This window comes from Coloeus monedula (genome assembly GCF_965178545.1).
Source record: "Coloeus monedula genome assembly, chromosome: 34".
Classification (NCBI taxonomy): domain Eukaryota; kingdom Metazoa; phylum Chordata; class Aves; order Passeriformes; family Corvidae; genus Coloeus; species Coloeus monedula.
Window position 1 is genome coordinate 3,211,567 of NC_138814.1, and position 70,306 is coordinate 3,281,872.

Genomic DNA, 70,306 nt, shown 5'->3' on the forward strand with positions numbered 1-70,306 from the left:
CTAAACACCTGGACTTTGTGCTTTTCTTTCATGTGGAAAAAACCCATCCTTCTCAGCTGTTGCTATGACCCAGCCCACTGCTGGGCTGGGGCAGCGAGATGCCGATCAACGCCGGACCCTCCCGTGGATCGAATTTCCCCAGGACACAGACTCGCAGGGTGGGTCGATGGGTGGCTCAGAAGCTTAAGCCGCATCCCCCCGGGGCTACGCCCGGCTCCAAACTGCCTTTCCCTGTTCAGGAGAATTCCCTCTTACTCGGTTGTTCACTGGTTCTTTGTTGTATCTCCCAGTAGTTCTTGTTGAATTGTATCCTCCCCCTGGCTTGTAACTCATTGGTTGTTTTTCCCTTTCCCCGTGGTTTTCAAACCCCCTCTAAAACTGAGGGAAAAGCCTCTCAGTGGGATCCCAGATTAAGATCATTGCCATGTTCTGGTTGCTAAACTTCTGACAATAAACCTGTTGGAAGCCAGACCAGAATCCTCTCTCTCCTCCTTTATCTCCGAACTAACGTGAGCCGATACCGTCAGCTCCTGCCGTGTCTCTTCTGCAAAGAAGCCAGCGAGCTCAGCCAGCAGCACTTTTCCTGATGCTGAAGTCGCTTCTGCAACACACAGAAGTAACGCAGCTGGAGTCTCTCTGACCGAGGGCACGCCAGAGCTCGTGCAGCGAGCACAGAACTGCATTACTCAACAAGGTGCCCATGGCCAAAACTGGGATTCCACCTCCCAAATTCCCAGTATCCAAGGGCTGCTCCCAGACAAACCTGGCAGGACAGACAGATGTGGCCGGCCTTGGCCTCTGGTGGCTGTGTCTCATGTGCCCCTGAAACCCTGGGGCTCGGTGCTGCCCTTCCTCTGGAGACCACTGTGACCCTGCGTGGCCTCGTGGAACCCAGGGGCCGTTGTGACCCTGCAGGGCTGGTGGCACCAAGGGGACCATTGTGACCCTGTGGTGTTCCATGGAACCAAGGGGCCACTGTGGCACTGCTGGCCCCAAAGAACCGAGGGGCTTTTGTGACCCTGCAGGGCCCACGGAGCCAAGGGAACGTGGAACAGCTCTGGCTGCCTTGGGCTCCTGGGGCCGCCTGGCAGCTCCGGCTGACCTTGGCATGGCCAGAGCTGCTTCTCACCTGCCCTGGAGCGCTGGGGCTCTGTGCTTTCCTTCCTGTGTGTGTTGGTTGGGCACGGCCTGGTTTTTGGTAGTGGGGGGCCACAGAGGTGGCTTCTGTGAGAAGCTGCTGGAAGCTTCCACCATGTCCGGCAGAGCTGATCCCCAATGGCTCTGAAGATGGACATGGCACTGGCCAAGGCTGGGCCACTGAGAGAGGCTGGTAACGCCTCTGTGATAGCAGATTTCAGAAGGAAATGAAAACAAAGTGGGACACAGTGTTTTTGTAGTCAGAGAAGAGGAGGAGGGGAGAACATGTGAGGGAAACAACAGGGAGACACCAAGGGCAGTGGAGAAGGAGGGGGAGGAGGTGCTCCAGGAGCCAGAGCCGAGATTCCTCTGCAGGCCGTGGTGAGACCATGGTGGAGCAGCTGTGCCCCTGCAGCCCTGGGGATCCACAGGGGATGCAGAGATCCACCCACAGCCCTGGGGATCCACAGGGGATGCAGAGATCCACCCACAGCCCTGGGGATCCACAGGGGATGCAGAGATCCACCCGCAGCCCTGGGGATCCACAGGGGATGCAGAGATCCATCCACAGCCCCTGGGGATCCCTGGGGGATGCAGAGATCCACCCACAGCCCTGGGGATCCCCGGGGGATGCAGAGATCCACCCGCAGCCCCTGGGGGAGGTGCCCATGCCGGAGCGGGCGGATGCCTGCAGGAGGCTGGGATCCAGGGGCAGAGCCGGTGCAGAGGGGCCCTGCTCCCAGGCTGGAGCAGCCTGGCCTTGAAGAACTGACCCCATGGAAGAGTGACCCACACCGCAGCAGTTTTGGGAGGACTGCTGCTCGTCAGATTGGACCCATGTCAGAGACGCTCACGGAGAACTGTCTCCCGTGGGAAGGGACCCCACGGTCTCACAGGGGAACAACTCCTCTCCCTGAGCAGCGGGAGGAGCCACAGGAGATGAACTGACCACAATCCCCATTCCCTGTCTCCTGCACCATCGGTGGGAAGGATGGAGGGGAGGGGGGAAGGTGTTTTGAAAGCTCTTCTTTCACTTCTCATTATCCTGCTCTGATTTTGTTATTAATGAATTCACTTGATATCTGTAAGTTGAGCCTGTTTTGCCCAGGACGGTGTTGGATGAGGGATCTCTCCTGGTCCTTATCTCAACCCACGAACCCTTTGTTATATTTTCTCTCTCCTGTCCAGCTGTGGACAGGAGTGAGAGAGCAGCTTTGGTGGGTGCCTGGAGTCCAGGCAGCATCAATGCACTACAGACCTGAACAAAAACTCCCTGGGCAATGATTCCCCTGGGATCTAAAGCCCCCACCCCTCACACGACAGCCCCGTCCCACAGAAATGTCAGCCACTGAGCCTCTCGCTCTCCACGGCTTCACTGCTTTGGTGCCCAGTGGTTGCCACGGGGCCACCAAGGCCCCTCTGAGCTGGGTTTGGGTGGGGTTTTGGTGGGTCTGCAGTCCCTGTTGTAATGTGGTTGTTCCAGTGCACAGACCACGATCTCTGGGCTGGCCACTCTGGGGATTTATTTTTAAGTCACATTTAAGCTGCAGCTTTGTCCATTCTATTATTCATGTTCAGGTTGGCAGCTCCAGGACTCGCTGGGATCCACCTGTGACTCACATCCCAGGGCCATAAAATTCTGAAAAACTTCACTCATCAGCCCAGCAATTCCAGCCACTGCTGTCTACTTTTAAATAACACAAATCTGTCAACCCCTCCTGTGCTCACAAGACAGCCACAGAGCAGGAGAGCAGCGCAGCAGCCAGAGCTGAGGACTCCCACAAGGACAGAAGGACAGTGTGGAAGGATAAACAGAGCAGCTCTGAAAGCACCGAGTGCTGCTGCTCCCTGGCCCTGCTGCTGTGCTGGGACTCAGCTTCTCTCCCCCTCTGCACACAGGCACTGCCCTGCCAGATTCAGATGAGGTTTCAAAGGAAGCATTTTTGACCAACAAGTTGCTGCAGGATCCTTTATTTTGCTGCAGTGCACAGAGGAGGTGATTCCTCATTTCCATTGTCTCGGGGTAAAATTCAAGGTGTAAACAGTGAATTCTAAATAGGATGAATGATCCCAGTAATGGGATGATGATGGGATAAATAAAGTTTCATTGTGCACAACATTATCACAAAATGAAAAAGGAAACCCTGCACACACAGAACCACTCTGAAAAACTTGAGCAGACTGGCTGGGCCTGCACTGAGTTACACTGCAGCTGTGGAGAACAAAACTGGCACTTCATTGCTGCTGAAAAAATCCAGTCATCATTTTCCTCAGGGCATCCCTGAGCTCCTGGTTCCTTGTTACAAAATGATTAGAGGATCTGGGGCATGGGTCATTGATAGAATTATGGGATCAATAAAAGAACTGTACAAGCAAAAGCCTGCAAGCAAAAGGCCTGCGTGAGAAAAACCCTCCATGAGAAGTGCCTGTGTGAGATACAGGCCTGAGAACAAAAAGGGAGTTTGAGAATGTGCAGCTGTGCAGATAAGACCCCGAGAAGGGAGGGTGAACTCTGAATTTTTTAATGATAACATAACTAGTAGAAGCTTGTGAATGTAGTCTAATTAGGTAGAAGCAGAAATGCGCTTTGATAAGTTTTAAGCCACTTAAGAGTTAACAAGCTTGTATACTATATAAGTGCCTCTGGATTGCTAATAAACGGAGCTTGCTTTTATCAACCATATTGGCTGGTCTGCAATTTCTTCCCCCATCACAGTTGCCAGACTTTTCCAACAGTTCCTCAGGCTGTAGATGAGGGGGTTCAGGGCTGGAGGCACCACAAAGAACAGAACTGACAGTGCCACATCCATGGATGGGGACAAGATGGAGGGGGGCTTCAGGTGGGCAAACATGGCAGTGCTGAGGAACAGAGAGAGCATGGCCAGGTGAGGGAGGCACGTGCAAAAGGCTTTGTGCCATCCCTGCTCAGAGGGGATCCTCAGCACGGCCCTGAAGAGCTGCACATAGGAGAAAACAATGAACACAAAACAACCAAATGCGAAAGAGATGGAAAAAACAATGAGCCCAAGTTCCCTGAGGTGGGATTTGGAGCAGGAGAGCTTGAGGATGTGTGGGATTTCACAGAAGAACTGGCCCCGGGCATTGCCCTGGCACAGGGGCAGGGAAAATGTATTGGCCGTGTGCATGAGAGCGTAGAGAAAGGCACTGGCCCAAGCAGCTGCTGCCATGTGGGCACAAGCTCTGCTGCCCAGGAGGGTCCCGTAGTGCAGGGCTTTGCAGATGGACACGTAGCGCTCGTAGCACATGATGGTGAGGAGGAAATCCTCTGCTGAGAGGAAGAACAGAAAGAAACACCTGAGCAGCACATGCTGAGCAGGAGATGTGCCTGGTGCCACAGAGGGAATGGCCTTGGGGACAGTGGTACAGATGGAGCCCAGATCAGTGAGGGCCAGGCTGAGCAGGAAGAAGAACATGGGGCTGTGCAGGTGCTGGCCGCAGGCTCCGGCGCTGATGATGAGGCCGTTGCCCAGGAGGGCAGCCAGGGAGATGCCCAGGAAGAGGCAGAAGTGCAGGAGCTGCAGCTGCTGTGTGTCTGCCAATGCCAGCAGGAGGAAGTGGCTGATGGAGCTGCTGTTGGACATTGGCTGTGTCCGGGCATTGGGTTCTGCCATGGAGAAAAAGACAGTGAAGAGTTAGAGGAGATCTGTAACCACAATCAGAGCCATTTCCCATCCACCCTCCCTGGAACACACACAGACACCCTTTTGTGTTTAAGAGTTCTGAGGTTTTTGTTTTTAATCTCCACCCGTATCTCTCCTGGTATTCTTGGGTATCAGAAGCCCTCAGCATTTCTGCTGCCCTCAGGGATAACAGAGCAACTTTTGCAAGGTGTAGTGGTTTGGTCCAAGATACTCATTACTGCTTATCTGCTGTGAGATAAGAATTAGGAGAAATGCAAAGCAGGCACCAAACTTGAAAGAATATAAAGAAGTTTATTAACAGACCTAAAAGAAGGGAAAAAAAAAAATTATACCACCTTCAGAACTCTCCTCCTCCCCCCACCTTCCTCCCTTCTCCCACTGACAATGTGAAAAGACAACCCTTGAGATGTTCAGTCTGTTTACCACTTCCATAATAACCTTGTTTAGTCCATTTAGAAAGAGAAGTCTCTTCTTGCTCATGCTATGAAAACATTATCACAACGAGACAGCCACCCACTTCCAAATATTGTTCAGTCCATTTAGGAAGAAGAGTCTCTCTGCCTGCATGTGAGTCCCTTCCCCTGACTTGCAGCTTGTTCAAGGTCACACACAGATAGCAATTGGTTTTCCCACGTTCGAGGGTCCACTCTTGAAGTTTTTTGGGGTACAATTTTAAGGTTGAGCCATTCAGAAAAAAAACCAGAAGCCCTTCTCCTTCCCTGGGAGCAAAGGGTCTTCATCATCTTCATTGTTAGGACTATCTCTGGGAGCATCTCTAGGGACTGAGGTTTCCTCCTTTCCCATTTGGAGCAAAAGTCCTCATCTGGTTCATCTCTCCCTGTCCAAACTTCTCATGAAATTACAGCTGCATCAGCATCTGCCTATCTCAGCACAGGTGCTTTTGCTTACGAGTTGAACACTCCACCCCCCAGATCTTCATGAAATGACAACGGGATACTCTGATATATCATAGCTTCACAACAGAATTTCAGCTTTAAGCATCTCCTCTCTCTCTTCCCTCAGGTTTTCAGCTCTTCACAGCAATAAAAGGGTTAATCTCACCTCGGCCTTGCAGCTTTGCAGCTGGAATGTTGAATGTTTCTTATCGCAGTGGAGAGGGGGGAGAGCCGAGCCGCTCCGGCTGCCCACGGCAAGGCAGTGGGGAGGGTTCCACGGCTGGAACAGGTCCATGGCTTCAGGATGGCCGTGGCCCGGCCCGGCCTGGCCCAAGCAGGGCCTGGCTGGGCCCGCTGGCCCCCACACGGGGCCTGCAGCCACCTGTCCCAGCGCCGGAAACGAGAGAGGGCTTGGAGGGGAGTTTGTCTATTCTTAAATGTGGATCACAGAGGTGGTCACAACTTTAAGTGGCTTAGAGAATTGTCCATATTCAAACTGGCCAGCTGATAGGTTCTATCAGTTCCCAGAGGAAACTGTAAGCACCCCTTAGCAAGGACATCCCTTCCAGGACTATGCTTGCTAACCTATGACACAAGGCAAGATGATGAGTGGAGACTCAGGGGAGGTGCTCTGTCATTCTGACCTGTTCCGAGCTTTTCTGTTTCACTTTTCTCAAATGCAGAATGTTCACCCTCCCAAGTTTCTCTTAAAGATCACCAGGTGCTGCTGGGAGCAGATGGATCCACCACAGACCCCCAAATGTCCATCCCTCTCTCAAGGTCTCAGCACCACATTCGTAGCCGAGGACACCCCTGGCTCATTTCACCAACCCGACAGCATTTGCACACTTGTAGCATCTCTGCTTTTCTCCTCTCTCTGGGCTTTTCAGATAACACAAAGATGCTCCAGGACACGTTTGCATCCTGGAGAAAACTCCCAGCTTGGAAGGAAACCTCAGGGAAAGAGCCAAGAGTCCCAGAGCTGGCACTGGATGAAGGGAGATTGAGCTGCTGCCCTGGCTGCACTGACAGCCCTGCCCACAGCCGGGCACTGGGGCCAGCGTCACCCTGAGCCAGCTGTGCCCCCTCCCAGAGCCCCCAGGGCCGGGCAGCTGCTCCCAGCCCTGTGCTCTGCAGAGGGAACTGGGCCCGGGACTGCAGAGCTGCCCCACGGCTCTGCTGCAGCTCTGCCTGCACAGGAGGGGCTTCACGCCTTGGACCCCCAGCCCTGAGGGCAGAGGCTTGGCTGGGGGGCACAGGAGGGAGGGGGCTTCTTCAGAGGGAGGGGCTGCACTGGAGGGGATTCTGTGGGGATCTCTAAACTCTCCCTGACACATTGCTGGCTTTGTTTTCTCTCCTTCCCTGATCTCATCTCTCCTTCCTGGGGATTTTCCTCCTGGAGCTGTTTCCCTGTGCCTGATCTCTCCCTGCCAGCACTCATGGACCCCAAATCTCTGTGCACTCTCCTTGGCCCTACAGAAACCTGCCTGTGTGCAGGGCACTGGCTGGGGCAGGTTCTGTTTGCAGCTTGGAGAAAGGACAGCTCAGACTGAGCCTGATGGGTCCAGCCAAGGTGATGCTGGTGCTGTCCATGGACACAGGAGTGGCTGAAAGCACAGGAGGGATCTCCTGTGCACCTGCTGATCACTGAAAGTAACAGTTCAGATGTCCCAGGGACCTCACAAAATTCATAATACCTTTAATATTTATCCTCCCTCCCTACCATTCTCCAGTGGCAGGAAACTGAAAACAAAGTCTCAGGAAATTTCCTCATTTCTATCAAAATCCTTGCATTGGAAATATTCTGGGAGTGATCAGAAACCCTCAGCCTGTCAGAGCCTCATGAGCATTTCACCTCCCCTGCACTCGAGATGCTCTGAGTTGTACTCACAGAATCCATAGGCACTGGGATGCTGCAGCTTTAGGAGATCCCTCCAGGAGCTGCAGCTGCCGTGTCCTGCAGCCAGAGGCTTCCTGTGCCAGGGGCTGGGAGTGATTCTCCCGCAGTCACTTCTCAGCCCCTTCCCAGTCTGTAGGAGACGGTCCAAAGATCCCTCATCTGCCTCACGATCATCGCCGAGAACAGAGGCTAAACACAGGAGTTCCGACCTGCCTAAGGTAGGATGTCTGCCAACTGTTGCCTGCAGGTGTGCCCGCTGGGAACTGGTACGCATTCCTGAGGAAATTTGTGCAGCTCACAATGGACTGCGCCGTTCTTGCTGCCCAGGCGGGAAGGACTGCGCTGAAGCAGAAAGGAACGACCTGTCCTGTACAGCTGTCCTGTACCTGTTTTCCCAAAGCAACAGACCCCATAACAACAGCTGTAGATTTCCCAACCTCTTGGCCAGTTGTCCCTCGCTTCTGAAAAGGACTATAAATGGACTTTCTGAAATAACTGAGATGAGATCTCCCCACGGAAAGAAGACAAATCTATTGGCAGAAGACCACAAGGACTTCGTCTCACCCGTTGGTAGCTATTGCCCCCCTTTTTCTTCCTCTCTACTCTTTTACTTTGTTTTTCTTTCTCTCTCTCTCTCCTCTATCGCATTACCATGTTGTGGGCACTTAATAAAGGTGCACTGTTCTGATTAAAACTGAAATCTCTTGTGTCCTTTTACACTCTGAGATCTGTAAACGAACCATCACGACCCCCGCTTGCATTAGCGGATCGTGACATTAAACTGGCATCACGGACAGGATTTCTGACAGACAGAAGGGGTTGCAAGGTTGTGTGTAGTCTGTAATAGGGGAAGGACATTTCACTCCAGCCGCACCTAGCCCGACACCCCGCAAAGGGTGAGCGGTGTCTAGAAAGCAAGGGGGGCGACTCGAATTTCCCGCAAACTGCACACACCTAGGTGAAAAACACCCCATACTCAGCTGAGGGCTCTGTCTTCAGATTTTTCACAAAAAGATCTCTTAGTGTAAAAGGGGGAACTGTGTTTTTTTGGTGTGTGTGTGAATTTGGACTGCTTGGTGTAGTGAAGAGACAACCGTAAGTAACTTAAGGAGTACCTCCCAGGCAGATTTGGTCTCTTCACCCACTCAGGGAAGCGAAGGGAGACACAGTGAAGCTGTTTGTGTCGCAATGTGTAATTAGGTTTTTACCTCCCTGTGGTGGTTTTGATCCCTTCATAAAATGACTGAAAAGCCCAGTACAAAAGTTAAAGCTGCATTTTATGCTCTGCTAGCAAAGCACAATGCCCAGCCCTCTCCGGGAGGGGAAGAATGGGCTCAAAATAACTGGTTTAATTTGGAGAATGTGACTGATAGAATATGTTCATTCCAACATGAGACAAAGTTTAAATTTGGCCGAAATAAAACCATAATCTGCTCTGTTTTAGGAGCATGCCTTATGGCAGCTATAGATCACCACTTTAAGCGATGTAGTGAAGAGAAAGCAATCATAGATTCACTTCAAAACCTAGTGGAGATTTTACAGAAACAATTAGATGAAGAAAGGAATGAAAATCATTTGCTGTGGGCTGCTTTAAAAGAGGAATATTCTAAGAATTCAAGAATGCTGACTCACCAAAAGAGAAAGAGGAAAAGAAAACTCCTCACATTAACCAAATATATCCCTAGGAAGAACTAGTGCTAGTGAAAAATTGTGGGGAAAACTGCTGCCCTCCTATGAGACCTCTGATTAAAACAGAATATAATTATAGCAATGATGAAGACTTTGAAGCACATATCACCACTAAATAAATACCATACACTGCTACTGAGTTGGCTAAGTTAAAAAAGGGGCACGGGCAGCTCCCCCATGAATCTGAGACGGAATATGTTTTCTGAGTGTCTCTCACTGGAGGAGACCAAATTCAATTCACTGAACAGGAGGCCAGTGGATACTGGGGACATGGAGTTCTCTTAACAACAGGAGACAAACGTAACACATGGTCGCTGACTCAGCGCGCAGCTTTCTGGGCCGGGGGACTCAATCCTTTAGAAAGGGGAGACCCTTTCGCTATAGTTGGTACCCCTGATCAACTTCTAGAAAGCGTCCACAAAGCTGCCTGTCTGCAAATGATCCACGAAAGGAAATTAACTCCTGGATATGAATCCCCCACGCAATTACCTGTGAAACCTGAACTGATGACCCCTTTAATTCGAGGCCTTCCAGAATCACTCAAATCTACAGCAATTGTCCTTCAAAAAACCATAGCAGCTGTAGGTCCCATAGAGAGGTGTCATAGGTTAGCAAGCATGGTCCCGGAAGGGATGTCCTTGCTAAGGGGTGCTTACAGTTTCCTCTGGGAACTGATAGAACCTATCAGCTGGCCAGTTTGAATATGGACAATTCTCTAAGCCACTTAATGTTGTGACCACCTCTGTGATCCACATTTAAGAATAGGCAAACTCCCCCTCCAAGCTCTCTCTCGTTTCCGGCGCTGGGACAGGTGGCTGCAGGCCCCATGTGGGGGCCAGCGGGCCCAGCCAGGCCCTGCTTGGGCCAGGCCGGGCAGGGCCACGGCCATCCTGAAGCCGATGGACCTGTTCCAGCCATGGAACCCCCCCCCCCACTGCCTTGCCGTGGGCAGCCAGAGCGGCTCGGCTCTCCCCCCTCTCCACTGCGATAAGAAAAATTCAACATTCCAGCTGCAAAGCTGCAAGGCCGAGGTGAGATTAACCCTTTTACTGCTGTGAAGAGCTGAAAACCTGAGGGAAGAGAGAGAGGAGATGCTTAAAGCTGAAATTCTGTTGTGAAGCTATGATATATCAGAGTATCCTGTTGTAATTTCATGAAGATCTGGGGGGTGGAGTGTTCAACTCGTAAGCAAAAGCACCTGTGCTGAGATAGGCAGATGCTGACGCAGCTGTAATTTCATGAGAAATTTGGACAGGGAGAGATGAACCAGATGAGGACTTTTGCTCCAAATGGGAAAGGAGGAAACCTCAGTCCCTAGAGATGCTCCCAGAGATAGTCCTAACAATGAAGATGATGAAGACCCTTTGCTCCCAGGGAAGGAGAAGGGCCTCTGTTTTTTTTCTGAACGGCTCAACCTTAAAATTGTACCCCAAAAAACTTCAAGAGTGGACCCTCGAACGTGGGAAAACCAATTGCTATCTGTGTGTGACCTTGAACAAGCTGCAAGTCAGGGGAAAGGACTCACATGCAGGCAGAGAGACTCTTCTTCCTAAATGGACTGAACAATATTTGGAAGTGGATGGCTGTCTCGTTGTGATAATGTTTTCATAGCATGAGCAAGAAGAGACTTCTCTTTCTAAATGGACTAAACAAGGTTATTATGGAAGTGGTAAACAGACTGAACATCTCAAGGGTTGTCTTTTCACATTGTCAGTGGGAGAAGGGAGGAAGGTGGGGGGAGGAGGAGAGTTCTGAAGGTGGTATAATTTTTTTTTTCCCTTCTTTTAGGTCTGTTAATAAACTTCTTTATATTCTTTCAAGTTTGGTGCCTGCTTTGCATTTCTCCTAATTCTTATCTCACAGCAGATAAACAGTAATGAGTATCTTGGACCAAACCACTACAACAGCCCAGCCTCAGAGCCTGGGCCACAGCCAGGAGTCGCTGGACCTCAGGATTCCAAACAGCTCAAGTGTCTGTCCCAGGGCAATCCCACTTTTCCTTTGTCCTAGGATCCTTTGGCCTTGACCTTGTTAAATCAGGATATTTTATACCCACCTGTAAGGGGTCCTCTGGGAGTCCTGGGCTCCCTTCCCAGCCCAGACACCCCTGAACTGGCTGGAACCATTCCCATTGTCCTGTCTGAGGGCGATTCCATACTTCTGGAATTTGACAGCCCCAGGGGGTATCAGTGCAATCTGTCAGCTGATCAATATTTCCCGAGGTAATTTCCAGATCTGCTTTGGAAATGTTACAATTCTCAGCAGTATTGTTCTGATGTGCCCATGGTAAGGAATATTCTCCTTCCATCCCTCTCCAGGTGCCCTGGGTGCTATTTCCTTCCCACATGCGTTCCCAGATTTTTGTCAAATTGCTGACTGAAGCTCCCCACGGAACTGGATTTTCTGCAGAGGTTGGTGTTGGCAAACAAGCTGTTACAGGGGTTACATTCTGTCATCGGCCAACATCTTGCACTGACTTTGAAAACCGCATTTCCCTTCCCAGAAATCTGGAACATCATTTCTATTATTATTATAGATACACAATTATTGATCATCTTCATCTACATCCAATAAATAGTATCCCCCTAGAAAGTCATATTCAATACCTAAAACAATAGGATTTATGTCAAAACCCCAAACCCCACGGTGTCAGTCAGTCTTGTTTCTGCTGTGTTTAATGTGTGCTCGCTGGTTTTACCCACATGTGATGAACCCCGAGTTTGATTCCTTCTACCTTGAGTGCAGGGTAGGTTACCAGCAGGACTTGAGATGGTCCCTTCCACTTTGGCTGGATTGTTCCAAAATTCCAGGTTCTGATGCACACCGGGTCTCCTGGTTGGAAAGGATGTGCAGGCGAGTCCAGCGCCAATGATCTGTTGAGAACCATGCACCTTTTAAGGCTTACAAGAGTTAGTCCCAGTGCTATTAAATATTCATTTCAGCAAAACTTCTGAGACTTCCCTTGTCTTGTTGGTGCCACATGGGAAAGCTTCTGGCCATCCAGAAAATGTATGCACCAATACCAAAATGTGCCAGTGCCCCCTTCTGCCTGGGCACTTCTGCAAAATCAGTTGGCCAAAATCACCTGGTGATTCCCATTTAACGAGCCCTGGAGGCAGCCTTCTTCCTTTAAAACCAATCACATCTTTCTCAACAACTGATCTATCATTTTTTGCCATTTTTGTGCTTACTAGATGCCTTTGTAAACTGGCCACCATATTCTCCATTTCCTCATGTGTTTCCTGATGTTTTAGTTCCGTTCTACATTAATTGTGGAGCTACAATTACCTGCCCACACGGGGTTACCAATCACCTGCTGGGATTTTCCGTAGCTGCTGCTGCTGCTGGGGCTGACTGCCTGTCCTGATCACTGGAATCTGGTTGTTGTTGCAGAACATTCCAGTTTTTGCTAGGTATTAGTGCAAGGAGAGCTTTTTCAGCACCCTCTTGAGCTGTTTGGTCAGCCAATGGATTCCCTGGATTAACTGGGGAGTCTCCAAACCCATGGGCTTTACAAGGGCACCAGGGCCACTTCTTTTGGCTTTGGCACACTCTGCAGTAGGGGACTGATTTCTTTTTGTACTCACTGGAGTACCCTTTGCCCTTTCCTTCCATGTGGCTCCCTGGGGGTGTATTATTCCAAACCCAGAGTTCAAATCAGTCCATATGGTCACCCTTTGTCCTTCAGTGATTTCTAGGCAAGGTCATTCATTCTGCTTTTTGTGCTGCTCTGTTCAAAGCTAAAGCCTGGCCTTCTAGGACCTGGCTCGAGGTTGCCACTGCACACCCAGCTGCCCGTTTCCCATCCGTACCACGCTGCTCCCACCAGGGTGCAGGGCCAGTGCTGGCTCCTGCATGGGATTGCTCTCGAGATCCCAGAGTATGCCAGAACACACTTGTTCCATGGATGCCAGGCAGTCATGGCACAAAGACTCCAACCCTTCTCTTAGAAGGGACTCCAACACTTCCAACCTTGGCTACCTTGAACCAAACCCTGCAAAGCTTTTGCTGCACCTTACAGGCAGGTCAACAGTTTACACCAGGAAAGGAAAAGGAAAAGGAAAAGGGAAAGGGAAAGGGAAAGGGAAAGGGAAAGGAAAAGGAAAAGGAAAAGGAAAAGGAAAAGGAAAAGGAAAAGGAAAAGGAAAAGGAAACGGAAAAGGAAAAGGAAAAGGAAAAGGAAAAGGAAAAGGTGCCTTGATCTGACCAGGGCTCTTTCTCTGATTTCCTTTGGAGCAGGGATCAAAGGCTCTCCCCAGAATCCTTCCGTGCTGCCTGCAGGTTGCTGCCATCCCTCAGATGTGTTGGAATTCCAGAGGATGAGGCCACGGGGTGTCCCAATGGTGCCTTGGTTCCATGGCCCCGCAGTGTAACCATGGTGTCCTTGGCTCTGCAGTGGCACAATGGACCCTTCATTCCATGAGGCCCCACAGTGTGGCAATGGTCCCTTGAGTCCAGGAGGCCCCACAAGGTCACAATGGTCTCTTTAATTTTTTTTCTTGTTGGTTACACGTCATTGAATCGTTCTTTGTTTCTTTCTTTTTTCGTTCTTCATTCTTTCATCTTTTTTTTTCTTCAATTTTTAAATTTTCGTCTTGGTTTCTTTTATCTTTCTTTCTTCATTCTTTTATCTTTTTTCTTTCTTTTTCCTATTTTTTGTTGCTTTCTGGCTTTTTTCTTTATTTTTCCTTTAATTTTTTCTTTAATTTTTTCTTGTGCCAATCTTTTTTTTTCTTGTGTCTTTTTTTTGATTGTTTCTTTCCTCTTTTTTTAATTTTTTTTTTGCTTCATGTTATTTAGTCTTTCTTCTTTTTTCTTCACTTTTAAATTTTCTTCTTGATTTCTTTTGGTTTTCTTTCCTTCTTTTTTCTTTCCTTCTTCATTTTTTTACCCTTTTTTTTTTGTTATTGCTGCTTTCTTTCATTTTTTTTGCTTTCCTTGTTTCTCTTGTACTTCTATTTTTTCTTGTGTCTTTCTTTCTGTCATTTTCTTTCTTCCTTGTTTCCTTCTTCTTTTTTTGAGTTTTCATAAAATTTATTTTCTTGTTGGTTTCATGTTTTGAGTCTTTCTTTTTTCTTCCTTTCTTTCATTTTTATTATCTTTTTTCTTTCTTTCTTCATTTTTGAATGTTTTCTCTTTCTTGCTTCTCTTTTTATTGCTTCTTGCTGCTTTCTTCCTTCTTTTTTTTTCCATTTTTCTTCTTGGTCTCACGCTATTGAGTCTTTCTTTCTTTTATCTGTTACTGTTCTTTGCTTTTTTCCTTTTCTTGTTAATTTCTTTTAGCTTTCTGTCTTTCTTCATTATCTTTTTTCTTTCTTTTTCTTGTTTTTTTTGTTGCTTGCTTTCTTCTTTTTTTCTCTTTTTTCTTTCTTTTCTTTTGTTTTTTTTCTTGTGTCTTTCTTTCTGTTCTTTTTTTCTTTCTTCCTTGTTTCTTTCTTTCTTTCTTCTTTTTTTCTTTTTATTTTCTTGTTGGTTTCATGTCATGTACTCTTGCTTTCTTTGTTTGTTTCTTTGTTTCTTTCTTCTTTTCTTTCTTTCTTCATTTTTTAATTTTTCCCCTTTTTTTCACCTGTTGCTTTCTTCCTTTCTTCCTTTTATTTTTTATCTTTTTGTTTTCTTTTTCCTTTTTTTTTCTTTTTGTTGCTTTCTTTCTTTTTTCTTTCTTTCCTTTTTGCTTTCTTTCAATTTTTTGTGTTCTTTTGTCTGGTGTCTTTCTCTCTCTTCTTTTTTTCTTTCTTCCTTGTTTCTTTCTTTCTTCTATTTTTGTGTTTTTTAAAAATTTATTTTCTGTTTGGTTTCATGTTATGTACATTTGCTTTCTTTGTTTGTTTCTTTGTTTATTTCTTTCTTTCTTTTTCTCCACTTTTTTCATTTTCTTTGTAATTTCTGTCTTCTCATTTTCTTTTCTTTCTTTCTTTCTTTCTTTTCTTTCTTTCTTTCTTTCTTTCTTTCTTTCTTTCTTTCTTTCTTTCTTTCTTCTTTCTTCTTTCTTCTCTTTCTTATTTTCTCTTTCCTTGTTTCTTTCTGTCTTTTTACTTTCTTTGTTTCTTCATTTTTTATGTTTTTCTCCTTTTTTTCTGTTTTTGTTCCTTGTTGCTTCCCTCCATTCTTCTTTTTATTTTTCGCTTTTTGTTTTCCTTTTCCTTTTTATTCCTTTTTGTTGCTTTCTGTCTTTCTTCTTTCTTTCCTTTTGGCTTGCTTTTATTTTTTGTTTCTTTCGTCTTCTGTCTTTCTTTCTCTTCTTTTTTGTCTTTCTTCCTTGCCTCTTTCTTTCCTTCTTTTTTTTTTTTTTTTTTGCCATTTTTTACATTTATTTCCTTGTTGGTTTCATGCTATTTAGTCTTTCTTTCTTCTTTGTTTCTTCTTTTCTTTTTCCTGACCTTTTTTCATTTTCTTGTTGATTTCTGTCTTTTGCTTTTTTCCTTTTCTTTCTTCTTTTCTTCCTTTCTTTCATTTTTATTATCTTTTTGCTTGCTTTCTTCATTTTTAAATGATTTTTCTTTCTTTTTATTTTAATTTTTTCTTGTTGCTTTCTTCTTCCATTTTTTCATTTTTCTTGTTGGTTTCATGTCATTGAGTATTTTTCTTTCTTTCTTCTCTTCTTTATCTTCACTTTTTTCATTTTCTTGTTGATTTCTGTCTTTTCAATTCCTTTTTCTTTCCTTCCTTCTTTCTTTCTTGCTTCCTTCCTTTCCTGCTTTTTGCTTTCATTTTTATATATTTTTGTTCTCTTTCTGTTTCTTGTTGCTTGCTGTTTCTTTCTTCTTTTCTTTTTCCTTCTCTTTTTTCATTTTCTTTGTTGATTTCTGTCTTCTGATGTTTCCTTTCTTTCATTCTTTCTGTTTCATTTTTTTTTATTTTTTGCTTTCTTTTTTTTCTGTTTATTGTTGTTTGCTTTCTTCCATTCTTTTTTTCTATATTTCTTCCTTTTTTCTCTTTTTCTTGTTTCTTTCTGTCTTGTTTTTTCTTTCATTCATTTTTTTATCTTCTTTCTTTCTTTCTTTCTTTCTTTCTTTCTTTCTTTCTTTCTTCTTTTTTAAATTTTTTTCTATCTTGTTTTTGGTTTTTTTGTTGCTTTCTCTCTTCTTTCTTTCTTTGGTTGCTTTCTTCCTTTTTTTTACTTTTTCCTTGTGCTGTTCTTTCAGTTCTTTTTTTTCTTTCTTCCTTGTTTCTGTCTTTCTTTCTTTTTTTCCTTTTTCTTGTTGGTTCACATTACTGAGTCTTTCTTTCTTCATTTTTATTTTTTTCCTTTCTTTAGGGTTTTTTTTTGTTGCTTTCGTCTTCCTTTGTTGACTCTCTTTCTTTTCATTTATTTTTTCTTGTGTCTTTCTTTTTTGCTCTTTTTTTTTTTTGTCCTTATTTCATTCTTTGTTTTTCTTTTTTCTTTTCCTTATACTAATTGGTTTCATGTTATTTAGTCTTTGTCTCTTCCTTCCATCTTTTTTTTTCTCTCTTTTCATTTTCTTGTTGATTTCTGTCTTTTTATTTTCTTCATTTCTTTCCTTTCTTCCATTTTTATTATCTTTTTGCTTGGTTGCTTTCTTCATTCTTTATGGGTTTTCTTTCAAGTCTTTCTTTTTTTTTTCTTGTTGCTTTCTTCTTTCCTCCTTTTTTCCCATTTTTCTTCTTCGTTTCAAATTATTGAGTCTTTCTTACTTGCTTGCTTTCATTTTCCTTTTTCTTGTTCACATCACGTTATTGAATCCTTTTTTCTTTCTTTCTTCATTTCTAAATCTTTTTCTCCCTTTTTTCTGTTTTTTTGTTGCTTTCTGTCTTTCTTCTTTCTTTCTTTCTTTTCCTCTTATTTTTTCTTGTGTCTTCCTTTCTGTTCTTTTTTCTCCTTCTTTGTTGTTTCTTTCTTCCTTCCTTTTTTTCTTTTTCTTTTATTTTCTATTTGGTCTCATGTTATTTAGTCTTGCTTGCTTTCTTTTTCTTTTCTTGTTTCATCACATTCATTTTCTTGTTTATATCTCGCATCTTTGATTTTCTTCCTTTCTTCTTTTCGTTCCTTCTTTCATTTTTATTTTCTTTTTCCTTGCTTGCTTTTTTCATTTTAAATGTTTTTTCTTTATTATTTTTTTCTTTTTTTATTGTTTCTTGTTGCTCTCTTCCTTTTTTCTTCCTTCTATTCTACTTTCCTTCCTTCCTTCCTTCCTTCCTTCCTTCCTTCCTTCCTTCCTTCCTTCCTTCCTTCCTTCCTTCCTTCCTTCCTTCCTTCCTTCCTTCCTTCCGAATTCCTTCCGAATTCCTTCCTTCCGAATTTCTTCCTTCCTTCCGAATTCCTTCCTTCCTTCCTTCCTTTCCTTCCTTCCTTCCTTCCTTCCTTCCTTCCTTCCTTCCTTCCGAATTCCTTCCGAATTCCTTCCGAATTCCTTCCGAATTCCTTCCTTCCGAATTTCTTCCTTCCTTCCGAATTCCTTCCTTTCCTTCCTTCCTTTCCTTCCTTTCCTTCCTTCCTTCCCTCGCTCCCAAGCCACTTCTCACCCCATTGAAGGGGTGCACAGCAGCAGGATCCCCTCCCAATTGGGGTCTCATCACCCTCCCAAAATCTGGGGACTTCACCTCAGCCCCACAAATTGTGGGGGGTTTACGGCACCTTCCCCAAATTCACTGCAACCTCCCAGAAGCCACTTAGAGGCCCCAAAATTGTCAAAAAGCTGCAGGAGCCTCCCCAAAAGTGTCTCCTGCTTTCCCTCCCTGGAGTTCCCCACTCCAAGTGCCCAAACCACCCCATCCCTCCCAAACTTCATCCCACCCCCATGATGCCACCCCCATCCCATCCCATCCCATCCCATCCCATCCCACCCCTCCTGGACACCAATTCCCCCTCTGTGGTTCCTGACTCCCCACAGCCGGGCCTTGGGGCTGACGGATCGAGCCATTTGGGGCTGCCATCGACACATTGGGGCTGGCATTGAGTTTATTGGAGGCACCTGCTCAATCCCTCCATCCCAAATGGGAGCTTGGAACCTCTCCTCAGCCCTTGCTACGGTGCTCACGTCAAGTCCCAAAATGAGAGTCAGGGCCCCACAGGCCATGCAGAACCTCTCAACGTCGCCATAAATAGCAGCATCCTTCCCAAAATGAGCTCCCCGGCTCCCTGACAATAGGTCCCCCTTCCAAGTACCACAGCCCCCCTCTCAGAACCCCTCCCGAAGCATGGGGGGACCCCAAAACTGCCTCAGGAATGGGACATACCCTGACATCCCTTCAGGAATGTGGGATACCCCAGAACCCACTGAGGAACGGGTCCCCCGGCCTCATCATGCGCAGCCTTCAGCTGTCTCAGGCAGAGCCCATCCCGCCCTCAGCAGCTCCAGCCCAGCCCAGCCCAGCCCTCCTGGGCAGGAAGCCCCAATGGCCGAGCCGGCCTGGGACACTTGCAGGGATGCGGGGGCAGCCGCAGCTTCTGGGGCCAGCCTGTGCCAAGCCCTGAGCGCCCTGCCAGGGAACCATTGCTGCCCCACATCCCATCTCAGCCTGCCCTCGGGCAGCGGGAAGCCGTTCCCTGGGGCCCAGCCCCGCAGGCCCTTGGCAAGAGTCTCTCTCAGCCAGCAATTGCTGCTCCTCCCTGCTGCGGGGCCCAAGCTGCAAGTTGATTTTCTGCCGCTGGCCCCGGCCCAGCCCCGAGCCAGGGCCAGGACCTTGCCCTGGAGCTCTGCGGGCGCTGCCTTTGTGCGGCCGCAGCGCAGCGGCCGCAGCTCGGAGCTGCCCTTTGTGTCCCCGCCGGCAGCTGCCAGAGCTGGCGGGGCCGGGCCAGGGCCGGGCCAGCCCCGGCCTTCCCGGCTCTGGGACACAGCGGCGGCAGCCCCAGCCTTCCAGCCCTGCACACGCTCCCACACAAGCCTCCAGAGCCGCGGCCACGCAACGCAACTGACCGGCCGCTGACCCCCCAGCCTGGCCTGATGGCCATTCCTCTGCCCACACCTCGGGCAAGCTCCCTTTGGCCACCTCCTGAGCCACAATGCCACAGACAAGTGGCACATACAGGTACAGAGCTCTGCCCAGAGCTGGCAGGGAACGTTCATTCAACAGAAAAACCACCAAGAAAAAGAGAACTGCCCCCAGCAGAGCTGTTCCCTCCTGCAGTAGTTACACCTGCACACCCACAGCGCCTGAGACTGCAAGCAATGAGCATTCCCTGGGCACATGTGCAGCCCAAGCAGCTCGAGGACAGCCTTGCAGCAGGACTGCTCTCAGCTGAGCCAAAAAGGCCCCTCTGGCAGCTCTATGATTCGCCCCACACCGGGCCAAGAGACACTTCCCAGACAAAGTCCAAGAAGCGGGTGTTTGCTTTATTCAGCGTGCTGGGTGTGCGGGGATCGCTCCTCCAAACACCCACCCCAGGCACACGGCAGATTACAAGATGTGGTTCCATTTCAGGCATATTCATTGTTTTTCCTAGAAAAGGTGTGGTTGTGCAAACCATTTGTCAGCACTCGTTATTATCAGTAGCACACACGGAGCGCAGGCCCAGGGCTCCCTAGTGGTCACAGTGAGGAAGGCTCGGTGGGCATTTGATGAAGGCTGAACGTCTTCCTCGCTCTGCACTTTTCACCTTTCTCCCCTCAGCATGCGCAGTCTCTAGGCAGCTGTTTCAGCAGTTTCCTCACTGGTTTTAGCCAGCTTCTGTTCCCTATCTCTTTTGCCAAGTTATTCAGCTAGTTTCTACACTGGTTACAATGTACCTTATGCTAGCCTCAGTATACCCAAGCATGCTGAAGTAAAACGATTTTAACCCTTTCAGGATGATTTACTGAATTAAATTTTAAAAATACTTTCTCCTGCATCCCTGTGAATAAGAGAGACCAAGGACTCTTTGCTATTATGTGAGAATCTTGACACAGGGAAAAAAAACAGCTCACCAAGACAGTCCTGCCTGAGGGTTTAAGGAACAGCCCAACTATGATCAGAAATCGGCTGTCCAAGAAACTGGAGAACTGAAGAAATCAGCAACTGAGAATTGCTGCATCCAACAGTTGCATCCAACTCAGCGTGAGTTTGTGCTGTGAATATCAACACATGTACCTCGTGCCATGTTACTGAAATAAGGTAATGTTATTCTGAAAATGTTTGCTGTCAACCCTGATACATCTCTGTTCCCAGCACCAATCGATAATGTATGTGAGTATGACTGCAGACCGTGGAAGAAGCCTATTCCAGCACACCAGACCTGGTGTCAAGATCCGATTATTAAGGTTCTTTAGAAATACCTCTGCCCGAATTAAGGTGCAAACGAGACCATATGCCAGTGACAATAGTATGGGTTTTATTGATAGCAAATATGAGAGAGAGAGAGGGAAAGAATAGAAAATAGGTGGCGGGGGGGCAGGACAGAAAGACAGTGATGGACACAGAATAAGGAAAATACTGCTGCTCTGTGGATCCCAGCGATGTTCCGTTGATCCTCTCCAGCTGGTCTTCTTGGTGGTGAAGGTCCTTCCAAAAAGCATAGGATCCCAGGGGTTGATACACCCTTGAGCCAGGTGGCAATGGCTAGGCATGTCCCCCTGGGGGAGGGGGGCAGTCTATCACAGCAGACTCTGGGTCTGTAGCATCACGTGCAGTCCTGTGGTGCAAAGCCTCTGGGGAGCACTTTGGGGGGTCTCTGACGGGTTGTGACTCCCCCTGGGCTGTCTCTCACGTGAAAGTCCCGGGAATGTGGCCTGTGGGGCTGAGGGTGCCACAGCTGGGCCGGTTTGTGTAACTGAGGATGGGTGTTCAGTGCCTCTGAGCAGAGGTTACGCCAGCACCTGAAAAGTCCTCCTCCCTCCTCAGTTGTGGGGGAGCCTGTGTAAACCCGGCTTCTGTGAGCTGTGCTCTCCCCCACCCCAAACTCAGCCGGGAATGATTCTCAGCGCAGCTGGTGGCTTTGGCCTTTTGTGGCTGCATTCCTTTCCCTCAGCCTGAGATGACTGAACTATGCATTTCCCTTTATCTAATCAGCAGTTTGACTTTCAGTTCAAAGTCCAACTCTTCAGGGAAGCTTCTTTGGTTGTAGCTTCTGTACAATGAGCAAAACTTTCTATCAATGTTTGAGGCATGAACTATTTTCAGTCTCTGACACCTGGGGAACGTGCCTCCAGAAGATCCAGACTGGACGCTGTATGCAGAGGAGAGCAGCTTCATACAAGGCGGCAAACAGGTGACGAGTTATCCAGTGACAACCACGAACTGGGTGACTGGGGAAGAAGCCTTGCCATCAGATGTGTCATTGCAGGGAGCTAAACTGATTCCATCCATGAAAAATCTAGAGCTGAGCAAAGTCATCTGGAAGGAAAGAAGACTGGCAACTATACAAGGTACTGGAATTGAACACACTGAACAGATCCATGCACGGCTACGGAGTATTTGGGAGTCTAGAGAAGCAGCTTTTATGCATTGCAAGGTTCATCAAAAGAGGGAAACAAGTCCCAAATAAAAGAATCATTTTGCTGATAAAATAGTAAAAGGGGTTGCAGAAAAAGGCATCTTAACGGTGGTGCCACAGAGGGAAATTAATTTGTTAACGTTTTCCCCAAAGTGTTATCAAAAGGACCATCAATTTTCTGGCACAAAAGCTGAAATCAAAGAAAGCGAATGGACTGTTACACCAGAGGCACAGATTGTAGTCCCACCTCAGTGAGAACATGAAGACACTCATAAGAGAACAGAAAACCTTTTGAAACATCTGAAGAAGAAAGTAATAAAAAAAGAAATAACAGATATAGTACAGTCTATAGTAAGCAAATGTGAAATCTGCTATATATGGTTACTGAACTGGGCCTGGATAAAAGAAACTGTTCATACTACTTATATCTGTAGTTGTTCTTTGCATAGTAGCTGGCTGTACGATGCGATGCTGTGGTTAACTATGGCGTAGAGACTAGACAAGGTAGAGCCTTGTTAGTCTCTAAAAAATGCAGGAAATGATGCTGAGTGATTTTTGCCTTTTTTCTGTATGTATTCTCTGTATTCTTTACGCATATATTTGTAGCCTATTATTGTATTAGTAGCTAGTCCCAGTGCATTTCCCTACCTTTTCCTTAGGCAGAAAGACAAAACACATTCCAGAGCTCTAAGCTCCGGGAGGTACAAGGCCTCTATACTACCTTGGTTCTTCTTGGGAACCAAGGCTGAAAATAGCTCTTCAAGACACATTTTCATAAACAAACTTTAGTTCCACCTGAGGGGGGACGATTCAGAGTGGAATCGGGGTAAATGACCTCACCTTTTATGTCTCTAAATGGTGATTTTTGTCAAATATACTAATTTCCTAAACGTATAAAACTGTATGCACCCCTGTGGGAGGTGGGCATTTTGTGGATTTTTCCCTATCTGCTCCTGGAGGCCTCCAATCAAGACCAGCCTTTATATTAGCTCCTATACCAATATTATCTCAAAAGTGTGTTGTTTTATTTCTAGGGCCTTTAAGGCATCACCAACAATCCCAGCCTGGGCCTGGGAGCGTTGTCCAAACGCTCCTGGAGCTCTGGCAGCCTTGGGGCGGTGCCCATTCCCTGGGAAGCCTGGGCAGTGCCCAGCACCCTCTGGGGGAAGAACCTTTCCCTGATATCCAACCTAAACCCCCTCCGACACAGCTCCAGCCCTTCCTTGGGGTTCTGTCACTTGAGAGGAGAGAGGATTAAAAAGCCCTTCCCACCCTCACAAATCACCAAATGGGTAAGATTGGAAGGGACCACTTGAAGTCTTCTTGCCCAAACAGGGTCTCCTAGAGACCATTAGGCTGATTTATGTCTAGTTGGATTTTGAGTATCACCAAAGAAGGAGTCTCCACGATCTCTCTCAGAACTGGTTTCAGTGCTGAGTCACTCTCTCAGTAATGAAGTTCTTCCTTGTGTTTAGGTGGAAATTCCTTTGTTTTTGTTTCTGCCCATTGCTTCTCATCCCATTACTCAGCACCACCAAGAAGAGGCCAGCTCCATCTTCCTGACACCCACCCTTCAAACATTTCTGTCCATTGATGAGGTCCCCTCTTGGCCTTCTCTCCTCCAGACCAAGCAGGCCCAGCTCCCTCAGCCTCTCCTCACCAGAGATGCTCCAGTCCCCTGATCATCTCTGTAGTCCTCAGTTAGGCCTGTCCCAAGAGCTCCAGGTTTCTCTCAAACTGAGGAACCCAGCACTGAACACAGAGCTCCAGATGTGCCTCACCAGGGCTGCTCCTCCCTTGGAAGTTGGCAAAACTCTTCCTAAGGCAGCCCGGGCAGCCACTGGCCTCCTTGGCCACAAAGACACATTGCTGACTCTTGGACAACTCTTTGGCCACCAGCACCCCCAGGTCTTTCTCTGCAGAGCTATTTCCCAGTGGGTCAGCCCTGAGCCTGGACTGGTGCTGGGCTTATTCCTTCCCAGGTTCTTTCAATTGGTTTGGATGGATTGACTGCAGGAGGTTGGGGAAAGAGCGCAGGCTCTGTGGGCATTCCTGAGGACTTGGCAAAGGCCTGCGGGGCAGGATGGAGAGCAGGGATCCTCTCCCCCCATCTCCCCAGACAGGATCTCTGGGCCATGGGAGACAACACTCTGAGGAAGGCGAGTTGGTAGGACTTGGATACATTTACCACATCACGTTGTACCTACACACTCTCTTCAAAGACAACAGAACAAAGAGGGGTCTTGAGCACCTGCAGAGAACATTTCAGCACAGAGTTGTTTCAGAGTCATGGATCACAAAAGCTGAGAGGCCCAGAAAAGCTGACTTTAGTCGCAGGATGGATTGTGGAGGTGCACCCCATAACTAAAGTCAGCTTCTCTGGGCCTCTACCCAGATAGGGACTGTCCCTCCCTATCCCCTTTGAGGAGCTGAGCAGGACAAGCTCACAGGGTGGTTGGGCTGTAGAGCAGCTTTTGCCTTCAGTGAGATGGAAGTCTGCTCAGCAATGGCCCTGCTCACCTTGGCTCCTCTCCAGGTCAGCTGTGAGGAGCTGGAGCTAATGCTTTCAGAACCCCTTCCTCTTCTGTAAAGCTTCTTCTGGAGTTTGAATTTCTTCCAAAGCTTCTTCTGGAGTTTGAATTATTTGAGAGAGATGCTGGAATGCCTTCTCCATCCAGGATTCCAGGGCCCTTGCAATTTCCTCCTCTTTGTTTCCTGTAAAGAAAAAACGATGTCACTGGGTCACTGATGATTCCTCCTTGAGGGGGACACCAGCTATCTGACACAAGGATGTCCAAAGGCTCTGATTTAACATTCCCTGACAGAGGGTCTCTTCTCAGGCCCCTCCCTGTCCCCTTTGAACAGCTGAACAGGGTGAGCTCTCAGGGTGCTTGGCCTGTAGAGCAGCTTTTGCCTTCAGTGAGATGAAAGTCTGCTTGGCAATGGCCCTGCTCACCATGTATCTTCTCCAGGTCTGCACTGAGGAGCTGAAGATCAAGCTTCGTGGACTCCGGCCATTCATGTACATAGTCTACCAGATCTTCAATTTTTCGACAGAGATTCTTGAGCTTCTTCTGCAACCTGGATTCCAGGGCCCTTGCAATTTCCTCCTCCTCCTTTCCTGTGAAGAAAGAATGATGTCACTGGGTCACTGATGATTCCTCCTTGAGGGGGACACCAGCTATCTGACACAAGGATGTCCAAAGGCTCTGATTTAACATCCCTGACAGAGGGTCTCTTCTCAGGGCGCTCCTGTGGGTTTGGCTTTTTTGTCTTTCCTCATTCCCCCTTAGAAAGCCTCACCTCCCAGGAATTCCATTTGGCCATGGAGGTAAAATCTGGAAATAGTTTTCCCTTTGCCTTCTGACTTTGAGCAGGGAGGGAACAAGAAATCAGAGCAAACTTTCATCCCTTTTCAGCCTCTCATTTGTGCTTTCTATAGCTCAATAAACAGGGCACCAGCTTTGAAAAGTGGGCCACAGGCTTAATTCTAAGCCCACAATGGCTTGAGCCAGCAGGAATTCCAGGCCTTTCCCTGGACTCCTCTGGGCTGCTCCTTGCCATAGCTTTGCTTGCTGCAGCTGGAGCAAGAACAGGACCCAGGTCAGGGAAGGCCAATTGTCCCTCAGCTTTCCCAGCCCTGGGGGCAAGAGGCTGTTCCCAACACACACTGTGTCCTGCCTGAGCCAGGCCCAGGGGCACCATCTGGGGACAGCCAGGCCCACTCTGGAGTCTGTGCCCCAGCTGACTCCTTCTCCTTCCCAGCACCAGCTCCTGGCACGCAGAGCTGCTCTCCACAGGCCCTGCACTCACGTCCAGGCTCTGCTCAGGGAAGCTCCTCTCCCCGATGATCATCAATAGGGACACGAGGCTGATCTCGCATGTGCCCCAGTGTGGGACCAGCAGTGGGGCAGCAGGAGAAGGGCAGTGGGGAAAGGGAGAGAGATGGGGACAGGACTTCCTGGGGAGAACCTTAACAAGGAACTCCCAGCACACACCCTCTGCAAAGATGAGGGTGAGGAGAGGGACTTTGGCCCCCCGCACCTGCAGAGAACACTTCAGCATGGAAGTGTTTCATTGCCATGGATCACAAAGCTGTTCCCCACATAAGGACTGCCCCTCCCTGTCCCCTTTGAACAGCTGAACAGGGTGAGCTCTCAGGGTGCTTGGCCTGTAGAGCAGCTTTTGCCTTCAGTAAGATGAAAGACTGCTTGGCAATGGCCTGCTCACCTGGTATCTTCTCCAGGTCTGCTCTGAGGCGCTCAAGATCAAGCTTCGTGGACTTCGGCCATTCATGTACATAGTCTACCAGATCTTCAATTTTTCGACAGAGATTCTTGAGCTTCTTCTGCAACCTGGATTCCAGGGCCCTTGCAATTTCCTCCTCCTCCTTTCCTGTGAAGAAAGAATGATGTCACTGGGTCACTGATGATTCCTCCTTGAGGGGGACACCAGCTATCTGACACAAGGCTGTCCAAAGGCTCTGATTTAACATTCCCTGACAGAGGGTCTCTTCTCAGGCCCCTCCCTGTCCCCTTTGAACAGCTGAACAGGATGAGCTCTCAGGGTGGTTGGGCTGTAGAGCAGCTTTTGCCTTTAGAGAGAGGAAAGTCTGCTTGGCAATGGCCCTGCTCACCTTTTATCTTCTCCAGGTCTGCTCTGAGGAGCTCAAGATCAGAGGGTTTGAATTCCTGTAATTTTTTGAATACTCTCTTTAGAGGTTCCATTTGTTTCGTGAAGTAAAGGAAGTTCTCGTTCAGCTTGGAGTCCAGGAGCTTTGTGGTCTTCTCCCTCTCTCTCTCTCCTGTAGAAAAAGACTGGTGTCAGCGTGTAAGAGACGGTCCGAAAATCCCTCATCTGCCTCACAATCATCGCCGAAGACAGAGACTGAACACAGCAGTCCTGGCCTGGCTGAGGTGGGATGTCTGCCAAGAGTTGCCTACGGGTGTGCCCACTGGGAACTGGTACTCATTACTGAGGAAAATTAGTGCAGGTCACAGTGGACTGCGCCGTTCTTGCTGCCCAGGCGGGAAGGACTGCGCCGAAGCGGAAAGGAATGACCTGTCCTGTACAGCTCTCCGGTACACCTGTCTTGTACGTCTGTCCTGTACCTGCTACCCAAAGCAACGGACCCCATAACAACGGCTGTAGATTTCCCAACCTCTTGGCCAGTTGCCCCTCGCTTCTGAAAGGGACTATAAAGGGACCTTCTAAAATAACCAAGTAGGAGATCTCCCCACGGAAAGAAGACGAATCTATTGGCGGAAGACCACGAGGACTTCGTCTCATCTGTTGGTAGCTATTGCCCCTCTTTTTCCCCCTCTCTACTTTGTTTTTCTCTCTCTCTCTCTCTCTCTCTCTTACTCTCTTCTATTGCATTACTGTGTTGTGGGCACTTAATAAAGGTGCACTGTTCTGATTAAAACTGAAATCTCTTGTGTCCTTTTACACTCTGAGATCGATAAACGAACCATCACGACCCCCGCTTGCATTAGCGGATCGTGACACAGCGAGAAACTGACATTGCTCGTTTGAAGGGGAGACCACCCATCCTGCCCGAGGATGATCAAATCCTTTGTTTTAAAGTCTCTTCTTGAGGGTCTCCTCTTGGGTCTTCCCACAGGTTGGGTTTTTATTTCCTCTCCTCCAGGCTGTCCTGGTCTGTGCTGGGAAAACCTGACTGCTGGGGCAGCTCTGTCCCCTGGGAGCCTGGGACTCTGGGCATCTGCATGGGGGTAGGGAATAAACAAAGGAAGGCTGGAGGCCCTTGGAAGTGGGGATTTATGGACAGGTGGGATTGTTTATCTGACTGTGCTGGGCCCTCATGCACAACAGGCCTCTGGATCTCCTTCTTGCTTGGCAGGGTTTAGTTTCCAGGTAGTCTGGGCAAGGACTGGCACTCACCTGCACAGAAAAGTTTCTGCCTTTTGCCCCTGGAGGAAATCCCAGGATGAAATTCCTCCTTCAGGTCCAAGAAAAGAAAGGAAATCCCAGAAGGGATGTACTATGGCTTTGAAATCATTACCAATTGCCAGGAGCACCCTCTGCTGGAGCAGGACGTGTCTATCATCCAAGGGGGATGTCCCTCCGGCCAAATTCATCCCACCCCGAAGGCCGGGCCTGCGGCTGTGCTCTGGGAGGGGTTCTGCAGGCAACGGGCTCGGGAGAGACCCCCACTGGCCTCACTTCTCTCAGGGATAACACATCGCATTCCAAGGGTTCCCAAGGATGAGAACAGACAAGAGAAATGGGATCCAGCACACTTACTTTGTCTTTCGAGTATCCATCCTGCAGCTCTATAAATAATATCGCACGCAACCAGCACGACACCTGGACATCAGGTTCATATGAAAATAAAATGAAAAAGAAAAAAGGAACATTTAACAAGGACCTTTCCCTAAGGAACTCCAGGACTGCACTGAGCAGTTCTGGGGCAGAGCACATCCTGCAGCTGGCCCAGGAGCCATGAGGTGCTGTGACCCAGGAGCCCCAGAGCAGTGCTGGGGGGTTTCTGACTCTTGGGGCCACTGAGGCTCTCCTGGGCCAGGAAGCTGCCTCAGCTGCCACAGCATTCGGGCACCACTCAGGTGCCTCGGCACCAGCCCACCAGAGCACAGCCACCCACGAGAGGGTGAGACTGCCCTGCCTCACACCCCAGGAGTGGAGAAGGACCCCCAGCTCCCTTCAGTGACCCTCAGCACATTCATTTCAGCCTGACTCCTCAAAGTCTTGCTCAGCAACACTCCCTGCTAGGGTAGGATGTGTCTCTGGTCAAAGAAGGTCACCACTCTGACCAAATTCCTCAATTCATCCCAAGCCAAGGCCGGGCCTTCTGCTGTGCTCTGGAAGGGGTTCTGCAGGTAACATGCTTGGGGGAGAGACCTCCACTGGCCTCACTCCTCTCAGGGATAACACATTGCATCCCAAAGGTTCCCAAGGATGGCCACAGACAAAAAGAATGGGATCCAGCACACTTGCCTGTGTATTTGAATACTTTCCTTCCTTCTTGCCATTAGGTTCACACGAAAATAAGAAGAAAAATGAAAAAAGGGAAACTTTGCTGTGGTATTTCCCCAAGGATTTCAACAATGCATTAAAGAGCTTTTTTGGAACACACACATCCCTTATACTACTCAAACCTCTGATCTACACAGGGTTTTTTTAATTACTTATTTTCCCTGCCATCACTGTCTAACAGAAGAAATGCAGCTCTTACCAAATCTTCTTGCCATGTCCTCAGTTCCTGCCTCCTGCGTCCTCTTCTCAAGGTTCACTCTGCAGTGCAAGGGAAAAGGGGAGCAAAATTTCTGTGGTGGGCACAGGACTACAGAAGAGAAGGCAATAACAAAATGTTCTGTTGTAGTCCCAGCTGGTCCCAAACCCATCTTGGCTGCACTGGAGCTCCCTGAGAATTCTCACAGCCACACACATTGTCTTCGTTGGTCAGAATAAAGACGACCTGCCTTTGCAGAGTGCAGAACCAGGTGTTCAACCCCAGCTATGATTTTCTGCAGAGGAAAGAGACCATTGTCCATTCCTTCAGACTCAAATCCTGGAGGTTATCCTGACCAGCTATGAAGAAATCTATGGAGAAAGGACGGGTGACCTTGGCTGGCTGCCAGATGCCCACCAAGCTGCTCACTCCCCCTCCTCAACTGGACAGGAGGAAAAACTACAACTGAAACGCTCACATAAAGCCTGGGACATCCCTCACCTGTTGCCATCATGGGCAAACCAGATTCTGTCTGGGGACGATTGCTTTGCTTTCTTGGCAATTCCCAACAGAGCAGCAAGGTGAGTAACAAAGACAAAACTGAAACCACCTCACTCCCACCCTCCCCTCCTCCTGGTTGTGAACACACAGGTGCAGGTAGCTCGGGGACAGCTGCAGTGCCAGGTGCAGCTCGAGACAAGAGCCCGTGAACTGCCAACAAAGCACAACAAAGGGCATCAACAGCACTGGCACAGCTGGGGGAGGGACACTGAGAGACACGGCAGGAGCCAAGGGCTCAGGAGAAAGCCAGACTTGAGCCTTGGGTCCTCAAACTGTGAGGGAATAAAACTGAGGGGTTCCTTTGTCGGGGAAACAGCTCAGGCTGTTTCTGTGTTACTGTGCCAGGAAGAAATGGCTTTATGGAAGGAGACATCTGACACTCTGCCATGGGAAACCTGGGCTGGAACTGGGAAGGACACAGGGGCTGAGTGTGGGATTGAGGGCTGTGGGGAGTCCAGCAAGGCCCGTTGGGGCACTGGAGCCATGGCTGCAAAGGGACTCTGGTCCCAGCACTGAAAGTCTCTGGTGGTGGGAATGTGATGGCCAGAGAGCCTCGGGAACGGTCAGACTGGGGAGTTCCCTTAACATCCTCTTCTGCACAACTGGCTGCAGAAAGCATGGCCTCGCTGACCCTTCCAACAAAGGCCCCTGTCCCTTCTGACCAGATCACAGAACCACAGAACCTGGTTGGAAGAGACCTTCAAGATCACCAAGTCCAACCCATTCACCGAGTCCAACTCATCAGAGCAGCAATGACGAGGTGAAGGCAGAAGGCAGAAATGGGGATTGATCAGAAATGAGGAAAGGTCTGCTCGGGGCACAGCTCACTGATGTGCTCTGCTCTCCCTCTCTTTCTTGCACTCCATTTCCCTGTGCTGTCTGCTCTTTGTGATCTTTTGTTTTCTTTGCCAAGGGCCATGTTCCAGAGAAGGAGGAGGACCAGGTCAAATGGGGGTGAATTAAGAAACTCCTTGCCAAAAGCAAGAATCTTGCATGTCAAGAAAGCTTTCCCGGTGTTCAACGGGAGTTGAAACCTGGCTGAGAAAGAAAGCTCCACTGAGGACTAGAAATCAAGAAATGCCAGCAAGGACCCATCAGAAGTCACAGCCCCAGGGCCTGTCGGTGTCCCTCGGGTCTAACCCCAGCATTGAACCCTGCTCTGTTTCTTCAGACAGCTTTTCCTCATCTGCTCTAGTCAGAAAGGAGGGAAAGAATGTAAGTGGCATAAGCCACTCAGTATTTGAGGGTTATTTCTCCTGAAAGCAGAGCAATAGAGTGACGGCTTCCTAAACAGTAACAATGAACAGATGATGTGCACGTGGAGCTGCCATGAACAGGCCTCTGCTATTGATAAGTGATGAACGCAGACATTTAGCTCAGATCACCACTCATGGAAAGATGGTTGTGCTTCCAGGAATGGGTCACCCCACTTCTCACAGTCAGAGAGAAATTGTTCTCTTGTCTCTCCTTGTCTCTCTCTCTCATACTCTGAAGGAGCCCTGACAACTGGTTTAGACAGGAAACTTATTTTACGCGGTGCCAGATCTGCAATCCTCAGCCAAAGCTGAAACTTTGAGAGGAAAAGGAAGGGGAGAAAGACAAGAGAGGGGAGGAGAAGGAAAAGTTAAAGGAAGTGGGGGAAGGGGGGAGAAAGAAAAAGTACAGCCAGGGGAAAAAAAAAAAGAAGAAATTCTCTCTTCTGCATTGTCAGTGAGGTCTCTGCTGGCCAGCGACCAATGGACTGTGAGCAGGAAGGGACAACAGACTTTGCACAGGAACTCTATGAAATATTAACTTTATTAACTCCCTCCAACCCTTCTTAACCAGTCCCCCACCCTCTGCAGCAACGCTAGGCCTTGATGAGGCAAAGACACTGAAAGCCCTGAGGGCTCTGGAGGGCAGTGTTGGAAATAATGGAACTTTTGAAAGTTTTTACTTTATTTCTCTAGTCAGGCTTGGTTTGCCTTTGCCCGAGGGAAAGGAATTTTAGGTTTTTTCAGGGGACATTGCACCACTCCTCACAGGACGAGCTTAATATCTCAACAGACTGGGAGTAGCCCCGAAGATGCACAAAAAATAACAACCATCAACGCCCATCAACAGACATCAACCCCAGATGTTGCCCCCTGGCATGGCTGGAGATGCTTGTTCCAGAAAAGACCGATAAGGGAGTGAGGGCTGAATTAGCATTAGAGGCAAAGGAACCCGTGGCCAATAAGAAACCACATATTAGAAAAACTGTGTCATTTGGGACCAATGAATGGGAAGTGCTTTGAGTTTTTTGCTGTATAAATCTGCAGGAAGCCTGGTAAAAGGCATGTGTGTATGGAATATTTTCCATGGCACATCCGAGCCAGAATAAAGTAATGCCTGATTTTCCATCACTTCAAATATAGTGTTAGAGGGTTTTTATTTTCCTCCCAAATTTTTGGTGACAGCAGCAGGCCTCCTTCAAGCCTCAGCAGAGCCCAGTGAAGGCCCCAGGGTGGTTCAGGAAGTGTCCTTTTTCCATTCAATTCTCTCTGGCAGAACTGGACACAGCATTTGAGGGGCCCCAGCAGTGCCCAGCCCAGGGGGATGGTCACGGCCCGTGAAGCCTTGTGAGGAGGGGGTGTCATTGCTGTGTATTGCCAGTAGCGATTCCATTGGCCTTGCCCAGAGGGGCGACTGCAGGTGCAGATTGCTCTGCTGCAGATGTTTCTGTTTGGGCAGAGTCACGCTTTCATTGCTGGTTTTGTTGTTGCAGACACTGATATTCTTAGGGAAATCCCACCAGCACCTGAAGGACAGCTGGAGGACTCCCACCCCAGTGACCCACCAGGGCAGAGGTTCCTGACTGCCACAGCCCCGCTGTTGCTGGGCAGGTGTGGTGTAAATGTGCTGGGCACAGGGATTAAACCCTTCCCCTGCCTCTGCTCCTGCTCACACAGCCCAGGGCTGTGCTGTTGGCTTTCTGTGCTGCTGGCTCATGTGCTCCACCTCCCATGTGCTGCCTTTTCACCCTGGAGCTTGCTCAGTTCAGCCAAGAGCCTCAAGAGATGAGTGCTTTACTCACGGCTTCTTGGAGAGACCATTCCTGCCCTTGGAACAGGCTGCCCTGTAGGGCCTATCAGATTTCCTGAGTTCCTTCACCCTTCAGAGCTGCTGCCCCTGCCACCGCCTGGTTCAACACCCCAAGTTCATCCTCTGGAGCCCCAGCTCTGTGCTCTGCTGCTGGCCTTAGTCCCTGCCCTTTGGTGCCTGGGACCCCACTATGTCCCGGCTGTGACAGCCCAGGCTGGCACTGATGAGCCCATCCCTGACCAGCTCTTCCTTGTGGGCCACCACCAGGTCCCCGTGAGCATCCCCCCTTTTCACCCACCAGGCAGCTCTGCTGAGCCGTCACCCCAGCATCCCCCACGCTGTTGGAGCCCTGCTGCTTTGCCTGCCCGTGAATGCCAGGGCAGTTACCATTCCCCATGGGAACCTGCTCACTGGCCTGGACACTTCTCCAGGTTGCTCTCAGGCCTCTTCTGCCAGCTTTCCCTGGTCAAGCAGTTTCTGAACTGCCAAGACAGTGCCCCCTTTCTGAGCCCCTCACTGCTCACTCTAAGTCAAATCGACCTTTGCCCATCCTGTGGAGGATCTCCTCCACATGTTCAAGCTGCTCTTCACACCTCCCGTCCTCATCCTGCCTGCCACTCCCTCCGGCAGAGCCTCTCCCCTTCCCCTGCGTTCCACCCACGTTCAAGCACAGCCTTCCAAACCATTTAGGGATGGTTTTGACTCAGAAAAAAATTATGTAGAGAGCTTCTGAGCTCAAAGCCAGCAATTTCAGGTTCTTAGAAACTCCCATTCAGGAGCTTTCGGGCTCAAAATCACTGATGCAGGGAGCTTATGGGGCCCCAAACACTGATTTAGAGAGACTTTGGGCTCAGAAACAGCCCAGACTTCAGGAAGCTTTGGGGTTGAGAAAGGCCAATTAAGGGAGCATTTGGCTCAAAACCACTGCTTTGGGGAGCTTTTGGCCTCCGAAAGTCCTCTCTAGCCAGCTTTTGATTCAAAATTCCAATTTAGGGAGCTCTTGGGCTCAGAAACACATTTAGGGAACTGCAGTGCTCAGAAAAGCTTTGGAGGTCATGAAGAGCCACCTCGGGAGCCCCAGGGCTCAGAAACACCCATTTCATGAGCTTTGGGGCTCAGAAAAATCAATGTCCAGAGACTCTGGACTCAAAAGCAGCTATTGAGGATCCTTTGGGGTTCAGCAACACCATTTCAAGGAGCTTTTGGCATCAAAAACAGCCACTTAAGGAACTTCACAGCTGAGAATGGAAAAGTTTTGGGAGTATTTGGGCTCAGGAACTCCCACCTTTGGGACCTGAAACAGCAATTCAGAATGCATTTGGGTTCAGAAACACTGATTTAGGGAGCACTGGGGCTCTAAAACACTGATTTAGGGAATCTTGGGCTTAAGAAACCCTGATTTAGGGCATTTGAGGTTGAGAAAAAATGATGTTGGGAGCTTTGGCGGCCATAAAGAGTGATTTGGGGATATTTTCAGATCAAAAAGAGCAATTTAGAGAGCTTTAGGGCTCCAGAAAACCAATTAAAGCAGATTTTGGGCTCAGTAGCCCCCATTTAGGGAGCTCTTGGGCTCAGAAACGTGAATTTCAGGCGTAGAAGGAGCAACCCGTGGGGAAAGGCAGGAGCGAGGGTCTGGCGCTGGGGCAGCCTGGAACAAGGCTGGGAAGAAGCAGCTCCGCAGCAGGGGCAGCAGCACCGCGGGGCTCCGCACAGTCCGGCTCTTTCCGTCATTCCGGCTGTGTCCATATCCCACCCCCACGGGCTCCTCGTCCTCCCCCAGCACCTCGTTTCTTGGTTTTACACCGATTTCCCATAAATCCCTGGAAAACTGAAACCGAAACTGGGGAGGTCCAGTCACGGAGCGGCTCCTCGGGGCAGCCCTGCTGGGGCGGGGAAAGGGCGTGGCCGGCGGCCCCTGCCCGGTCCTGGGGGCCTCCCAGGGGCACCAGGAATGGCACTGGGAGCACTGGGAGCGAACCCCATGGGCTGATGGCCAACAGGGTACATGGCTTGAGTTACGGGGGTCGGAGCTCTGCAACACTGATCTCAGGAACTTCATGGCTCAGAAATCCCTATTCCGGCAGCTCTGGGGCCAGAACAGTCACTTCGGGAGTTTTGGAGACGAGAAAGAGCAATTCTGGGGGCTTTGGGACCCCAGAACACCGATTTCAGGTTTTGGGCTCAGAAAAAAAAAAAAAAAACACTTAGGGAGCTCCGAGTCTCAGAAACATTAATTAAGCAAGCTTTGGGCTCAAAACAAAACAACAAAAAACAAAACAAACAAAAAAAAAAAGTTTAGGGATACTTTGAGCTCAGAAACAGCAATTTAGAGAGATTTGGGGCTCAGAAACACCCAATTAAGGATATTTTAGGGTCCTAAACACCAATTTAGGGAGCACTGGGAATGAGAAACATTTGTTTCAGGAGGATTTGTGCTCAGAAATATCAAATTAAGGAGGTTTTGGACCTCCCAAAAAAGCCAATTTAAGGAGATTTGTGCGCAAGAAATCGGAGTACAACGAGCTTTTAGAAGAGACAGAACCAGCAATTTAGGGAACTTTGGGGGTCTAAAGTACCGATTTTGGGAGCATCTGGACTCAGAAAGACCAATCCTTTAGGTCTCCAAAACACCCATTTTCAGAGCTCTTGGTCTGAGAAAGAGTGATTTATGGAGCTTCTGGCTTCAGCAATACCCAGTTATGGAATTTCTAGGCTCAGGAAAAAAAATTATCTAACGAGCTTCGGGGCTCAAAACCAGCAATTTCTGGTTCTCTGGGGCTCAGAAACCCCATTCAGGAGCTTTTGGGCTCAGATACTGCAAGTTTGGGAGCTTCAGGGCTCAAAATCAGTGATTTGGGGAGCTCTGAGGCTCAGAAACATCCATTTAGGGAGCTTCTGGGGTCCCAAACACTGATTTAGGGAGATTTTGGGCTCAGAAACAGCATTTTAGGGATCTTTGGGGTTGAGAAACACCCATTTGGGGAACATTTGGCTCAAATCCACTCATTTAGGGAGCTCTTGGGCCCAGAGATGCATGTAGGGAGCTTCTGGGACCTGAAATAGCAGTTCAGGGTCCATTGGGGTTCAGAAACACTGGTTTAGGGGGCACTGGGGCTCTAAAACACCAGTTTAAGGAATCTCGGGCCTAACGTCAGAAGCTTTGGGTCAGGGGGAGAGATTTGGGGATATTCTTGCCTCAAAACCAGCAATTTGAAGAGCTCGTGGGCTCCGAAAGACCAATTTAAGCAGATTTTGAACTCCGTCACACCCATTTAGGAAGCTTTGGCGCTCCAAACCAGAGATTTAGGATCTCATGGGCTCAGAAACATTAATTTTGAGAGCAGAAGCAGCAGCGCGGGGGAAGGGTGGGAGCGAGGGGCTGGCGCTTACCCGGGACACGGCCTCGAACGAGCGGCTCTGCGGCGGCGCCGAGAGCAGCGCGGCTCAGCCCGGTTATATCCCTGCCTGTGCCCCCACCCCCTCCCTGCACACGGGCTGCACCTCCCCACACTGTCCCACCCCCTCCCCTCACTTCCTGTTTTTACATCAGATTCTCGGAAACGGCAGAAAAAGCGAAAGCAGCGGTGCTCCAGGGAGGGAGCGCCTCCTCCGAGACAGAAAATGAGCCCCGGGGCTTCCGCGGGGGAGTGAGGAGGGGACATGGCCGGCAGCCCCTGCCTGGTCCTGGGGGCTTCCCAGGGCACCAGGAATGGCACTGGGAAGGAATTGGAGCACTGCGGGGAGCAGGATGATAAATAACATAAAGAATAGAAATTTTCAGTTCCCCTGAAGTTGCTGAATAGAGCTTAAAGACTCACTAGCAGAAAAGATAAAAGACTATAAAAGTATTTACACAGGATGATAAACGTGTGTGGAACCAGTGGAGAAGCAGATAAAAGGATTACAGTGGTTTTTTGTTTATTTAACCACGTACACCTGTCAGAGACTGAAATATTATATTTTATGACTTAAACATGTTCTTAAAGGACTTTTAAAACTATTACAAAAGCTGAAGAGAAGACTACCGCACCCTGAATGGGGCCCTGAGTGAGGCCCTACACTGCTCGCTGATGAAGATAAGATAAAGTAACAACTCAGGGCTGGGGATATTCACGGAGCACAGGCTTAACACCTCCAAAGGTGGAGACCACAGCCCCAGGGCTATCAGCTGCCAGGCTCTCACAGATCCTCCACCAAAGGGCAGGGGAGGGAGAGAGGCTCTGGGTATCTTGGAAAAGCCTCTGGTCAGAGCTACAGTGACCGCCCATCCTCCACTGTGCAGAGGAGCCCAGCTGAGGGGTCCTCACCCGGGGGGGCTTATCCACAGGAGAAAGGGGTGACATGGCCCATCACAGGGGCCCCCTCAAAGGGGTCCCCAGACCCTGCACCAGAGCACCAGAGACGATGCAACAGACCCTCAGTGTTGCAAGGGACAGTGTGTCAAGCCACCCCCTGCAAGAGAGGCACGTGGGAGTTCCCACCTGGCCCAAAGTGTATATTAATCGACGGAATTCTGCACTCTTTGGCGTGTGGTGGTGGCGTGTGGTGGCGTGGCCACGGCGTGTGGCAGAATGTAGTGGCGTGGCCACAGCAACGATGGGGGACCCTCCCCACCAGCAGAGCAGATGGAGGGGAGCAACGAGACGTCGTTGGGACCCTCAGCTCAGTGATATACTTCCATCTAACTCCTGTCACCTCTCCCTGTTCCCCCACCCCACACACACGCTTCTTTTTTCCATTTCTTTCTCTCTTTCTTTTCTCTTCCCTTCTCTTTGCCTCTTTTACTGTTAAATAAAATACATTCACACATACAACAACATCTAACCTCGTTTGGTTTTGATCTCATTTCTGGGGATATTTTGAACCTTCGAAGTTCTTTCCAGTTTATGCTCAGAGATTTAGCTTGCTTTGCTTTCCCAGGTCTAAACTGGCTTGTAACAACACCACAGTAAAGTTAAACAATAAAAGACCTTGGGTGCATAATTCTAGAATAAAAAGGTGCCTGCTCCATGGACAGTGGAATTATTGTTCCTAATTATTATTATTGTTCCTAGCCAGAATAAGACTGAGGAAAAAGAATTAATAAGTGTGTCACTAAAGTACTACTGAAGTCTGTAAGTTGTGTCTTGAGAGTCAACCTGAATCTTTGTTTGCCAAAGACATCTCTAGAGTGTCACCATGGGATTAGTCACGAAAGTTCTAATGAAAATTTAAATATAAAAGTAGCCAAAATACTCAGTGTAATAATTGCTGGGTATGTTCTCAACTAAAGTTGGGAGGAATGGGATTCCCTTGGAGGGCCCACCCTACAGGGTGGCAGAACTCTGTCAATGGGCTCTGACTCGTAAAGGAATCAGTGCAGGGACAGTTAAAGAGAACTGTGCGGTGAGCAAAGGAATGCAATTATCAGTTTTACAGGATTCACTATGAAGCAAAGAAATTCAGCCAAATTAAATTTAATGAAGAAATAGATTTTATTCCACGGCCGAAAGATCAGTCACACAGAAAGCCACGATGGAGAAAAGCAGCTCCGAGCCCGGGGTCAGAGCTGGGTGAACATGCACAGATCTGACCTCTATCGCACCAGACCTCCCAAGTTCACGACTGCTGCTTCAGCTGGTCCCTTCTTATGCAGTTTTTAGGCAGAGTCCGAATTAATTCTATTCCTCTCGTAATTTTAGCATATTCATGAAGTTTTCTTGTCCTGGAGTTGGGCTGCACAAAGCCTTTCCTGGGTCTGATGAATTGTCTATCTTGGGTGATGAGTGGGCCATTTCTGGTGATGGAAGGGCCATCTCTGGTGATGAATGGGCCATCTCTGGTTCCTGGAACAGTTATTTTTAGTTCCTGGAATGTCCTTATCAGATGAGATGTAGGTATCAGAAGGTGGTGATCAAGTCATCATGGTGCAAATGTCCCGGTGATAAGATCCAACCCCACCTAGATGGAATCCTCACTTATTGATTACATCTGTGAGAGAACTTCTTTTGGTGTTGTGAAATTTTTCTCTCAGCCAGGCTGGTGGAGGGATTTTGAAACTCTGTCGCTACATGGTCTGATTACATTCCAGTTTTATACACAATAGCACGAATTACATACTTTATTTATAACAACTAGGATTTCCCTTCAGGAGTAACCAAACCCTGTAATAGTTAAAGGCCACAATGGGAAAGGATTTCTGTGCTTTACTATCAATGTTGGTAGAACTAGGGATGCTGGAGCTGGTCAGTGTCAGTGTTACACTGCTCCCAGCTGCAGGGCCTCTGTGAAACTCCTCTGGCCCAATGGCACCGGGGACACAACAGGAGCAAAGGGAGGAGCCCTGGATCCATCAGCAGTCCAACAGTGGGAAATAGGAAATCAGACCTTTGGTACTGGGAGTGGGACCTGCTGAGTGTGCAGAGACAATGCCCATAAATAGCATCCTAAAGGATGGTTTGGGTCCTGTTGCCAGGCAATATTGATACCTCCCTTTAGGATACTTCAGCAATAACTGCAAGGAAGAGTTTCACGTTAAGAGAACATCTTCCACCCAAAGAGTGCCTTGGATTTCAGAAAGCCAAAGATTCTGGTTCACCCTGTGCCCCACATGCGCTGCCTCATCCTGTGGAGTTCACATTAACGAGCTAAATCGATTATTAGAAGAAGCAGCAAATGATACTGTTAAAATATCCAACAGCACATCCTGTGAGCTCCAACAAACATGAGCGGGGGCTCTGCAGACCCGCATGGCCTTGGATTATCTGCCTGCTGGCCAAGGAGGAGCCTGGGCTATTCTAGGACAGGAATGCTGCACTGTTATCAGTGATGGGTTTGAAGTCCAACAGTCAGGAATCACCTCGATAGAAAGAGCAGTAGAAGAGTGGGAGAAAGAAGAAAATTCTCCTTGCTGGGATTGGCTTTGGGGCTGCCAAACTGGAGGCTGCTGCGAAATGCATTTGTGGCAGTCACTGTCATCACTGCAGTGTGAGCACTTGGTGTGTTATGATTCCATGTCAGAGCTGTTGTGACACTTTGTGCTGGGAAATGGAGCACTGAGACTTGTCTAAAAAGAGACACAGTCTCAAGAAAAAAGGGGGATTTGGTAAATAACAGAGAACAGCAACTAATTGAGGCATGTTTTAAAAGGAATGTGAATTGTAACTCTGAGTGATGACCTAGAGCAGCACTTAATTGGAGAGCAAGAGGTGACACCTTTATGCCTAATACCTAAATCTAAGACTGTTATTGAAAGAGTTGTTATGAAGGTTGTAATTCGTGTCTAGGTCAAAGGAGCGATTGAAGTTCCAAGGCCTGCACAACAGGCCCTGGGCCAAAGGTGACCTCTAGATGAACCTTCCAGCCAAAGGTTATATTTCTATCTGCTCATTAACGAAGTACTATGAACAATCTGTTCTATGTACCTGTGCATTGGTGAAACATAGATTTACCTTTCTGTATTTAGAAGCTGGAAGAGGCCCCATCTGGCCTTGTTTGGGGCTGTATGGTCAAAGTCAGCTGCCTTGGCTCCTCCTTGAGCCCTGGCCAGGCTTAGGAGGAAGCCAAGAGGAGGAGGAAAGCAGATGTTCCCACACTGGAAGTGCTGTCAGTTTGTTTCTCCAGCACTGTCAAAGCTGGGCCCTCTCCCAGCGGGGTTGGAGCCTCAGCTGTGGCTGGAGGCAGCTGCAGGAATTCCCAGTGTCCGGGAGTGGCTCTCCAGTCCTTGGCTGGGACAGCTTCCCCCAGCTGATGGGTAGCTCTGGGTGATGGTAAAGTCTGAGGGTCACTGCAGGCAATCTTTGGCAGGGATGACTGGGGGCATTGCTGAGCTGCTCCTGCTGTGATTCTTTGCTAATGATTATGTGCTTTGCTGAGCTTATGCTTTTGTAATTCTTTGCAGCTTTGCATTCTATAAATTACACAATTCCTTCGGTTGGTATCTGTGTCTTTGGTGCTGACCCTGCCCACCAGCAAATCAGGGCCCCGTCCTGCCTGAGTGTTACCTGGGAAGACAAAAACCCTCACTCCAAATGTCCCCCCTTCCTCCTTGTTCCCCCCACTTTATACACTGGCCATGATGTCCTGTGGTCTGGGATACCCCTGGCGTCAGTTGGGGTCACCTGTCCTGGCTGTGACCCCTGCCAAGCTGCCCCGCACCCCCAGCCCCTCCCCAGCGTGGCCGGACGAGGGGCAGGAAAGGCCTTGGCTCTGTGCAAGCTCAGCAAGAACAAAACCATCTCTGTGTGAGCAACGCTGTGCTCAGCACAGAGCCAAACACAGCCCCAGAGAAAGGGCTGGCAAGGAAATTCCCTCTGCCCCAGCCCACAGCAGCACCCCATGGCCACCCACCATCACCACGGCTCCACGGGTTCCTTTCCATGGCCCCGGCCTTGGCCACGGGACCTTGGGCTGGTGGCCACGGCAGCCGACTGTGGCCCAGGGCTCCGTGCCCGTGTCCATGGCAGCAGTGCCTGGCCACGGGCCCTGAGTGCAGGTGACCGTGCCAATGCCCATGGCAGCGGGGCCAAGCGTTGGTGTCCGTGGCACCAAAGTGAGGAACGGGTCCCTGTGGCCGCTGCCGTGGCACCTGAGGGCATCAACGAGTGTCACTGCAATTGTAGCTGGCACCAGCCCGGCACCTCTCTGTCCTGAGGGCTGCCATGGCAGCCGAGGGCAGCCACAGCTCTGCGGGCAAGTGGCCACGGAGCCTGACTGCAGCAATGGGTCCGGGGGGGGTTTCCAAGGGAACTGGAACTGATGAGGGTTGCCATGGCATCCAACCCCCTGGGATGTCACACAGCCACCCTGGGATGTCACACAGCCACCCTGTGATGTCACACCACCCATCTGTGATGTCACAGTCCTCTCTGTGATATCACACAGCTGCCCTGTGATAGCCCTATCTGTGATGTCACAACTCTGCAGTGTGATGTCACAGCAGCACCCTGTGATGTCACAGCCGGCTCTGTGATGTCACAATTGCTCTGTGATGTCATAGTCTTCTTGATGATATCTGACCTCTGCCCTGTGATGTCAGAGCCCAAGTTGTGATGTCACAGCACCACTCTGTGATGTCACAGAGCGGCTCCATGATGTCACAGCTGACTCTATGATGTCATACAGCCACCCTGTGATGTCACAACCCACTCTGTGCTGTCACAACCACTCAGTGATGTCATAGTCTGCTCTATGATGTCAGACCTCTGCCCTGTGATGTCGCAGCTGACTATGATGTCATAGAGCCACCCTGTGATGTCACAATGCACTCTGTGATGTCACAGCCTGTTCTGGGATGTCACATGACCACTCTGTGATGTCACACATGCTCCCTGTGATGTCACAGCCCTATCTGTGATGTCACAACTCTGCACTGTGATGTCACACCAGCACCCTGTGATGTCACAGCCTGCTCTGTGATGTCACAAGTGCTCTGTGATGTCATAGTCTTCTTGATGATATCTGAGCTCTGCCCTGTTGTCCTGGGTTGCAGTGTGTTCTATTACCATCCCCATCAGCCGTTGAAATCAGGTGGGGCAGTGTTTCCTTGCCTCCTCCCCCCAGACTATCTTGCTGTTAATGGCCCATCACTGTCCTGCCGCATGACTCATAGATAACTCCCTCTGGACTATCTTCTGTTAATGAGCCTAATCAACACTTGGCCTCATGACTCATTACCCCAGTGTGAGATGCTCCACCCAGAGGGAGGAACCAAGCATCCCATCGTGGATATAAGCTGAGGCTGAACACCAGAGACAAGGCCTTTCCACTGGATTTCCAGAGGACAGGAGCTACACAGCCACCACTGGACCTTCTGAGGAAGAGCAGACCCTCTTTTCTACAGGATCACCGCTTCAGAGGACTGCAGCCACCATTCTAGCAGACTGCTACCACCACCCTGCCTAACAGGGACTCAGGTTGTATCTTGACTCTGTCAGTTTGAACCAGTGTTTTCTTTTAGTTTTTTTCCTTTCCTTTTCTTTAACTTCCCCATTAAATTGTTATTCTGACTTGGTGCCTCCCACTGGTTTGTTTTCAAACTAGTACATAATTTGGCGCCCAAAGTGCGGCAGCTCTGAGAGAAAGTCAGAATTACAATTTTGTGTTAACGGAAACCTATTCACCATGGTGCTCAGCTTGTCTACGTGGGTACTGTATCTTGCTCTCTATATTTTTCCTCACATGGGGAACTACCTGCCTGTAGTATTACTCCTGTTAAAACCAGGGAATGGTATGAGAATTGCTTTAATGGTTTATTATGTCTACAGCATAATAACCTGCGAGGCGATGAATACCATTCGGAGTATATACTCAGTTTTGTTTGGCTGTCCTAGTCTGGGCTCCTATGTCTGGGATCTCCTCAACAATCGCACCCAGCCCCTGGTGGGAGGAGTAGAGAGTGGTTTCTTCCAGCCTTTCAGGCCAGGCACAGCAGTTTTTGAAAATATTGAATTCCCTCTGGATGTCAAAGAAGGCATAAACTTGCTGTCAGTTCTGCTTTGTCTTCTCTGTACAGCCTGCACCATGTACACCATGCTTAGAATCAGAGCTATGGCACAGCATCCTCAGGATGAGGGAGGGAAAAAGAGCAGAGCGACAAACATCATGCCTACGCAGACTGACACAGAGGAGAAAGGAACCAAATGCAAAGCAACAGCGTCCATGTCCACACAGACTGACACAGAGGAGAAGGGAACCAAAAGCACTCTCAGCGTCCCCATGCAAACCATCACTGAACCAGAACAGCCTAAACCAATTGCAGTTGCCCCCGTTCAGAAGAAGAAATCAAAAAGCAAATCAGCCCGCATTGTGACTGACGAGGATGCAGCAGGACCTTCGCACCCAGCAGAAGAGGCAGAGCCAGAGATCTTCACTCGGTCGCTATCCCTGGGTGAGCTGCGAGACCTGCGGAGGGAATTCACCTGCCAGACAAACGAGTCTATCCTGACCTGGCTGCTCTGCATCTGGGATGCTGCAGCCAATGACACCATTCTGGACGGAAGTGAGGCCAGGCAGCTGGGATCTCTGTCCTGGGATGTGGTCATTGACCAGGGGATCGGGAGAACCCAAGAAACTCTCAGCCTCTGGCAGCGACTGCTTACAAGTGTAAGGGACAGGTACCTTTGTAAAGAAGACCTCCAGGTGCACCAAGGGAAATGGAGCACAATGGAACAAGGTATCCGGTGCCTAAGGGAATTGGCTGTGCTGGAGATCATTTTCTCAGAAGACGAGAGATTTCCTAAGAGCCCAGATGGTGTCCAGTGCACGTCACAGATGTGGTTGAGGTTCGCACGCCTTGGACCAGAGATATACTCCCGTTACCTGGCAACGCTGCAATGGAGGGAAGGCGAGGACAGGGTGGGCGTCTTGGTGAACAAACTGAGGATTTACGAGGACACCGTCACAGCCCCGTTTCGCACCCATGTCTCATCCGTGGAAACAAATCTTTTGGCTGAGCAAGTCTGGAGCTTGATTGAAGAAGGCCATCAGAAATTGAAAAAGGGACTTAAGGAAGAGATTTACCCGATCTCGCCAGAACCAACAAGAGTCTCTGCCATTAGGAGCCGGTGTCCCCCAACCAGGGAGAGAGGATACACCCCACGAGGTAACCTCTGGTTTTTCCTTCAGGAACATGGAGAAGACATGAGTAAGTGGGACAGAAAACCCACCTCCTCCTTAGCAGCTCGGGTACGTGAACTAAAAAGAGGGACAACTACCACACGAAGCGCATCTAGAGTCAATATTGCTCCGGTCTCTCACACACACAACTCCAGACGGTACCGGAATAATACGACCGATCCTCTTGAAGGGACCTCAGGAACGTATTCACCGGAAGGGAGCAACATGCAACATGACCAGGAATAGAGGGGCCCTGCCTCTAGCCAGGTAGAGGAAAGGGAGAATCGGGTCTTTTGGACTGTGTGGGTCCGATGGCCTGGCACATCTGACCCACAAAAATACACAGCTTTGGTTGACACCAGTGCTCAATGTACGTTGATGCCATCAAGGTATGTGGGAGCAGAACCCATTTCTATTTCTGGAGTGACAGGAGGATCCCAGCAGCTGACTGTACTGGAAGCTGAAGTGAGTTTAACTGGGAACAAGTGGCAGAAACACCCCATTGTGACTGGCCCGGAGGCCCCGTGCATTCTTGGCATAGACTATCTCAGAAATGGATATTTCAAGGACCCAAAAGGACATCGTTGGGCTTTTGGGATAGCTGCTGTGGAGACAGAAGATATCAGACAACTGAGTACCTTGCCTGACCTCTCAGATGACCCCTCTGCTGTGGGACTGCTAAGAGTTGAAGAACAACAGGTGCCAATCGCCACAGCAACAGTGCACCGTCGGCAATACCGCACCGACCGAGACTCTGTGGTTCCCATCCATGAGATGATTCGCAAACTGGAGAGCCAAGGGGTGGTCAGCAAGGCCCATTCACCTTTCAACAGCCCTATATGGCCAGTGCGTAAGTCCAGTGGAGAATGGAGGCTGACGGTGGATTACTGTGGCCTGAATGAGGTCACGCCACCATTGAGCGCCACTGTGCCGGACATGTTGGAACTTCAGTATGAGCTGGAGTCCAAAGCAGCGAAGTGGTACTCTACTATTGACATTGCCAATGCCTTCTTCTCCATTCCTTTGGCAGCAGAATGCAGGCCCCAGTTTGCTTTTACCTGGAAGGGTGTGCAATACACCTGGAACCGACTGCCCCAGGGGTGGAAGCACAGTCCCACCATTTGCCACGGACTGATCCAGACTGCACTGGAAAAGGGTGAGGCTCCAGAACATCTGCAATACATCAATGACATCATTGTGTGGGGAAACACAGCAAAGGAAGTGTTTGAGAAAGGAGAGAAAATCATCCAGATTCTCCTGGAAGCTGGCTTTGCCATCAAAAGGAGCAAAGTCAAGGGACCTGCCCGAGAGATCCAGTTCCTGGGAGTAAAGTGGCAAGATGGACGACGTCAGATTCCCACCGAGGTCATCAATAAGATCACTGCGATGTCTCCACCGACCAGCAAGAAGGAAACACAAGCTTTCCTAGGCGCCATAGGTTTCTGGAGGATGCACGTTCCCGAGTACAGCCAGATCGTGAGCCCTCTCTACCTGGTTACCCGCAAGAAGAACGATTTCCACTGGGGCCCTGAACAGCAGCAAGCCTTCGCCCAGATCAAGCAGGAAATTGCTCACGCAGTAGCCCTTGGCCCAGTCAGGACAGGACCAGAGGTGAAGAACGTGCTCTACTCTGCAGCCGGGAACAATGGTCTGTCCTGGAGCCTCTGGCAGAAGGTGCCTGGTGAGACTCGAGGTCGACCACTGGGATTCTGGAGCCGAAGCTACAGAGGATCTGAAGCCAACTACACTCCCACAGAGAAGGAAATCTTGGCAGCCTATGAAGGAGTCCAAGCTGCCTCTGAGGTAATTGGCACTGAAGCACAGTTGCTTCTGGCACCCCGACTACCGGTGCTGGGTTGGATGTTCAAGGGAAAGGTTCCTTCCACGCATCATGCCACCAACACCACATGGAGCAAATGGATTGCTCTCATCACACAGCATGCCCGTATTGGAAACCCGAATCGCCCTGGGATTCTAGAAATTATAACAAACTGGCCAGAAGGTGAGACTTTTGGATTATCTTCTGAAGAAGAGGAAGAGCAAGTGACTCGTGCTAGAGGAAGCCCCACCATATAATGAGCTACCGGAGACTTTGAAAGACGTTATGCCCTCTTCACTGATGGTTCCTGTCAAATTGTAGGCACTAACCGAAAGTGGAAAGCTGCAGTATGGAGCCCCACACAACGAGTTGCACAAGCTACCGAGGGACAAGGTGGATCGAGTCAGGTTGCAGAGCTTAAAGCCGTCCAGCTGGCTTTGGATATTGCTGAACGAGAGAAGTGGCCGAGGCTCTATCTCTACACCGACTCATGGATGGTAGCTAATGCTCTGTGGGGATGGCTGGATCGCTGGAGAAAGGCCAACTGGCAGCACAGAGGGAAACCCATCTGGGCCGCTGAGATTTGGCAGGACATCGCCGCCCAAGTAGAGAAGCTGACCGTGAAGATTCGACACATGGATGTGCACATACCAAGAGTTGGGCTAATGAAGAGCATCGCAACAACGAGCAGGTGGACCGAGCTGCCAAGGTGAAAGTATCACAGGTGGATCTGGACTGGAAGCACAAGGGAGAATTATTCCTAGCTCGTTGGGCCCACGATGCCTCTGGTCATCAGCGGAGAGATGCAATATACAGATGGGCCCGTGACCGAGGGGTGGACCTTTCCATGGACAGCATCTCACAGGTCATCCACAGTTGTGAGACCTGTGCTGCAATCAAACAGGCCAAGCGGGTGAAGCCTCTGTGGTACGGTGGACAATGGTCAAAGTACAGGTATGGGGAAGCCTGGCAGGTTGATTACATCACCCTTCCCCAAACCCGCCAAGGCAAGCGCTACGTGTTGACCATGGTTGAAGCAACCACTGGATGGCTGGAGACCTACCCTGGGCCCCATGCTACAGCCCGGAACACCATCCTGGGCCTGGAAAAGCAAGTCCTGTGGAGACATGGCACCCCTGACAGGATCGAGTCGGACAACGGGACTCATTTTAAGAACAGCCTCATCAACACCTGGGCCAGAGAACACGGTATCGAATGGATATATCATATTCCTTATCATGCACCAGCTGCCGGAAAAGTTGAACGCTGCAATGGACTACTTAAAACCACCCTAAAGGCACTTGGTGGGGGGACCTTCAAAAATTGGGAAGTGAACTTAGCAAAGGCCACCTGGATGGTCAATACCCGAGGGTCCATCAATCGAGCTGGTCCCGCCGAGTCTGAACCCTTGCACACAGTGGATGGAGATAGAGTCCCTGCGGTACACCTGAGGGGTATTTTAGGAAAGACTGTTTGGATCAATCCCACCTCAGGCAAAGGCAAACCCATCCGTGGGATTATCTTTGCTCAAGGACCTGGTTGCACTTGGTGGGTAATGCAGAAAGATGGGGAAACCCGTTGTGTACCACAAGGAGACCTAATCTTAGGTGAGAACGGTGTGTAGGGTTTCATTGTATATATATATATATGTATGTTTGTGTAGAGTTTAAAGAAGGTATTGATTTGGGATGATGTAGATGGTAATAGAATAAGGGGTGGATAATGTCCTGGGTTGCAGTGTATTCTATTACCATCCCCATCAGCCGTTGAAATCAGGTGGGGCAGTGTTTCCTTGCCTCCTCCCCCCAGACTATCTTGCTGTTAATGGCCCATCACTGTCCTGCCGCATGACTCATAGATAACTCCCTCTGGACTATCTTCTGTTAATGAGCCTAATCAACACTTGGCCTCATGACTCATTACCCCATTGTGAGATGCTCCACCCAGAGGGAGGAACCAAGCATCCCATCGTGGATATAAGCTGAGGCTGAACACCAGAGACAAGGCCTTTCCACTGGATTTCCAGAGGACAGGAGCTACACAGCCACCACTGGACCTTCTGAGGAAGAGCAGACCCTCTTTTCTACAGGATCACCGCTTCAGAGGACTGCAGCCACCATTCTAGCAGACTGCTACCACCACCCTGCCTAACAGGGACTCAGGTTGTATCTTGACTCTGTCAGTTTGAACCAGTGTTTTCTTTTAGTTTTTTTCCTTTCCTTTTCTTTAACTTCCCCATTAAATTGTTATTCTGACTTGGTGCCTCCCACTGGTTTGTTTTCAAACTAGTACACCTGTGATGTCAGAGCCAGAGCTGTGATGTCACAGCCCTGCTCTCTGATGTCACAGCACCACTCTGTGATGTCACAGAGCTGCTCCATGATGTCACCGTGGACTCCATGATGTCATAAAGCCACCCTGTGATGTCACAACCCACTCTGTGATGTCACAGCCTCTTCTGGGTTGGCCCAGCCCTCCCTGTGATGTCACACCAATACCCTGTGATGTCACAGCCCACTCTGTGATGTCACACAGCCCCTTTCTGACATCACAGCTGCTCTGTGGGTCTGTGACACAGGCACAGAGGTGTTACCAAAACTTCAGTGAAACAAAACCTCCTCAGCACCAGCGCAGCACGAAGCAGCAGCATTCTTTATTGGGCCGGATGCACGAGGGGAGAGCCCCTCCCAAAGCCGTGTGTGCCGAGTTCAGGAATGTTCCTGTTTGCAGACTGTGTTTCACAGACACATTCCCAGATTGTCCCACAACAAACACACACACGATCATCATTGCCCCAAAATCATTGCAGATTTCCCCCACCCCTTTGCACATCCGTTCTTCGGCCCTGGGGGTCTCTTTGGGGGTCCCTGGTGGTCGCTGACCCCAAAGCCAACCCTGACTGCCCGGTGAACTGGTGAAAGTTGGCACACCTGGGCTGGTTGCTGCCTACAGAATCAGCCTTGTGCGGTTCCATGGCCAGTGGCTTTTGGAGAAGAAGCATTGTATGAACCCACCAGGTGCAAACGGTTTTTCATCTGGCACATTTCCCCCCCTTGGAGGGTTGTGAAGCTTCTCTTCCCTTCAAGCCTTCGTAAGCCTCACTCTGCTCCTTTACTCACATCCCACGAGTTCCTCAGCTGCTTTCACAACCATGTTCTTTACACAGCTCAAAGCAAGTGTCATAAGCACAAGTATTGCTGTGATCCCAATTAGACTTTGCAAAAGTGAGGCCAACCATCAGTCAGGGAAAATCCAAGTCCTCTAAATATTTTATCCAAACAGTTACTGTCTAACCCTCTCCTTAATTCCCTGCTGGATGGAGCAACCGATTTTATCCTCTCTACCTGATCATCCAATCCAGCATCCCATTTGGAATGTGCACACAACAAGTGTTGTTGTTTCAGTTCAAGAATCCACATACTCCGTGTCCATGTAACAGCAATAGGGCTAAAGCCAATCTGCTCTGGAAGGTCATTTTAGCTGGGGCTGGCAATTGTTCCTTTATTTCAGCAAACCCCAAAGGAGCTGCATTCACTAAAGTTCCCATCTGCAGAGCCCAGTGGTGTGTGGCTGGTCTGTTCCTAAAGGCAGATCTGTGCGGAGCAGAGATGGATTCTAAAATCCATCCCGCTGGAGTTCCCGCACTGGGATGTTTCCAAGTTCCATCCCCTTTAACCTTTCCCCACAGTCGGGTTCCCAGTGGTGACTCCTTGCACGAGGGACGGAACGTTCATACCCCCAGTGTCCATGGTGCTCCTGATTCTCCCAGGGGCAAACGTGTGCTCCAAATTCCATCCCTTCCCACCCATCCTGGGGCTCCTAAGGATCTGATCGTGTCCTGCTGACACTCTGTGCCTCTCCAAGGCTCGTTGTTTGTTGGCTGAGCCCAGGTGTCCCTGAGAAAGGCAGAATCATTTCTACAAACACAGCCCAGACTTAGAGCCTGGGCCACAGCCAGGAGCCGCTGGACCTCAGAATTCCAAACAGCTCAAGTGTCTGTCCCAGGGCAATCCCACTTTTCCTTTGTCCTCTGGGATCCTTTGGCCTTGACCTTGTTAAATCAGGATATTTTATACCTGTCACGATAGAGGGGAAAACCCAGATGCTCAATATGAGTGATCAGCAGGAATCCGATTTATTGATTGTACCAGAACTCCTTATATACTAACAATAATAGGCTTTATGCATATTCGTAACGGCGCATTCTAAGTGGTTCACGTCGATTAAGCTGATCCTAAACCCCTCCTTAGACCCCCTTTCGTGGTCAGCAGTTCTGCCTTTTTCCCTGGCCTTCTAACCACAGATGTCCATTGTTTTGCTGCCAAAACCTAACCTTGCTGGCTCTGCAAATAAACCCATAGTTCAGCAGTAAGGCTCAATGGTGGTTCAGTTACTGAGCAAGATACATGTAATATTCTGTAACTTCAGTTGTTACACAGGATGTGTGGTGCTTTGTCTTATGAGACCTTGCTCAGCTAGCTGCAAGGGTCTATGTGCCCGTTCTCACGTAGCCAGCTTCTCAGATCAGTAAGCTGCAAAGAATCTGTATATCCTGAATCTATATGTCCCTTTTCACGTAACCAATCTCTCACAATTCCCCCGTTTATATTAGTTTGAGCAAGCAAAACTCCCTGAGTTAGTTGATCTACACGTTTGGCTAAACAAGAAAATATAATGCGTGCTCCAAGCAATAGCAAAAGTATGATGCCGACCCATCTAAGACCTTCTTTTATGAGACTTACGGCCCAAACTCCAAGTCCTCCAAAGGTCCCTTGAAACCATCTATCGAAAGGACTGTCCTGAGCAGTGAGCTTTTTGGTATGTTCAGTGAGCCATTGAAGCTGAGAGTGGATTGATTTACTGTGATCTGATAAATTAAAGCAGCACATTCCTTCTATGTCTTTGCATCCATGTCCATGTGCTAGCAGTAAGACATCAATGGCTGCACGATTTTGCAGTAATGCGTGGCGTAAGCTATCCACGTCTGCAACAAGCTCACCTATCAGGTGTGAGGTAACATTTGCTTGCTTGCCTGTCCAACACGCCAACCTTCTAAGCTGAGTGAGGGCACGTGCTGATGCAGCTCCTGGGGCTAAAAGAGAAGCAAAAAAGACAGCAGGAGTTTTCCTTAACTGCACATCGTCTCTGCAATTAGGATCTAATGGAAGAGCGCTTTGTCGTGCTCGCTTGTGTGTGATATTTAACAGTTGCTGAATGCTAGGAGCAAACATTGTTAGTTTCCCAAAATAGCACGGTCCTCCCACTGGTTTAGAAGGCACTCCTGGCCATGCCCTGTCCCCACAAATGAGGAAAGTTCCTGAGGGCAAAGCCCTAGGTTCTTGTGGAGGATTATCAACTGGCCATACTGAGCCATTGCAGTACACTGTGATGTTAAAGTACCATGAGGTGGTAGGGCTCAGCCATGTGCTCTCTTTGTTTGGCCTTTGGGGGCTGACATTGCTGTCAAAGTGACTGCCTTTAAACATAAGACAATAGGGACTAGGCTGAGAGCCTAAGAGATCTAGCTCTTGTGGCTCAAACATAGATGTATTAAGGCCTAAGGCAATTGCTCGTGCTTGGGCAGCTAGAGGGTTTTTCTTTATTTTCAGGTCATTGCAGATGTTAAAAGTAGAGAGGTGAGTATCGAGATAGTTATCAGTGAGGGTAGAATAGCTTGCATTACAAAAGGTTGAGAGTGCAATTTCTGGCTCTGAGTAGTTGAGGGTGTATTTTTTAAGGCTACCAGTTTCTGCTAACGGAACCCCAATAAGGCAAGTGTGGAAAGGGTCAGAAGGCGTTGCTAAGGATAAGCAAAAAGAATCTTGGCCTGTTTGATTAGCCCAGGTAACCCACATGTTCTTTCGGTGGTCTATAACACTAACGTGGTGTGGATCGGTAGCGTGCACGGTTATCAGCAATGTTGCAAGCACTAAAGCGATGGCACATGCGTTCCCACTCATGGGTACGCACCATCCATTGGCGTGGTATCTTAATGCCATCTCCGCAAACTCTATGCACTTTTGCGGATTTAAGCTGTAAGCGAATGCGAGCAACCTCGTGATTAATTCGATAGTGAAATTCAGCAATAGCTCGTTGTTCTACTGACTCATAAAGAGTAAGACCCTGAAAAATTGGTAAACCAGTTTCCCGTTCTAAAGCTCTCTGTAACGTGTCACGTCGCCAAGTTCCCTCACAATTAATACACCATGCTCCCCCTAACAGAAGTGTCTGATGAACCCACCACTCTTTGTTACAACCCCCACATCGGAGAAGAAACCATGCAAAATGCCCTGGCTTCCCGCAAACACCACAGGTTCGACAATGAAGTTTCCCTGGATAATACTGTTCAAGGGCGTCCAGTAGCTGTTCTGCTTCCTCCCAGGATTCAAAGTGCCTAAGTCGGGTAGGCACGATGTTTGCAAGAGGTGCGATCACCAGATCAGCTACTAGATGTAGCCGAAGCAGGCTCAGCTCCGGAAGGTGGTATTGTGGAGGCTCCAGGCTTGAGCGGTGTCGGTTTGACCCAGCGGCTGGGTATCCACTGCGGACCTGTAGGAGTAAGCACACAAACATAGCCACGACCAAAATATAACACTTCTGCAGGGCCTTTCCATTCCCCAGTAGCCATGTCCTTAAAGTGACCATAGCTTCCAGTTCCCCTTTGAGCTGGTGGAGCCCCTTCTTTATGTTTTATTGCAGGGGGCTCCTTTTCATCACCAAAAATACAAAGATGGTTTAATACAAACAAAGCTTTTGCTACTCTTTCTTTTGGGTCTATAATATCTTTAAACTTCTCTAGATATCTCTTTACAGTCCCATTAGCTCTCTCTACAATAGCTTGCCCAGTAGGTGAGTGTGGGATTCCCGTGGTGTGACTGATGTTCCATGTTTGCAGGAACGTTTGAATGGTCTTGCTAACATAAGCAGGGCCATTGTCCGTCTTAATGGCTTTCGGGACTCCCATCACTGCAAAGCAACTAGTTAAATGTCTGCGCACGTCTCTGGCCTTTTTGCCTGGCTGTGGCGTAGCCCAAATGAAGTGGCTATAGGTATCAATAGAGACGTGGAGATATTTCAGGCGGCCTAATGCTGGAATATGCGTAACATCCATCTACCAAAGTTCATTGGCTTTAAGTCCTCTGGGATTAACTCCACAGCCTATTCCAATTCCACTATTATGGAAACTGCACACCGGACAGGCCTTAACAATTGCTTGCGCTTCAGCTACGGAAATGCCGTAGCTTCGTGCAAGTCCTTTAGCATTCTAATGGAAGGTGGCATGAGCCTCTCTCGCCTGTTGGTGAACCGGTAGTGGGGGCTGGACGATTCCTGCCACTAGCTGATCAGCCCAGTCATTTCCTTCCCCTAGGCCGTCTGTGCTCATGTGGCTTCTAATATGTAGCACTGCATATGCTTCAGTTTGTTTAGCAATTGCTATTTGCTTGCTGATAAGGAGTGCTACCAGTCTCTGGTTTTTGATGTCACGCAGTGCTGCATCCTCAATGCAATTCGCAACCCCTACTACATATAAAGAATCTGAAACAATATTGAGGCGAATGTCCTTCCATCGCACCAAGGCCCAAGCAACAGCATAAAGTTCTAATGTTTGTAATGAATCCTCTGGTGTTGCTTTTAGAATCCGGTGCCTCCAAGTGTTATCCTCTTTCCACGTGACCGCTGCTTTCCGTGACTTTCTTCCAGCATCAGTGAATACAGTAAGCGCATTATCCAGCAGTTCTTGAGCTCTTTTTGGTTTAGAAATCCACCCATGGTTAGTCATCCAGGCTAAGACGGGTGTTGGTAGTGGCTTTGCTACCAAATTAGATCCTTCGCTCAAGAGGGCTCGCTGCAGCTCCGGTGAGTTAAGCAGGAACCATTCTAGATCCGTGGGCAATACAGGTATCCAGATCGTCCCTGGATCTGTTCCATCCACCTGCAAAATTCTGATGCGCACCTTTTGAATTAAGTCTGCTAAAGTTGCCACTTTCTCTTGAATTGTCCTTCTAGGCTGCAATGGTGGTGCAATCCATTCTAGGACCCTAATATCCTTGGGTGGCTCCCCCGTTTCTGTTAATTTGCATTGGGTGATTGCAGCAAGCAGATACTGTGGGCCACAAATGATTGTAATGTCCAAAGGTAATGCAGGATCACGTCTTGAAGTGAGGCCTGTAGTGATCTGCTCTGCAATAGTCTGTAGCACAGCCTTCTGTTCAGGTGTCAGTGTAACTGACTGTGCAGGGTTGGTGCCTTTCAAAAGTGGACGAAGCTCATTTAGCAGTTCATTAGGAATGCCAACTACGGGGCGAAGCCACTGCAGATCTCCCATAAGTTTCTGCACATCATGCAGGTTACGGATGTCTGTATGAATGGTGAGCTTTTGAGGTTGGATAGTGCTGTCAGTGATTTTCCAACCTAGATAAATCCATGGAGCTGAAGTTTGAATTTTCTCGGGAGCTATGTGCAGGCCCCGGTCATTCAAAGTCCTGTGCAGTATATCCTTTTGCTGCGTGGTGAACGGATTTTCTTGCGCTAACAAGATGTCATCCATGTAATGATAAATGATGGTATCTGGAAACATTTTCCGAATGCGCTGCAGTGCTGAATCAACATAAAGTTGGCAAAGGGTAGGTGAGTTGTGCATACCCTGAGGAAGCACTGTCCATTCAAAGCGTTGAGCAGGTGCTCCTCTGTTAATGGCTGGCAGAGTAAAAGCAAATCTCAGCTTGTCATCTTCATGCAGGGAAATGGTGAAAAAGCAGTCCTTGAGGTCGACTATTAGCAGCGACCACCCTGCTGGTAGCATTGAAGGACTTGGTAGGCCTGGTTGAAGGGCCCCCATATCATGCATTTGTCGATTAACAGCTCGTAAATCATGCAACAGTCTATATTTCCCTGATTTCTTTTGAATGACAAAAACTGGAGTATTCCAGGGACTTGTAGAAAGTCGTAAATGTCCTTGATTAAATTGCTCTTGAACCAGAATATGTGCTTGTTCAAGACTTTCCCTCTTTAGGGACCATTGCTCAACCCAAATCGGCTGTTCTGTCTTCCACTGAATAGGGATGGGGAAAGTCCAAGCAATGGCCACTCCTAAAATTTTTGGTCTGCGGTAAGAACCATGCCCATTTGAGCGAGTATGTCTCGTCCCACCAGAGCAGCAACACCAAGTGGCAATGGGATGATGGACACACTGCAATTTATCACTTGATCAGCTATAGTCCATTGCAATGGAGGGGACTTGTGAGCGAGGGTAAGTCCTCCCACTCCAGTGTTCGGGCGCCAGAATGTCGCGATAGAGGGGAAAACCCAGATGCTCAATATGAGTGATCAGCAGGAATCCGATTTATTGATTGTACCAGAACTCCTTATATACTAACAATAATAGGCTTTATGCATATTCGTAACGGCGCATTCTAAGTGGTTCACGTCGATTAAGCTGATCCTAAACCCCTCCTTAGACCCCCTTTCGTGGTCAGCAGTTCTGCCTTTTTCCCTGGCCTTCTAACCACAGATGTCCATTGTTTTGCTGCCAAAACCTAACCTTGCTGGCTCTGCAAATAAACCCATAGTTCAGCAGTAAGGCTCAATGGTGGTTCAGTTACTGAGCAAGATACATGTAATATTCTGTAACTTCAGTTGTTACACAGGATGTGTGGTGCTTTGTCTTATGAGACCTTGCTCAGCTAGCTGCAAGGGTCTATGTGCCCGTTCTCACGTAGCCAGCTTCTCAGATCAGTAAGCTGCAAAGAATCTGTATATCCTGAATCTATATGTCCCTTTTCACGTAACCAATCTCTCACATATACCCACCTGTAAGGGGTCCTCTGGGAGGCCCGGGCTCCCTTCCCAGCCCAGACACCCCTGAACTGGCTGGAACCATTCCCATTGTCCTGTCTGAGGGCGATTCCATACTTCTGGAATTTGACAGCCCCAGGGGGTATCAGTGCAATCTGTCAGCTGATCAATATTTCCCGAGGTAATTTCCAGATCTGCTTTGGAAATGTTACAATTCTCAGCAGTATTGTTCTGATGTGCCCATGGTAAGGAATATTCTCCTTCCATCCCTCTCCAGGTGCCCTGGGTGCTATTTCCTTCCCACATGCGTTCCCAGACTTTTGTCAAATTGCTGACTGAAGCTCCCCATGGCACTGGATTGTCTGCAGAGGTTGGTGTTGGCAAACAAGCTGTTACAGGGGTTACATTCTGTCATCTGCCAACATCTTGCACTGATTTTGAAAACCGCATTTCCCTTCCCAGAAATCCGGAACATCGTTTCCATTATTATTGTAGATACACAATTATTGATCATCTTCATCTACATCCAATAAATAGTATCCCCCTAGAAAATCATATTCAATACCTAAAACAATAGGATTTATGTCAAAACCCCAAACCCCACGGTGTCAGTCAGTCTTGTTTCTGCTGTGTTTAATGTGTGCTCGCTGGTTTTACCCTCATGTGATGAACCCCAAGTTTGATTCCTTCTACCTTGAGTGCAGGGTAGGTTACCAGCAGGACTTGAGATGGTCCCTTCCACTTTGGCTGGATTGTTCCAAAATTCCAGGTTCTGATGCACACCGGGTCTCCTGGTTGGAAAGGATGTGCAGGCGAGTCCAGCGCCAATGATCTGTTGAGAACCATGCACCTTTTAAGGCTTACAAGAGTTAGTCCCAGTGCTATTAAATATTCATTTCAGCAAAGCTTCTGAGACTTCCCTTGGCTTGTTGGTGCCACATGGGGAAGCTTCTGGCCATCCAGAAATAGGATCCACCAATGCCAAAATGGGCCAGTTCCTCTTCTGCCTGGGCACTTCTGCAAAATCAGTTGGCCAAAATCACCTGGTGATTCCCATTTAACGAGCCCTGGAGGCAGCCTTCTTCCTTTAAAACCAATCACATCTTTCTCAACAACTGATCTATCATTTTTTGCCATTTTTGTGCTTACTAGATGCCTTTGTAAACTGGCCACCATATTCTCCATTTCCTCATGTGTTTCCTGATGTTTTAGTTCCGTTCTACATTAATTGTGGAGCTACAATTACCTGCCCACACGGGGTTACCAATCACCTGCTGGGATTTTCCGTAGCTGCTGCTGCTGCTGGGGCTGACTGCCTGTCCTGATCACTGGAATCTGGTTGTTGTTGCAGAACATTCCAGTTTTTGCTAGGTATTAGTGCAAGGAGAGCTTTTTCAGCACCCTCTTGAGCTGTTTGGTCAGCCAATGGATTCCCTGGATTAACTGGGGAGTCTCCAAACCCATGGGCTTTACAAGGGCATCAGGGCCACTTCTTTTGGCTCTGGCACACTCTGCAGTAGGGGACTGATTTCTTTTTGTACTCACTGGAGACCTCTGTGCCCTTTCCTTCCATGTGGCTCCCTGGGCGTGTATTATTCCAAACCCAGAGTTCAAATCAGTCCATATGGTCACCCTTTGTCCTTCAGTGATTTCTAGGCAAGGTCATTCATTCTGCTTTTTGTGCTGCTGTGGTCAAAGCTAAAGCCTGGCCTTCTATGACCTGGCTCGAGGTTCCCACTGCACACCCAGCTGCCCGTTTCCCATCCGTACCACGCTGCTCCCACCAGGGTGCAGGGCCAGTGCTGGCTCCTGCATGGGATTGCTCTCGAGATCCCAGAGTCTGCCAGAACACACTTGTTCCATGGATGCCAGGCAGTCATGGCACAAAGACTCCAACCCTTCTCTTAGAAGGGACTCCAACACTTCCCTCTTCCAACCTTGGCTACCTTGAACCAAACCCTGCAAAGCTTTTGCTGCACCTTACAGGCAGGTCAACAGTTTACACCAGGAAAGGAAAAGGGAAAGGGAAAGGGAAAGGGAAAGGGAAAGGGAAAGGAAAAGGAAAAGGAAAAGGAAAAGGAAAAGGAAAAGGAAAAGGAAAAGGAAAAGGAAAAGGAAAAGGAAAAGGAAAAGGAAAAGGAAAAGGAAAAGGAAAAGGAAAAGGAAAAGGAAAAGGAAAAGGAAAAGGAAAAGGAAAAGGAAAAGGAAAAGGAAAAGGTGCCTTGATCTGACCAGGGCTCTTTCTCTGATTTCCTTTGGAGCAGGGATCAAAGGTTCTCCCCAGAATCCTTCCGTGCTGCCTGCAGGTGCTGCCATCCCTCAGATCTGTTGAAATTCCAGAAGATGAGGCCACGGGGTGTCCCAATGGTGCCTTGGTTCCATGGGCCCCACACTTGGTTCCATGGTGTCCTTGGCTCTGCAGTGGCACAATGGACCCTTCATTCCATGAGGCCCCCCAGTGTGGCAATGGTCCCTTGAGTCCAGGAGGCCCCACAAGGTCCCAATGGTCCCTTGGTTCCATGGCCCCGCACTCTCACAATGCTCTCCTTGGCTGCACAAGGTCCCATAGTGTCACAAGGGTCTCCTTGGTGCAGAGAGCAGGGCAGAAGGGCTCCACAAGGCCCCAGAGTGTCACAAGGATCTCTTTGGATCTGCAGTGTCAGAACTGACCCTGGGTTACATGAGATCCTCCTGTGTCCCAAGGGCTCATTGGTTCCACAGGGCCTGATTCTCTGACACTTCAAAGATGGTGTTGGACAGTTTCTATTTTCCTGCAGTTTGGTGACAAAAGGAGCATGCTGGGCAGAGCACGGAGTTGCTGCTGCTGTCTGCTCAGGGGAAAGGGCCCAACAAGGCTGAGGGGCTGGGAGGCTGCTGGAAGGGCCGTGCCCCACATGGTGCAGCTTTCCTGGGAGGGAGGGAACAGCAGGAGAGACACGCACTGCCCCACAGAGCAGCTGGGCGGGGCAACACTGGGCATGAGGAGGAGGAAATGTCCCTCCCAGGGCAGCGCTGGGGCAGGAGAAGCACCCAGAGGGAGGATGAGCTCAGGGCATGTGTGTGTGCCCAAGGCACAGAGGGTGAGGCTGGGCACAGCTTAGGCCAGGGCTGGCAGTGGCAGGGCAGAGCTGGCGGGGCAGCGAGATGGGAGTGTGCAGCCTGCAGGGACACAGCAGCAGCTGTGGGACAGCGCAGAACAAGCTGTGCTGGCCATGGCCAAGGGCCCTGGCAGGGCTGGCAGTGCCCAGGAGAAGCCAAGCCTTGGTGCCCTGGGGCACAGCAGCGTCTGGGCCACCAAGGGCTGGGAGGAGACACCTTGTCCTGAGGCCCTGGGTCCTCCTGGCACAGCCCCAGCAGGGCTGGGCTCTGTCAGCCCCTTGTCCTGCCCTCAGCATCCCCCCACATCCCAGTGGCCTCAGGGATCTGCTGGAAGGAGTCCCTGGGGAGCCTTGGTCAGGAATGGCCCTGGGGGCTCCTCAATGCTCCCAGGGACTGCAGGGTTTTCAAAGGACTTTGGCTTTGGCTTTTGCCTGGGAGTCTCTGAGAGCTTTGTGCAATCCTGGCCCCCAATTCTCTGCTCTAATGAGTCCCTGGAGATTCTTTGTCAGTAACAACACTCACTGGGGTTCATTAATGCTTTGAGATACTCCAGGGTAATTAAAGTACCTCTTTCTGACACTGAGTCTCTGAGAGGTTTGTGCAGTCATGGTCTCCAGTCCTCTGCTTTAATCAGTCCCTTGAGAGCTTTGTAATGACACACATGTATTGGCAGCCACTGAAGAATTCCCTGCAGCCGCCCCAGCAAAGGGGGAACCTTTGGTGCCCGGCCAGGCCGTGCCATGCCCAGCTCTGGCAGCATCCCCCTGGCTCTGGACTCACCTGCACACTGGCCGTGGAGCGTGTCTTTGGAGAAGGTGCCAGAATCAAAGGCCATCATCTTCAGCTGCCGCTGGCCAGCTCCAGGAAGAGGTTGTTGTCCTTGAGCTCGTCCTTGGTGGCTCCAGCAGCAGCAGCCCCACCTGCTACAGCTTCTGCAGGGGCTCCTTCTCCTTCCCTGGGGCCACACCAGGCTCTCAGGGTTCTGCCCGGGGCCCCAGCAGACAATCAATGATCCAGACAAGCAAAACCAGGGGGATGGTGGCCACCAGTGCTTGCCAGAGCAGGCCTCCAGCTCAGCTGCAGCCCAAGAGCTGCGTGTTCCCTTCTGATGCTCCCTGCTCACAGCTACAAGCAGGACAAAAGAGTCTGCTTTGCTTTGCCACTGATTGCCAAGAGATGGGTGGGGCTGTTCCCTGCCAGGCCCCTGGATCACACTGTGCCCGTGGCTCTCTGCCATCCTCTAGGGCACATGAACACCCTGCAGCCAAGGCTCACTGAAGAGCTCTTCCAAGGATGGCCTGGCCAAGGGCTGCATGGACAAGCACCTCTTCAGAACATCCTAGCACTCTGGGCACAGAAAGCAGAAACCACCAGGCAGCTGCAGAAGGATCCCGCCCGCTTTGCCCCCCGTTCCCGTGCCCAAGCCATGCTGGCTGTGCCCAGAGCTGTGCCTAAACTTGCCCATGGATTCTGTGCTTTGGAGGGCAGCAGGAGAGCAGGACATGTGCCACCTGCTCAGAGCTGCCAGAGCGGGATGCTCCTGAGCCCGCTGCTGCCTCCCAGCACTGCTATTCCCCCCGTGCCGCAGAGATGAGGGATCCACACAAAAGGAACCACACCAGGAGCCCACACTTTCATTGCCTGCCAGAAATGGGTCTCATTTTGCTCTGCAGTCCTTTCCTAGCAGATGTTATCTATTAAAAACAAGAGAAAAAAGAAAAGAGTCAGAAAAAGTATGAGAGAGTAAAACAAAACCCAAATGTGGAGTGAAAAGTCTTCTGCAACTTTGGATTCAGAGGTAATTGATATTTTTTAAAAGAGAACTCAGTTATTTACCTTTTTTCTTGTTTCATTCAGTGCTTACATTGTTTTCACTCCTTCCTTCCTTCCTTCCTTCCTTCCTTCCTTCCTTCCTTCTGAATTCCTTCCGAATTCCTTCCGAATTCCTTCCCAATTCCGAATTCCTTCCTTCCTTCCACTTCTCACCACACTGAAGGGGTGCAAAGCAGCAGGACCCCCTCCCAACTGGGGTCCCTTCACTCTCCCGAAATGTGGGGATTTCACCTCAGCCCCACAAATTGTGGGGGATTTACGGCACCTTCCCCAAATTCACTGCAACCTCCCAGAAGCCACTTAGAGGCCCCAAAATTGTCAAAAAGCTGCAGGAGCCTCCCCAAAAGTGTCTCCTGCTTTCCCTCCCTGGAGTGCCCCAATCCAAGTGCCCAAACCACCCCATCAATTGAAAACTACACCCCACCACCAAAATATCACCCTCATTGCATCCCACCCCATCCCCATCCAACCCATCCCACCCCGTCGTATCCCCTTCCCATCCCATCCCATCCCATCCCATCCACCCCTCCTGGACACCAATTCCCCTTCTGTGCTTCCTGACTCCCCACAGCTGGGCCTTGGGGCTGATGGATTGAGCCATTTGGGGCTGCCATCGACACATTGGGGCTGGCATTGAGTTTATTGGAGGCACCTGCTCAACCCCTCCATCCCAAATGGGAGCTTGGAACCTCTCCTCAGCCCTTGCTGTGCCCATGGGCTCACCTCAAGTCCCAAAATGAGAGCCAGGGCCCCACAGCCCATTCAGAACCTCTCAACATTGCCAGAAACAGCAGCATCCTTCCCAAAATGGGCTCCCCGGCTCCCTGATAAAAGGTCCCCCTTCCAAGTACCACAGCCCCCCTCTCACAAGCCCGCCCTAATCATTGGGGGGACCCCAAAACTGCCTCAGGAATGGGACATACCCTGACATCCCTTCAGGAATGTGGGATACCCCAGAACCCACTGAGGAACGGGGTCCCCCCGGCCTCATCATGCGCAGCCTTCAGCTGTCTCAGGCAGAGCCCATCCCGCCCTCAGCAGCTCCAGCCCAGCCCAGCCCAGCCCTCCTGGGCAGGAAGCCCCAATGGCCGAGCCGGCCTGGGACACTTGCAGGGATGCGGGGGCAGCCGCAGCTTCTGGGGCCAGCCTGTGCCAAGCCCTGAGCGCCCTGCCAGGGAACCATTGCTGCCCCACATCCCATCTCAGCCTGCCCTCGGGCAGCGGGAAGCCGTTCCCTGGGGCCCGGCCCCGCAGGCCCTTGGCAAGAGTCTCTCTCAGCCAGCAATTGCTGCTCCTCCCTGCTGCGGGGCCCAAGCTGCAAGTTGATTTTCTGCCGCTGGCCCCGGCCCAGCCCCGAGCCAGGGCCAGGACCTTGCCCTGGAGCTCTGCGGGCGCTGCCTTTGTGCGGCCGCAGCGCAGCGGCCGCAGCTCGGAGCTGCCCTTTGTGTCCCCGCCGGCAGCTGCCAGAGCTGGCGGGGCCGGGCCAGGGCCGGGCCAGCCCCGGCCTTCCCGGCTCTGGGACACAGCGGCGGCAGCCCCAGCCTTCCAGCCCTGCACACGCTCCCACACAAGCCTCCAGAGCCGCGGCCACGCAACGCAACTGACCGGCCGCTGACCCCCCAGCCTGGCCTGATGGCCATTCCTCTGCCCACACCTCGGGCAAGCTCCCTTTGGCCACCTCCTGAGCCACAATGCCACAGACAAGTGGCACATACAGGTACAGAGCTCTGCCCAGAGCTGGCAGGGAACGTTCATTCAACAGAAAAACCACCAAGAAAAAGAGAACTGCCCCCAGCAGAGCTGTTCCCTCCTGCAGTAGTTACACCTGCACACCCACAGCGCCTGAGACTGCAAGCAATGAGCATTCCCTGGGCACATGTGCAGCCCAAGCAGCTCGAGGACAGCCTTGCAGCAGGACTGCTCTCAGCTGAGCCAAAAAGGCCCCTCTGGCAGCTGCAGGGCCATTGCAAAGGGCAAGGGCCAGAGCGTGGGCCCACGGGGGAGGAAAGGGCTCTGAATTCCCCTGCCCTGGCAACTAAACCCTGTTCCCAGGGTGCTTCCCACACAGGATTCCTCTGCAGGACTGCGGAAAGCTGAGAGGCAGCTCTGGCTTCTCCACTTTTCCTGTGCTAAAGCTGCCTGGCAGAAGAAATGGAGGGACAGCTCTGGTGGCACAATCCCTCCCGGCCCAGGGCACAGCGCTGGGAAGGTCTTTCCATGCCGAGGCTTTGCTGCAGCCAAGGAAAGCTCCTGGCTCAGGGTCACCTTTCCTGCTGGGCCAGATCCCCCGAGTGGCCCAGCAGCAGCAGAGAATTCCAGCACAGCCCCGGCACGGGCAGGGCGGCCCTGGGCGGGCTGCGGGAGCCGGCAGCGCCTGAGCTCAGAGCAGCTGAGCCCGGGGGCTCTTGGCCAAGGCCGAGGCCCAGCGAGCATTTCTCAGCTCGCAGGGCAGCCTGGAAAGGTGCTGGGGGGGATCATTCACCCCCCAGTGCGGTCCCAGTGGCTCCCAGGATTTCCATGTCCGTGCTCCCAGCGCTGCTCCCAGCCCTGATCCGTGGGGATGGCAATGTCCCGCTCCCTTCCCGGGGCAGGCTCACACCTGAGCCAGGTGTGCAGGGCAGGACCTTGCCCTGAGCCCAAGCCCTGTCCCCCTGCAGGATCTGCTTCCCATCGGCCTCTTCCTCCTGCGGCCCCAAGCCCAGCTCGGTGCTGAACGAAGGGCACTGGGCCGGGGTCATCCCCCGGCGGGGGCTGCGCACCCCCTCTGCCCCCTCCCCAAATTCCCTCCCGGAGCAGCAGGGGCTGGCTCAGGAGCCCTGTGGGCAGGGAAAAGGGGGTGACACCGGGATGGGGAGGGTCACACACGCTCTGGGGGGACACACACAGCCCCTGGGGACCCCCTCACCTTCTTCCACAGCGCCAGGAAGAGGAACCTCAACATGGAAACCCCGATCCCCAGCAGCATCTTGGGGGTGGGGTCTGGTGGCAGCTTTGGGGATCTGGGGGGGAGGTCACAACTGCACTAAAACCCCCTCCCAGCCCCACAGCCACTCTCAGATTCCTCAAACCACCCCACAGCTCCCAGCCTGGACTCCCCCAACCACTCCCTGCAATAGAAATGGTCCCAAAAGCCACCAAATCCCCTTCCCAACACCCACCCAAATTCTCTCCAAGCCACACAGCCCTGCCAGCACCCCAAAACTCCCTCAGAGACTGCCTCAAAAGCCCCCCAAACCCCATCCCAGCACCATAAGTGGCTCCAAGGGCCAAAAAAGCCCATCCCACTCCCCCAAGGAGCCCCCAGACCCCCTCCCACCCCCCATGGCACCAACCAGGACCGGCTGGGGGATAGGAACATCCACAGCCCAGAGCAGCTCGGGCACTTCAGCAGCGATTTGGGCACTTTGGAGGTCACACCCCAAAGGGGGAGACCCAGGCCAGGGACTGGGACAGACAACCGGAATTCCTGGGGAACGGATGGGCTCAGGTGGACATGTTCTGCCAGCACAACTGTGAGATTGTGGCCCCAATCTGCCTGACTTCACAGCCCCGCAACACCCAAATACTCCCGAATATTTCCGTGAACCACAAATTCATCCCCAAATTCTGGGAAAATGGTGCAGCTTTAGATCTCTTTGTTTAATTTCTTTATTTTTATCCCAATTTTGATTGTTTTGACAGTATAAACATGGAAATTACTTAGGTTGGAAAAGACCTCCAAGATCATCCAGGGTGGCTTGATGCCAGCAGAAGAAACATTTGGACAGAACAGATGAAATTTTTTAGGGTGTAAAGTTAAAAAATCAGCTCTTCCCAATGCATTTCCAATGTTGATCTGAGTCCCGATGGATGTTCTGCCCCTGCGTTCACCCAGGTGCCTACAGGGATCCAGGAGAACATGGAGAGCACCAGCCAGGGGTCTTCCCAACATGGATCACAGGGAATGTGGGTCACCAGGGCTCTGCCAAATGTGGATGGAGTTGGAGCAGAGGACAAAGCTCTTCTCGCAGTTGGGGCACTCTCAGGGCTTCCCTTAGCGGTGCCTCCGTTGGTGTCTGGTCAAGTGAGAGCTCGTGGAGAAGCTCTTCCCACACTGGGGACACTCGTAGGGCCTCTCCCCGGTGTGGATGCGCCGGTGGGTGACGAGGTTCGAGTTTTGCTTGAAGCCCTTCCTGCATTCGGGGCAGTGGAAGGGCCTCTCCTCTGTGTGAATCCACTGGTGCAGGAGGAGATGGGAGCTGGTGTGAAACCTCTTCCCACACTCAGGGCACTCGTAGGGCCTCTCCCCAGTGTGAAGCTGCTCATGAACCACCAGCTCTGACCTCTGGCTGCATCTCCGGCCGCCTTCCCGGCACAGGATGGGTCTTTCCTCCTCAGAGCACCCTGGGCTGCGTTTGCAGCCCCTCCTCCTGTGGGATCTCTGGGGCTTTTCCTCCCCGTTGGATTCCTGTGCCGTGGAGCCGCTCAAAACGGCCTCTTCCACCAGGTTCTGCCACGGGGATTTGTCCTCCCTGGGCTCCGTGCTCAGCTCCTTGTCTGGGGAGGAAGGACAAGGAGAGGATGGGATTTGCCTCCGTGCCACAGGGAAGGGGAAGGAGATCCCCCCAGTCCGTCCCCGGCAGGACGGCGTTGGCAGCGGGGTTGTCCTGCAGCCGGGGGCGATGCTGGGCTGGGAGATGGAGCAGGAGAGAGGGGGAAAGGGGCACTGACTTCCTCCTCACCTGCCTGGGGGTCCCGGGACATCTTCCTCTTCCTCGCAGCTTCCTTCTCCATCTGGCCAAGGGTTGGGAATGGGAAATCCTGGTTTGGGGAGAAACAAGGGATGAGTGGGTTGGGTTGGGGCTTCCTCATGCCCAAGTCCACCTCTAGAAGTCACCGGTGTCCATAAAACCAACAAAAAATCAAGAGTGACTCCAAAAAAAGCCTCCAGGAGTTCCCCCTTTCCAGTCTCCTCACTTTGGGGTTCTGGGGGTCCCCCTTGTCAGGGCTGCTGGAGGTCCCATGGGTCCTGGGGATCCCCCTCTCTGGGGTCCTGCTTAGGGATGCTGAGGGGTTTTGGGGGTCCCACAGGTCCCTTTTTTCCTGATTCTGCTTTGGCTCCCAGAGGTCCCAGGGTCCCCTCTTCAGCCTCCCTCCACTCCAGGCACTTGGGGCTCCCCCCTCTCCTCACCGCCCCTTTCAGGGCTGAGCGGTCCCAGCTCTGCCTCATTTCCAAGCCCCCCCACCCCTCCAGGCTCTTGGGGGTCCCCCAGCTCTGGTATCATCCCTCTCTGCTCTCCCCACTCCAGGGGTCCCGTGTTCCAGCCCCCAGCTCTCCTGGGGATCCCCAAAGCCAATGTCCCACCCCGCCAGGACCAGGCAATCCTAACATGCACCCCCCAAGACCGCCAAGGGGCAATTATGGCTCAGCTTTGGAGTCCTGCAAGATCCACATATCCCCTCTGGCCCAAAAATCCCTCCCAGGGACATGCAAGGATATCTGGGGCTCGATTCCAGAATCTGCAAGCTCCAAACACCCCTCCAAAAAAACCCCTCCTGGAGACCCCTGATAGATTTGGGGTGAGCTCCCCCTCCCCGCTCACCTGCAGGATGGGGGGGAAGATGCTACCGGGGCTGGGGGTGCTGCGGACACAGTGGGCGGGCAGTGGAACCTCGTGGTTCTCCAGCTCCTCCTCCTCCTCCTCTCTCCTCTCCCTCCCGCTCCTCCTCCACTCCCACCCTGCCCCCCTTTCCCACCCCTCTGCCTCACGGCTGCCGCAGCACCGGCTGCTGTGTGGGGGGAGCCCCGATCAGCCCCAGGCACGGACAGGGGGGTTGGGGACCCCCCCAGTGCAGATCCCTCCCTTCCCCAGAGCCCCAGGGAATCGCTCCAGGGCTCAGGTGCTGGGAGACAGGGCTGGACCCCCATGGAACTGCTCTTCTTCTGCTGTCCCAACCCAACCTTTCCCTCCCCTCTCCTCCCCTTTCTCAGTGTTCCCCCAATCCACAGCCCCATTCCAGCTCAATTTGGGTGTCCCATCCCCCTCCCGCTTTGTTTGGGGGTCCCAGCCGCCTCTTCCCCCCCCACTTCAGCGCCTTCCCCATCCCAAATCCCTGCCTCCTCTCCCCCAGCCTTGCTTTTGGGGGTTCCAGGCCCCTCCTGCTCACTTTGGGGGTTCCATTCCCCATTTCGCTCAATTTGGGGTCCCAGACCTGCCCCCCTTCTCACCGCTCACCCCGCGGCCGGGGGGGCTCCCAGCACCACCAGTGCCACCAGTGCGGCCCCAGCTGCCCCCACACGCCCCATGCCCAGCGCCGGGCGGTGCCGACAGCCCCAAAGCAGCCGCGCTGTGCCCTGGGGGGTCCCCAGAGCGGCCCCGCCCCGCACGGCACTGGGAGCACCAGTCCGGACCAGTGCGGAGCGCGGGCGGGCGGCATCAGCCGTGCCCGGGCAGGGCCGGGCCCCGCGGGGCTCCCGCCCGCACTCGGCCCCCGCCGGGACAGCGCGGGGGGGCCCGGCCTGGCCGCCCCCACCTCCCCCTCCCCAAATTCCGCTCCGGGGGGCGGGGGGGGCTCAGCTGGGGCCAGAGGTGCCGGAGCCACGTGTCGCCCGCTGCCAGCACCACCCCCTCAGGATTAGGGGTGCCCCAAAACTCCCTCCGAGCTGCCGGATACCCCGCAGGCCCCTCAGGAGTGGGGTCCCCCCGGCCTCATCATCCCCAACCTTCGGCTGCCTTAGCCCAGGCCCCATCCCGCCCATCCCCCTCCGCCACACTTCATCCCACACCCCAATCCACATCCCACCCTTCCTGGGCCCCATCCCGCCCCATCCCATTTCTCCCGGCAGCCGCCACCGGGACCCCCAAAACCCCGCGTGCCGGGGGCTCCCCAATATCCCCCAAGGGGCATTTGTGCCTCACATTTGGAGCCCTGCGAGATCCAAACATCCGCCTCCCTCCCGCCCCACCAAAACCCCCTTCCCCCAGGAACCAACAAAGAGATTTGGGGCTCGGTGCTGGAGTCCTCCAAGCTCCAAAAATCCCCTCTCCCAAAACAACCCAGGCACCGCCCAAGATATTTGGGGCGAGCTGCCCCTCCCCGGTCACCTGCGGGATGGGGGGAGCGATGCTCCCGAGGCCGAGAGCTGCGGACACAGAGAGCGATGGATGCACGTGGAGGCTCCTCTGTCCCGCCTCCTCTGTCCCGCCTCTTCCTCCCGCCCCTCCCCCTTTATCCCTCCTCTTCCTCCCGCTCCTGCTCCTCCATCCGTCCTCCGTCCAGCAGCTCTGCTGCCGCCCCCAAACCTCGGGCTGGACCGTGGGGCCTGGGACACAGCCCCGTGCTGGGGGGCAGAGCCGCTGCTGGGGCCATCGCTGTGTCCAGAGCATCCTTTGTGCCCCTCGGGCAGCTCCAGGCTCCCGAGGGCTCCCCGAGGGTTTCTGTGGCTGTCCCTGCTCCCCAAATCTGTCGCGTTTAATGCCCAAGCGCGGCAGCCCCGTGCCCTGTGGCAGCAGCCGGTGCCGGGACACAGCCCCGGGAGCTGCGCTAATGCCCGGCCGTGCCCAGGAGGGACTGAGGGGAGGGGACTTCATAAGGATCCCCCCTCTGCGCCCCTGGCTGCGCACGAAAAGGTTCTTTAGTGCATGGGAGCGATTTTCCGGGATTTCTGGGCTCCGCGGGGCCGAGGCGGCGGCAGCGGGGGCAGCGGGAGCCGCGGGGTCCGGCCCGTGGGGGCGGCCGGGCTGGAAAAGTGCGCGGGGCCCCAGCGCGGTGCCCGAGGGCTGAGCGGAGCTGACGGGAACAAGCCCCGGAACCCCCCGGTGCCCGAGGGCTGAGCGGAGCTGACGGGAACAAGCCCCGGAACCCCCCAGTGCCCGAGGGCTGAGCGGAGCTGACGGCAACACCCCGCTCGTCTCCGCCGCTCCAAGCCGCTTCCCCGGCTCTGGCTGCCGCCGCCGCCCGGCCCCGGCGCGGTCCCGCGGGGTCGCCGCTCTTCGCGCAGCTGGAGGGGCTCGATCCGAGCCGCGCCCCGCCCGTCCCTCGCTGCGGCTCTTGCGGTGACACGGAGCGGACGAGACCCCGCGCTGCTGCCCCGACGCTCCCTCGCTGCAGCTCTTTCAGTCGCTGCGCAGCCGCCACTGTGCACTTCTTCTAGAATTTATTACTCCCTTCTCCTTCTTTTATTCCATTCGCACCTCCCATCCCACGCCCTCCGCTGCGGCTCTTTCAGCGCCGGGCTCCTCGCCGGTCTCTCGGTGCCACGGGCCGGCGGAGACGCCCCTCGGTGCGGTTCTTTGATCGGATTTTCTTCTTTTCTCGGGGTTTTCTCTCGTTCCCAGCTCGCCCGTCCCGCCGAGCGGCTCCTTCAGGGGCCCGGGGCGGCACCGAGCCCTCGGGGCGGCTCCAAAGGGCCCCGCCCGCCGCCGCTGCCCGAGGCCTCCCCGCTGCTGCCGGGGATCGGACACCGCAGGCGGCCCCGGCCCCTTCCTCTTCTTCCTCTTCTTCCTCCTCGCTGCTGCCGGGATTCAGCCCCCGCCGTCGCCCGGCTTCTTCTGCCGCTCCTGCCCGGCACGAAGCGGCGGTGCTGCTGACGGGGCCGGAGCGCGGCTGCCCCGCGACTGCCCCGCGCCTCAGGGCCGGGCCGGGGAGTGACCGCACGGCTGGGGAGGGACCCCCGCTGGACACGGCAAGGATTCCTGTCCCTCAGGGGGAAGCACGAACTCACCGAAACTCCCATCCCTTCTCCGTGCGCCGCTGGCCAGAGGAGGGAGGGAAACGGGGATTGCTCTGGAGTTTTACATTCAATCCTTACAAAGCAGACTCACAGACGGAGCTCCCCTTTCAGCTTCCAACGAGGGAATCCAACGGGAGCGCTGGCGCTTCTGTAACCTCAAGCTGTTCCTTGATACTCGACACTTTAGTCCTGGCCATAGGAAGCCCTTCAGCAGCAATGTCTCTCCCAGCCACTGGTTTCTGGCTCACACCCAGCTCGGAGCTTGGACAAGAAACCCAAAGTCCCAGGAGAAGAAGCTCTGCTGTTACTTTCTTTTTTCAGAGTTCTTTTTTATTATATTTTACATATCATCTATATATTTTTTTCTTTTTCTAAAATCTCGTGTTTATTCTCTCTTTGCCTCCTCCAGCCCTTGTCCCCCTCCCGGAGGTTTGTGGGGCGCTGCTGTCCCTCAGCCCTTCCTGCCCCGGCACCCGCGGCTGCTCCGGTGCCCTCAGGCCCCGGCTCGAAGCGAAACCACAAAACCCTCTGGAAAGAAAGCCGGTCTGGGGGAAAACCCTGCAGGGGGGATTGAACCCCACGCACAGCGACTGCTGGGAGTTGGAGATTCCAAACGCTCCAAGGGGCCGGAGGGAACCGCGCTGCGGCCTCGGGGCTTCCCTGGGGCACCGCGGGGACCCCCGAGCAGAGCGACTCTTCCCAACCCCCAAAATCCGCAGCTTTGGGTCAGCTGAGGAAAAGAGCTGGAAAAAGGGGCTGGAAAGGGGCTGGAGCCCGAGGGGACCCCTCAGCCATGGCCCGGAGCAGCCGCAGGAAAATGCCCCGGAAACCAAGGAAATCGATGGAAGTAATGAGGAATTTTTGAACTCTTCCCGCTGCTGTTTCCAGAAGGTCCCGGCCGGGTCCTGCGGGGAGGAGCCGGGGGTGGGAAGGGGCCTCAGGGCTTAACTGGGGAGAAAAG

The 70,306-nt window shown here is 51.2% G+C and overlaps 1 protein-coding gene and 1 pseudogene across 2 annotated transcripts; both read right to left on the bottom strand.

The window, feature by feature from the left end:
* Positions 1 to 3,788: 3,788 nt before the first annotated feature.
* On the bottom strand, positions 3,789 to 4,739 carry LOC309583985 (olfactory receptor 14J1-like; annotated as a pseudogene). The gene has a single exon. The product of its transcript is annotated as an olfactory receptor 14J1-like (transcript).
* Positions 4,740 to 20,568: 15,829 nt separating this feature from the next.
* On the bottom strand, positions 20,569 to 35,947 carry LOC309583906 (uncharacterized protein). Its single transcript, XM_082299776.1, has 8 exons — positions 35,882 to 35,947; positions 28,871 to 28,929; positions 27,922 to 27,984; positions 26,291 to 26,458; positions 25,885 to 26,049; positions 24,611 to 24,775; positions 24,175 to 24,369; positions 20,569 to 21,554 (listed from the first exon to the last, which is right to left on the bottom strand). Exons 2-7 carry the CDS (start codon positions 28,884 to 28,886, stop codon positions 24,221 to 24,223), a joined length of 726 nt encoding a protein of 241 aa, XP_082155902.1. The 5' UTR covers positions 28,887 to 28,929; positions 35,882 to 35,947; the 3' UTR covers positions 20,569 to 21,554; positions 24,175 to 24,220.
* Positions 35,948 to 70,306: the final 34,359 nt, after the last annotated feature.

Excerpts from the sequence above, each read along its gene's own strand:
- LOC309583906 (XM_082299776.1), bottom strand. Across the intron at positions 26,459-27,921 it reads ATGGATACTCGAAAGACAAA|GAGAGAGAGAGAGGGAGAAG; the intron begins GTAAGTGTGCTG and ends CTTTTTCTACAG. Across the intron at positions 26,050-26,290 it reads AGACCTGGAGAAGATAAAAG|GAAAGGAGGAGGAGGAAATT; the intron begins GTGAGCAGGGCC and ends CTTTCTTCACAG.